Here is a 72,089-nt window from a genome sequence, read left to right as displayed (position 1 = left end):
ATAAAGACTATAAATTAAAGAGTTAGTAGATTTATTATGTTCAGGAGTAACCATAGTATCCTGGATATAGTAAAGACTACATAAAACAGTGAGTTTATTGTGTTCAGGAGTAGCCACTGTATCTTGGATATCGTAAAAATCACATAAAGATTATAAATTAAAGGGTAATGGCATGCAAATTTTTAAAATTGCAATTAAGTTAGAGAGATAATTGACTTTACCCACAGAGAGTTGTTATTTTTATGATTTAATTGGAATAAGATGGTAATATAGACATTAAGAATAAACTTTTCCTAAGCCCACAGGTATGAAAATTTTTGATTTTTGATATTTATATTATTGATCTTATTAATAAAATATTAGTAAATTCTATGCATGATACATCTCTATCTACAAAAAGTACTGCAACAGAACAGGGTATTAGCGACATAAAAAATTAGTCGCTAATACTAAATTTTCATCGATAATAGCTATTAGCGATGAAATTATCATCACTGATATTTCGGCGTAAATAATGACGTCGTTGATAATTTTTTATGATGAAAAAAAATCATCACTAATAATTAATATTATCGATCAAAAATTTTAGTCGTTAACAAAAATTTTTTTCAAAAACTATTCACGATAAAAAATTTTCATCGTAAAAAAAGTAATTTACGATAAATTATTATGTTGCTAATAAAAAATAACTTAAAAAATTATGTACGATGAAATACTTTCGTCGCTATTAATTTAATTAAAATTTTTTATAAAATTTAGATTTATAAAAAAAATATTAGCAACGAAAAAGTTTCATCGTAAATACGATAATTGTCGATGGAAATCAATTATTTACGATGAATCTATTTTTATCGCTAATAATTTAATATAAAATTTTAATATTTTTAAATTTATAAAAAAATTATTTATAACCAATTGTTTTCGTCGCTAATAGGTTTTTTGACAATCAAAATTTTATCAAAAATAATTCCATCATTAAAAATTTACACATAATTTTTTTAAAATAATTTATGAATATATTTTTTAATTTATATTTATAATATTTTTATTTATAATCTATAAAATTAAAATAAAAAATTTACATAGTAAATTTATAAATAAATTTTATTATTTTATTATATTAAATTAAAATTATAAAAGATCTAAAATAAAAATAAAAAGCAACATAAACAGGCTGTCAAGTGTCGGTATCTGCAAAAAGAAAATGAGCTGGAGAAGGAGAGCGCTTGGAAAAGCTCGGATCGGCCTATTGCTGCATTATCAGCTGTATCATCCGCTCCATCTACGCCATCCGCTCCATCATCTAGGTCTAGAGTAGCTAGTACTCATTGATGCGTGCACCCAACTTATCAGTTTGTTGCTCAGCCCGCTATCGATCCTCAATAGTCTGTCTCTACATCTCCGCCAGTCGAGCATCACAGACAGCATGGATGTCAGCCCTGGATGAGCGTGAGGATGAGGGAGCACTGATCTCATGCATTTATGGGTGCGGTCGAACCCTCAGAGATAGACTGGGATCTATGTCTATCATACGATCATGAAAATTAAAGTTATAGCTATTTTAATTTCATACTGAAAATCAAACTGCGAATGAAAAAAATAATTGAAAAAACTAACAAAAAGCTCCTAACTCCCTGTCGTCCACTCCTCTAACCGTCACTGGTGGGTCCGCTGATAGATATGGATCTTATCAGAAAGCTCACCACTCTCTGTATCTCTCTGCAATTTAAAAATAAATAATTAAAAATTTTTAAATAATTAGAGAGTTAAAATATGCTAATTAAAAATTACTTATCATCTGCTCCATATGATGAGTGAACGACCTCAAACCCCCACAATGCGACATGGTCTGTCTCGCTCATTTCACAGTGTTCTGGGCACATCGTCTCTGTACTGTTAGCAGTCAAATTAGTAGGTAACAAACTGAATTTAAGAATAAATAATTTAATCATTAAACTTAAAAAAAAAGAAGTTTGGATGTGTAATCTGATATGTCGGATCATCGTAATGCTAGCATACGAGAGCCCAATCATCCATAGTGATGCTGTCATACGGCCGCTGCCACGCTGCCTCCACCCCATGGTCTTACATCATATGGTACCAGTGTTGATGAATGTGGTAGCGATACTCTTTGAAATATAAGTATAAATGAGCGTCCACAGCTTATCGCACACGATCCTCCTCAAAATCAACAATATCAAATACACCCCGTCAATAACAAATATTAAAAAAATATCATGCTAATTAAATATTCACAGTATAATTTATTTTATCTGTAACTGGATGAAGAAAATTTTTTTCTGAGTCCGTATAACGTGACGTCAATCAAAAAGTATCACGAGGGCATAGCTACAACATATGATGCCTAGCTCGGTCTGTCACGGCTCACACCATCTCCCAATAGGCCTGGTATAGCCGGATGGTATCTCAATATGGAGATGTTATCCTGGGTGCTCGTGTCTCTAATACTCTAGAGTGAGATTTTTCGATGGACCTTGCCCTCACCTCACCACTAGTGGAGACTGGCCTGAAATAATAATAAATAAATCACTAGTATGATAGTTATCTAAATAAAAAAAAATTAAATTTTATTATATAAAAAATATAATAATACCACTCGAATCTGCCTCACTCGGACCTGCCAGTGTAGGACCCTCTGGCGACTCTACTGGTACGACAGTGGAAATGGGTGAAGGCACCTCAGCTTCAGAGGTAGGCTGCAAATGCAAACATTGTTGTTTGTCTCCTGGTGCCATACTTGCAATTCTTGACATATAAATGAATATAATATTGAACAATAACAGTGAAAAATAAATTACATTCTAATGAATAGAATTATATCGCATACCATTATTGTAAGAAAAGATTCAATAAAGAATATAGATCTACTCATCAGTATTCGTATCTTCCTCGATGTGTAGATCCTCCTCCGAATCACAATAATCGACTAATATATCATCTTTTATCTCATCGTCATTTATAAACTGATCGTCGTCCTCTGACTCATCAAGATTAAATACAAAATCAGCTTCAACTTCGTTGGACGGCAGATCAGCCCTATTCACAAGAGCTGTTACAAGTTCTTCATCAACAAGAAGCTCGGCTAATATTTGTTTTTCTTCTTGAAAAGCTTCCTCTTCATGTAAGTCTGAATTTTTATCTATTTTTAGTCGGGTTGGTATGTCATATACGTCTCTTGGTGTTATTCTTTATACGATATGTCAATTACCTCGATACTTTAGATCCTTCAAATATATTACTTATTTCACTTGAGTTGCTGATATATACGGTTCATTCTGGTACCATGTTCATGCAAAATTTATACTGATAAAGTATAGATCGATATGAATACCGATCTTTTTATTGCTAATATCCTACCATTCACACTGAAACAAGAATATAGAATTATTGGACCCATACTTCAATCCTATGATATCTATCAGTACACCACAATATTCAATCTCTTCTTCTCATTCATATCCTATCATAGCAATCTCACTATTCTGGGTCCATCGTTGTATCTCAAGCTTTCTTATGTGAAATCTCATTCCTCCAATGATATAAGATGCATAGTGGTTAATCCTTCGATCGGAGTCAGATGCTAAATTGTACAACTTATCGATCGCACATTCTTCTTTATTAAAATATTTATATTTTATCTACATCATAATATAAAAAATTATGTTGGTTCAAATAATTATTTTTATAATTATTAAAAATAACGTATTACTAGTGCAACTTACAAGGTCTCCAAACTATTTTACAAATTTTCTCCTATGTCGATTATCAGCATCTATATTATTCTCTCTGGATAGTATATTCTTGTGCTCACTGCAATAAGTCAAAATTTTTAATTTTATATCGACATAAAAAAATTACTTAGAATATTAAATAGTATGCTAAGATGGTACTTACTCAATGAAATCTTCAATTTCTTTATAATTATTTAGAATGTAGAAGTATGCCTTGGATAGCTCATTCACGTCCATAAATTCATATCTTCTTTCACCAATAGGTCGAACCGTTTATTTAAATATAGACAGTATCGGTTCATTATCATCCCATTCACGATCTACGTTATAATCTATACGATTGAATCTTATTTCGATATCGTCAAGATACATCGAGCAAAACGTGACATACTCCGTAGCTATGTATGCTTCCACTGTAGACTTTTCAAGCTGTACTTTATTGCGCACATAGTTTTTTTAGGATACACAAGAATCTATAAATAAAAATAAATTTAAATTTTAAAAATATATTTACATCTTATAATTGATATGACAAAGTGTGTACAATTTTTTTACTTTTCAATAGGATACATCCACCGATAATGTACCGGTCCGATTAATAGAGCTTCCTTTGAAAGATGAATAGTAAGGTACACCATAACATCAAAAAATGATGATAAAAAAAAAATTTAACTTACAAAGAATGAGCATGATATCCTTCTCAAATTTTTCAAGTAAGTTAATCTTTAATTTTTGACAAGATAGTTTTCAGAAGAACACTCCCAACTCAATCAATGCAGTTGGAACATCACTATCCAAATAGTCACGCATGACCACAGAAAGCAAGCATTGCATCATCATATGGGAGTCAGGTCTTTTCATGCCAGAGATATTGCCATCGTTGTTGCCAACACACCATGATACGTTTACAGTGTAAGCATAAAAAAACTTTATAGTTTTGAATCATCTATAGAAACTCTTCCTTTCCTCGCCAAACAACGAATAACATGCAGGTGGCATAAAAAATCTATCACCTCGATGAACTAAATACAACTCTGGCCAAATTTTTATTTTCTATAAATAAAGGTGAGCTTTTGTACTATCTTTTATTTTTTTGAGATGTTCAATACTGTACCGATGATATTATCACAAATATTCTTCTCAATGTACATTACATCTAGATTATGAGGAAGTAGTAGTTGCTTCCAATACGGTGGTTCAAAAAAAATACTTCACTTCATCCAATTCAGCTCAGCTTCAGTACACTTCCACTTGCGAGTATCTGATATTTTTTCAAATTGAACATTTTCAATGATTTCAAGTTGTTATAAAATTTTTGCTCTACTTAATTCCTTAGGTGACGAACGTCGGTCAGACTTACCATCAAAGTATTCGTTGTAACAGATCCTCTAAGAGTAATTACCAGGTAGAACTGTCGATGACCTATGAAACATATTTTTCATCCATATTTTAAATATAAGGAGGATGCATCCTTGTTGCATATTGGATATGCCAAATATCCTTTGGTACTCCACCCAGATAAGTTTTTATATACAGAAAAATCATTATGGTCCATAAAATCGAAACATGCAACTTAAAGTTTCTTCGACTCATAGAATCATATGTCTGTACTCTATTTTTCTATAGCTCTTTTAGATCATCGATTAACGGTCATAGATATACATCAATTTCATTATCTGATGCTTTTAGACCTGAAATCAACAGTGACATAAAAATAAATAGTTCTTTTATGCACTTTCAAGATGACACATTATATATAACTAGCATCACAGGCCATATGCTGTAGGAAGCAGGGCCGGCCCTGGGGCAGGTCAAACTGGGCGACCGCCCCAGGCCCCAGGCCTAGATCTTGTATTGATGTTCCAATAGGGTGCAAGGATAGCTTTTTACAATATTATAACAAAAAAATAATTAAATAGGTTAATGATGGGTTTTATACACTGCTTAACGAATATATCTATAAAAAATTATTGCACGTAGATTAATTTTTCAATGATAATTAATATTTAAAGTATGTTAATTTTTAATAGAGAAGGTCCCATTTTTTCATTTAGCCCTAGGTCTAAAAAATGTCAGGACCGGCCCTGGTAGGAAGTACTCAAATTATCAAAGAGATTAAATCCATCTGTCGCTAGACCAAGCCGGATATTGTGCGGGTTACTCACAAAGTACGGATGCTTTGCATCGAAGTCTTTCCACACTACGGAGTCGGTCAGGTGGCTAAGTATGTTCTCTTTTAGAACTCACTACTCGTGATGCCATCTTATTTCTTCAGCTGTCTTTGTGGATGTATACAATCTTTGAAGTCTTAGAATTAATAAAAAATATCTCAAAATATTTTGAGGTATCTTCTTTCCTTTTCTGTTATCAATTTTATGCTCACCGCATTTCGGACATTCAGTTGTCTGTTCGTTATCTTTATAAAATAATATACAGTCTTTTTTGTAAATATGTACAAAAATATAGCCAACCCCAATTTCTGTATGTATATTTTTGCTTCAAAATATGATTTTGAAAGTCTCTCTCCATCCGGAAGAGCTGTTTTAATCAATGTCAAATTTTGATCAAATAACTTCTGACTCTATCGGTTCACGATTTTAATATGAAATAATTTTATCAAAAACTCTAACTTGGAGAACTTTGCACAATTTGGATAGAGTGACTCTCATGCATCCCTTACAAGCTTTGCAAACAGTTCAAAAGTTCCTTCTCCCTCAAGCCGGATATTATGTTCATGATCAAAATTATCTTCAGATGCACTAGTACTTATGCGTACATTGGATCAAATATCCTGATATAAATCATCCAATAGTTCTCCTATACCATCATGTTCGACAGTTTTAGCAGCATTACTATCATCTTCAGTATTATTATCATCGTGCACAACTTCATTCGGATCATCCTTTTCATGCCATATCCAGTGAGTATACTTCTTGTCCATACCATAACGTAGCCGATACTCATCAACAAGTGTTATGTGATAATATACTATATTGACACATCTCTTGCATGGATATTTTATCCAACTAGCACTGTCAGTCTTATGTCGTGCAAATTCAATAAAATTTCGAACACCTTTTCGATATTTAGGTAAAAAAATATATTTAGCATTCATCCAACTTTTGTTGATATCCATCTAACAACAAACATGAAAATCATTAACAACAAAATAATTTTTAGTGGTATTCATCCGAACCAGATTTCGATCTAAATTTCGGATCGAATCTAGACACGGATCATTTTATATAAAACAACATGTATTAAAGAACACAGACTGAATAGTAATATAGAAAATCTCTTTCCACCAATTTAATGAAGCAAAAATGTATGATCCTATTCATTTCAAATCATTACTAATGGGTGTGATCCTATCCTTTTCAGAAAAGTAATAATCTTATTATTGTTATTAATCGATATTTTATATTATTATTATAAAAATTTTAGCTGTATCTTCTCATGGTTCTTCAAGTATACGACGTGAATATGGTGCCTACGCATCCTATCCACTATATATCTGAGCATAGTGGACAGATAACTGCTGACTACCACATAATGAAATAAAATATCGACTATTAATAATAATAAAATTATTATTTTTTCAAAAAATCTGAATACGGGATATCCAAGAGTCGATCTCGATCAAGATCGACTCTTGAATAAAAATCTACGGTTCAATACAATTTAACTACTATCTTTGAACATACATTCAGAGATAGATTTTTAATTTATCAAAAAAGAGTAACTCTGTATTGATATTTTTTCATCAAAAATTTTAATAGAATTTTCTCTAAAATAAAAATATTTTTTATATTTAATTATAATAAGCAAAAGCATATAAAATAGCATATAAAATAATTAAATTGTAATAAGCAAAAGCAATGTGCATTGTGCTAGTAGAACAATAAAAAATTTATAACTTTCAGCAGTAACACTAAAAAAATTATACAATAAATATAAAATAAACTATAAGTAGTTGAGCATATAAAATAATATTAACGTAAAATAATAACACGAAATCCAATTTCACACCGAATATCCTTCGCTTCTTCTCTCTCATCTTTCAAATTCACCAAAAGCAGCACCATGGAGGCAGTCCCACAGATAGAGCTGGAAGTGGGTCGGGCCATCAAGAGGTCCATCGGATCGGACTTCGGACTCGGCCCCAAACCATTCAGGTCGGGCTCTAGCCAAAAAAATAGGATCCGTTTGGCCATCGGGCTGGGCTCGGGTAGACATTTGGCCCGGTCCAGAGCTGACCCGATTGGGTTCCGATCAATTAACCTCTCTCTCCCCCGACCTCGATCCAATCCATATTTTAACTTATATATATATAATAAATATTTTTTTATTTTTTTTCTAAAATAATTTTTTTAAAAAATATTTTTTCCTAAATATCTTTTTCTTTAACAATTATTTTTCTCCTAAATATATTTTATCCTAAATATTTTTTTCTTAAAAATTATTTTTTTTCTAAACATCATCCACCCGCAGCCTGACCCACCCCCCACAGCCTGACCCACCCCTCGTGGCACCGTCGCCGTCACCCACCCACCGTCGCCCACACTCGACCTCCGCGACCCTCGTTCTTATGGCACCGGCGCTGTCACCCACCCAATGTCGCTCAGACTCGACCTCCGCAACTCCAACTCCCGCGACACCACCATCGTCACCCACCCCGCGACCTCCGCTCCTGCAGCACCACTGCCGTCACCCACCCCCCGCTGTCTGGACTCGACCTCCGCTCCCACGGCACCAGTGCCGTCACCCACCCCACGCCATCCGGACTCGGCCCCCGCGACCCGCTCTCTCATGGTGCCACCCTCCGCGACCCACCCCCCGGTGTCGCCACCCTCTCCAACTCCCTGTGACCCCCGCTCTCGCGGCGCCGCCGTCGTCACCCACCCCCCACGACCCACCCCTCGCGGTATCGCCGTCCTCTCCAACCCCCCGCGACCCCCGCTCCCACGACGTCGCCGCTGTCACCCACCTCTCGTGACCCACCCCCTGTGGCGCTGCTGCTCTCTCCAACCCGCCGCGACTCCTATTGCCGCGGTGCCACTGCCCTCGCCCACCCGCACCCCCTCTGTCGGTCTCCCCCTCTGTCGGTTCTCCCTGCCGTCCTTACCGACCCCCCACGACCCCCACTCCTACAGTGCCGCCGCCCTCACCCACCCCCCGCAATGATTAAAGGGAGGGAGGGGGAAGCACCCTTACTTTCAGTGGATGGCAACGGTGGTGACGGAGAATCCGATGGAAGCGACGGTGGAAGCCGATCGATGATGATGGAAGCCCATGGTCGAAGCTCACACACGACGGTGGATCCCCATGATGGTGGAAGCCCGTATCGGATGATGATGGAGACACGATCGTCGACAGGAAGAGGGGGAGAGCTCGGAGAGAAGAGAGAGAGGAAGAGGGAGAGGGAGAGGAGGGGAGAGCTAGGAAGGGACTTGACGTTGACTTGATCTGTAATAAATGAACAACTATTAACGATAAACTTTTTTATCGCAAATAAGGTTTATTCGCGAGGAAAAAGTAATTTTTGTCGCCAATAAGGCCCACAAAAAATTTCTCACTAAAAAATTTTTTTCTAAATAACTTTCATCCAAAAAATTCATGAAATAAATTATTGACGATGAAAATATAAATATGCATTGTTAATAAGGGTATTCACGATGGAAATATGGTTTCCATCACTAATAAATACCGTCCAAAAATTTTTTTCCTCTAACAATTTTTTTTTCAAAAAAATAAAAAATATATTTTTAAAATAATTTTATCGATAAAAATATTTTTCATCGCTAATAAAATTCTTTTTCCATTAACAATTTTTTTTATAAAAATTGATTAAAATAATATTTTTAAAATATGATTGTCGATGGAAAATAAATTTATGTCGCAAATAAGTTTTTCTAAAAAAATTTTAAAAAAAATTAAAGACTATTTACGATAAAAATTTTGTTTACGTCGCTAATAATTAAAAAAATTCTCTCAAATTTTTTCATTCTAATTTTTTTTCCAATAATAATTTCCTAAAAAAATTAATTTTAAATTTTTTTTATCAAGAAAATTTTCCATCCAAAAAATTTAACAAAAAAAGTGATATTAAAAAATTATTCATGATGAAAAATAAAATTAATTTTCTTTAATCTAAAAAATTTTTGGTCTACAAACTTTTTCAAAGTAATTTTATCAAAAAAATTAATTTTTTTAATAAAAAAATTTATATAAATAGTTAATTTATAATTTTTTTTAAAAAAAATTAAAAAAAATTATATAAAAAATATAATTATGATGAAAAATTTAATTTACATTGCTAATAATTATTATAAGAACAGCTCTTCGACTTCCGTAATAGAATAGATACTATAGGAGATCGATAGCTTTGAGGTCTTCGATCTTTAAGAAGCTCGTCTTCTTTTTGGAGTTCTCGTTTCAAAAATTAGAGTACGAGAATATTACAGTGATTTTAAAATCGTGAGAAAAATCTATCAAGATTGAGATTTGAAGAATAGGATAGGGATAGAAAGTTAAAGATCCAGAAGCTCATATATTGCATGTGAGGATCGAGCTTGAGAAATTCAAGAGGAATTGAGTAAGCATCAAAGAGCAATTAATCAGAATCAAAGCAGACCTACAGATAGTACAAATTGTGTTATAAAGTACAAGCTCATATCTGTACTTTATATTATTAGAAAGATGAGTGCTCGTATAGCTCATTTCATTCAAAAAGATCTATTTATTCTACTCCATGAATATCATCCAGTTTTATATAATTTTTTCATACAAAAAATTTGATTTAGATCGTAACTCATATTTGCTTATTTACCATATAAAAAGATAAAAAATACATACAGCTGCTATAAAAAATAGATGCAATTGCCTTACATAAAATTAAAAATTTAAATTTTATAATTTTATAATTTTTTAATTTTTTAAATATTGATGATGAAAATATTTTTATCGTAAATAATTAAGTATTTATGGTGTAAATTTTTTTCATCATAAATACTTAATTATTTATGATAAAAAAAATTTATCACAAATAATAAGTAACTTTTTATTTTTTTTAAATTTTTTATTTTTTTAAATATTGATGATAAAAATATTTTCATCGTAAATAATTAGGTATTGATGATGAATTTTTTTTCATCAAAATAGTTGATTATTTATGATAGAAAGTTTTCATTGCAAATAATAAATAATTTTTAATTTTTTAAAATATTTAATTTTTTTAAATATTGGTGATGAAAATATTTTCATCATAAATAATTTAATTATTTATGATGAAAAATTTTTATCATAAATAATCAATAATTTTTGAATTTTTTGAATTTTTTTATTTTTTTCAAATATTGATGATGATAATATTTGTGTTGCAAATAAACTTATTGGTGATGAAAAAAATTTTTCATCATAGATACTTAATTATTTATAATAAAAATATTTTTATCATTAATATTTAAAATTTAAAATTAAAATAAATAATATATTATTTATGATGAAAATATTTATCACAAATAATAAGTATTTAAGATGAAAATTATTTTCATCGCTGATACGCGACTATTTAAGATAAAAAATTATTTTCATCATAAATAGTAAATTATTTATGATGAATATTTTTCTCATTATAAATAGTATTATTTATGATAAAAATATTTTGATCGTAAATAATTTTATCGCAAAAAGATTATTTTTTTGTAGTGAAGATTAGAATTTACTAATAGAATAATATTGATTATTTTAGATTATAGTTTAATTAGTCTCATTATTTATTGATATCATGAGCATATACCGTATTAACTCCCACAATTATTAAAAGTGGCATAGAAAAATTTCTCTTCTTAATGGTTTGAGTTTCTTAAAATAAAGAGAGAGATAATGTTCGTATTAGGTTGTGTTGACCTTAATCTGATATTTTGAGTAGACAAATTTTCTCCACTTATGGATGTAAAGTCCATCAGAATAGAAGAGAGAATTTTGGAAAATATGAGCGATCTAATCAACTCACTATGTTCTATAAGAAACTTAAGGGATCCTTCTCTATATATCATAAGGTATGTATATAAAGCAGAAACTAGTAAGCTCTAATAAAGCAAAAGCTAGCATCTGTGAGTATATATTATAGTACAGTTATCTGATATTAAGATTTTCATATCAGATAATATTATAGTCTACTTTATTCTTACTTTTCTTCCATCAGAGTACCATCTCTTTAAGATCTCCTATAAGTATACTCAATGAAGATTGGACAGTTAATGAATTATTGACCATTTGTGTACAAGTGGAGAAGAGATTGAGTCAACAGAAGAGAAGATAGAAAGTGTGAACTTTGATTCACATCAAGTTAAATAGAATTCATATCCAGTTAGTGGAAAAGCAGATAAAAATAGGGTGTACCCAATGCAAAAGAAAAAAAAATATTTATTATGATATTAGGTGAAGCTATTAATAAAATTGTCTAATACTTCTTTCACAAAAAAGAATGGACACTTAAATAAAAACTACATGAAGTATAAAAATAGCTGTAAAAAAAAATATCCTTTACTTTTGTGTGTGTTTTGAATCCAACTTAGTAAATATCCCTAATTCTATCGAGTACATTGACTCTGGTGCATTTGTGCACATTACTAATAATTTATAAGACTTTCTATTAAGAAGACTTCTGACTAAAAGTGAACGATCTGTTCTTATCGAAAAATAAGAATATTCGCTTATTAAGATAGTTGGATGCTACTAGATAGTCTTAGATCCTTGAGTAGATTTTTATTTTGAAAAATTTTTCTATATCATGGCATATCTCTGAAGAAAGAGTCATAAGGTTAGTAAAACATAGGATCTTAAGATCATAAAACTTCACTGATTTTATAACATGCGATGACTACATAAAAACATAGCAGACATATACATATTAGGGTGTCAGGAGAAATAAAGAAAATTTAAAAATCATTCACATAACTATTGTATACAAATATTTTCTCCATATCTAATTGGTAAAAGCATTTCATCACACTTATTGGTGAATAGTCACAATATGTATTTATACCTTCTATTTGATGAGACTGATATTTTGATGCCTTTAAGGAGTTTAAAATAAAGATAAAGACACAATAAAAAAAAATAATTAAGGTAGTCAGATCTGATTGAGGTGATAAGTCTATGGTAAATATATAGAGATGGGACAAAGATGAGGCTATAAAGACAGCTGCGCATATCTTGAAAAATTTCTACTAAGGCAATTTAAAAGACTCTTTATCAGTTATGTGCTAGTAGGAAATCTAGTTTATAATATATGCGTATATGGGGTTATTCAATTGAAACCAAAGGTTATAATTCATAAGGAAAGACATTTAATCTTAAAACAACTAGTGATTTTTCATTGGTTATCCGAAGAGATCAAAAAGAATATAGATTCTATTATCCATCTAGTAAACCATAAATAGCAGAATCTAATAAAGCTAGTTTTCTGGAGGATGGCATGCATGTTTAGTGGGAGTGGAGAACCTTAAGATATTATCTTTGAGATAATACTAGGTTTGTAAAGCAGACCGAAGTGATGATTTGATAGATCACTACTTCATCAAGTTCTATCCCATGAGGTTTCTATTGCCAAAAGATAACTGTCTAATCACCGTCACAAGTGGATCAAAGGATGTTCTCTGAAAATCTATTAGGATAAAAAAATCTGCTATATCTTAAGATTATGTGGTGTGTCTAATTGATATGGATGAAAAAGGCTGATGGCTTTTTATAAACCATAAAAGGTGAAAACTCTTTACAATGATTGGATGCTATAAAAGAAGAGCTGGCTCTATGGATAACAACCATGTCTGGGAATAAGGTTGAATGATATAAAGCTAGACTTGTAGTAAAAGGAGATTACACAAAAGAAAAACATTGATTATTCTTCTTTTAAGATTGTCATGATTTTAATAACTCATTTTTATCTTAAAGCTATATCGGATGGATGTAAGAATGATCTTACTTAACAGTAATCTAAAGGAAAAGGTTTATTTGAACAACCCAAGAATTTTTGTGGTTAGTAGACATAAGGCATAAGGGTTTGCAGATTAAAGAAATTCAGTTATGGACTTAAACAGACTTTCATACTATGGTATCTCGATTTCAATTGGATAATCACTATCTTTAGGTTTAATAAAAAATTTATTGGTATATCCGATGGTCAGTGAAGTAAGTTCATGGTATTCCGCTTGCCAACAGTAATTTAAGTTCCCTTAAAGAAATCAAATAATTTCTATCTCTGAATTTTAAGATGTAAAATACAGGTGGAGCTGTTTAAGTTATCGGCATTCAGATTCATACAGATATATTCTTAAGGCTATTTGGACTATCTTAAAGGACTTACATCTTTATAGTACTAAATCTTGAATGAAAAAATATTCCTCTGAATGTGTTTATATTATAAAGGGTGATAAATTTAATAAAGCTCAATATCCAAAAATTAAGATAAAGATAGAGAAAATAAGGTTCATAACCTATGCATCTGATATTGAAAGTCTATACGTATGTTTATATGGGTGTAGACATTGTTGCATGGGTGTAGACATTTTTGCATCAATGTTTGGATATTATTAACATGATCCAGGATTGGAGCATAGAAAAGTTGTAAAGAAAGTCATATGTTACCTATAGCGTATAAAAGTTTACATGCTCACACACAGTCGGTCTGATCATCATGAAGTAATAAGCTATTAGGATTCACACTTGACAAGATGCACCAACAATAGAAAGTCAATCACTGGTATATCTTTCTACTTACAGGAGGTGCTATGAGGTGCTATAATATGGATGTATATAAAATAAGATTTTGTTTACTACATCCCATATGGAAACAAAGTACGTAACCTATATGATACTTTCTCATAAGCTATAAGGTTACAAAATTTTATCATAGGACTTAAAATTATTGACTCTATCAACAGACTGATAAAGATACACTATGATAATTCTGTAGTATGATTCTCTAATAATATGAAGAATGTAGATACTTGCAAGTATATCAGTATCAAATACTTGCTCTTCATGAGAGAATAAAGGATATAGTATCTATGGAATATATTAAAAAAAAGCTAATAATTGTAGATCCACGGACTAAAGTATTCATTTTTAAAATTTTTAGGATCAGATGGATCATATGAGATATAGCTTATTTTATGATATGTATTGGATACTATGTATATATAAAGTTATCACATTGGATTTTTATGATAAAGTTCAGTTCATTTTATGCTGATCAACTATTTATCATATGATATAAAGATGATCAATGAATAGGCATATAATTTCATCTATTCATAAAGTAAAGTTCCACATAAAGAATCTAGTTATGAGATGTCATTAGTGTTGTGATACATGTAAGGTCGAGTGTTGATTGATAACATATTTGCCACTATGATTCGTACTGATAATTATTTTATAATCAAATATAAAGTATATATATCCTATGGAGGGATTAAGTTTTTTTTTAATGTGGTCACATCAGTTTATCAACTATTAGATCCAAATAATATTTCATCAAAGGTTTTTGAAATGATTTAAAGATTTGAAAACGAAGATGCTTATATTAGGTTGGGCTAAGTGGGAGAATGTTGTGATTTCTCTAATTAAACCCATCCAGATCTGGCCGACGCTAACACGCATTAAGATTTATTTTACATATTTTTAATTAAGATGGACTTTGACTAAAGATAGACTTCCGATTAAGTGATAGAAATATATTAGATGGTTTGATAAAGTTGAGCTCTACACAAATACAATCATTGTGGATAATGTCTATCTTTCAATCTTTGAGACTAATTCAGATACTGCCTCTAATGGATGGGCACATTATAAATAGACACCTATAGACTTGGTCTCCTATTCATCTGAGAGCTTGTAAGATCCTTTCCATCGAAAATACTTGGATTAGGGTTAAAAAAACTAAGGCGCTGCTCATTGATAATGAGGAGCATCCAGTATTTCTCTTGTGATCATAGGTTGCAGTTGCAGTCTTTGGATTGTGGATTCGTTTAGAACTTGTACAATAATGGCCGGAAGTATGTTTATTTTCACGTTAAAATTTATAATTTTCTACATGAAATTGAAATGTAACTCCTTCCAACCAAACGGTTGGAATGGAAGTCACTTATTCTCGTTCCGATTTCAGGCCCAATTAGTCTCCTGGATATGTCCGTTGGCAGCTCTCCAGCACCATCACATGGTGAGAAAGTACCGTGCTCATTTCCTTCTTTAACCTGTTTACGTTTGCATTCACGATGGATTGGTATAAGAAAAAATGACCTCTAGTATTCACCTCAGAGTAGTAGAAATTCTTGAAAAAGATGGCATTGAAGAGATGCCTATATATAACTGATTGAATTGGTTGTTGAATTGTTTGGATGGTTATAGTTGTTGGAACTAAAACAGTTGCTCAATTAGTTTATAATGATGATAATTGATCCAATGCCTTTGTTTATTTAAGCATATCTCTGTTGAAGGCTTGAAATCATTTTTCTTACCGATTTGGTTATGGGAGTCAGATGAACTTGATATGATATAGCAAGCGTTATGTTAGATAATTTCAAATATTCTAAATTATGAATTTGTGATTAAATTTAAAGCAGAGCTTTGTATATTTTGTTGATTGCCCTTGGGTGCTAAAATCATTGATCAAATAATAAGTATGCTCAGCTTCCTCCACATGACCTGTTGCATGATCTCATGCAGATTGTTCTACTTATAACAATTCAATGAAGTGTATAACAACAAGTTTATATCTGAAATAAGTTGGATTCTGAGTTTTAAGGTATTACAATTTAGTTGTTGTTAAATTCTTGATGCCTCTTAAAAAAACATCAGAAATCTCAAACATCTTCATTTATCCAGATTTTGGACTAAGAACAATAGTTGAGGAGGTGACGCAAACACAAGTCCAGCCCTAAGAACTTGGGAGTCATCACAATTCAAATAAGAGAACATGTTGGACAAGTAGAATTCATGAAAGAAAATTGGAATTGAGCCACTTGTTTTGTGATTTTGAGCAGAAGATTCAACATTTTGAAGACCGTGTATTGTTCCCGGCCCTTAATCATGGTATATTTTGGTCTTCCAAGCAATTCTTATACTTTCCCTGGAAGCTGCGGACAGAAAAATAAAGAGCTTCACAACAAGGCTCACATTTTTTCTACAAAGGCTTGAGAGTATGTGAATCATCAAATGACATGAAAAATATTTACTTCTTGCCAAATTGAATAGCAACTAACTTACAATGTTGCCAGCATTGTGCCGTATTATGTGGAGAAGACCACCTTAACGTGAAGCTTAACGGGCTAGGTTGAGATAACAATGTTGCTAAGTTTAGCCAGGCATAGAAAGATACTCAGTCTTAGCTCTGAAACGAGATACAATAATATTTTGCTTCTTACGCCTCCAAGAGACGTGAGAATCTTCAAGAAAGACATAAAACCACTGGTAGAGTATCCATCAGTAGGATCACCAGTCCAATCAATGTCTATATATACTCGAAGGTACCGAAATGAAGCGGAGGAGAAGAAGAGAGAGAGCTAGTAATTAATGGTTCCATGTAGGAAGTGAATAATAAAAAGGAGAGCAGCATAATGTATAGATCAAGGGGTACTACTAGACTAGCTTGTGACTCAAACAAAATGTGCATTGGGTCGAGATATAGTCAAATATATGAGGGCATCGACAAGCTAAAAATAATGAGTGCAATAAGAAAGGGGCTCACCTTCAGTAGGACAAAGCTTTTGATGAAGGTTTATCATTGTTTCAGCTGTACAAGAGTCAGTCATGCAAGCATATAATCAAATCAGAAGTATACTTTGCCCTTGTTAGAGTAGCATCCTCAAGACCTAAAAAGTAGCAAAGAATCATCCATCTCAAACTGGTGCTGAAGATGATGCCTCAAATGCAAGATAATGGAAGTATCATCATCATAATAATTATATAATCAACATAGAGAAGAAGGATAGCTATGCCTAAGTATGATCTGTTGGAAATTGAAGTGGTCTAAATGATCATATTAAGTTTTGTTGAAAATCTATCTACATACATCTTGTCCCTTGACTCTCTACATTTTTTGTTTATTGACCTTCTACATTCATCATCCCTTTTCTACATTCATCCTTGGTTTACTAGATGCATTTATTTTGGTTCATGCATGCATGCATGTGAAAGAACAGTTGAATTCTTTGTGGGTCTTTCAATGATGACAGCTGAGAGCTATTTGCTGAGGCTTGTTAATGATGGTTGAGGCTCATCAGTTGATGGCAGTGTACTTGAGATTAGGAGAATGGCTGGACCTTATCACCAATAGTTTGATAGCAACACTGATACAAGGCATCAAACTGATTCTCCAAATTTCATCAAATTGGTAAGAAATCAGGCAAATCATAGAGGATCAAAATGATTCCCCAAATCTTCATACTTGGAAATGTTTCTCTACATCTTCATCAACTTGGTGAGAAATTATGATTGCAAGAGATTAAAATGATTCTTCAAATCTTCATCAATTTGGCAAGAAATTATGCAAATCTTCTATGATTATGTGACTGCTATAGCAACATAAGAGATTTTTTTCCTCTTGTATTAAAAAGATTTTTATTATTTCTTATTTAATTTTTGAATATAATATTTTTTTGTAATCTTGATGATATAAAGAATTTATAAGTATAATGACATACATACTCAGTTCTCGTATTGAGATTGAGTCACCAAACCTATTATACTATTCTTATTCTTCTTCTTCTTCTACTTTTTTGAGACCGACTATACTAAGTAGCCCTCATACAAAGGCACGCAAAAGCATTAGACATAATCAAGTCATGGAGATGGCAGGGAGGCTCTACCGTAGACACTCTAATCATATTGCTAGTACGCTTGATCATATAGGATGCTATCCAATAGCTGCACTATTGTCCTTTCTGTAAGTATATTTGATCACACAACAATGGTATCGAGTAATGAGGCTCTGAGTATTAACAAGAAGAAGAAAGTGACTTTTAGGGAACTCAGATACATCAGATAATCATGAAATCATCATCCTTAAATCTCCTTCTAAGATCAATCTATCAGCTCGTAGAGTAGAGATGGCATACACTAGACCCCTCCAAGCAGTCCTCAGCTTCATTGAACATAGTCATGTGAAATATAGTGACACCTCCAACTACAACAAAGAATGATCTCATATTCCGAACGATAAAAACAACTCTATCATATTGCATGCTATTGAAATTGATCTTGAGAAAGCTCGAGGACAGAGGTCCTCATGAGAAGTGAAATACTTGAGGTGCAAACACTTCATTTTTGTCTTGGTACTACAATCTTATTTTAATAAAAAAATTCTCTAAGTTTATGAAGATTTGGAGAATCATTTTGATCCTCTATAATCACAGAGGATTTGCCTAATTTCTTATCAAGATGTTAAAGATTCGGAGAATTATTCGATCCCTTTTATCAGTATAGCTATAATAGTTGAACTGGACATCCATGCGTTCGATGAATTGAAGATCCTCATGGCTCTGATACCATGTGACAAGTGGAGCCAAACTTGGATAGAAGACAGTCCCGCGTCATATATACAAATACTTCATCCACATGTGAGAATACCACCTTTGTGCACACACAGATTAATGGTATACAATACCTATCCATGTAATCTGGGTATCTCTATGGTTACCCCTTGCAAGGATCATTGAACTAAAATTTTCTGAATTCAAATCACAAAGTGATGAGACAAAGAAGATAAGATCCGCCATTCCTGCGTATATATGAGATTCGTGGAATACATGGAAGGTATTTGATCGTATCCTGCTCGCCTCAACACTTTGGAGAAGATATCCCAATTGCATTACAGCAAGCATAATATCCAATGGCTAAACAAGTAAACATGTATGTCTATTTACTTTTATTCATGTATAAACCAAGCGAATCGCAAAGAAATGCCTCCCGAACTCGCGCACTCGATATTCAAAAGTAAACAAATGTTAGGAATAGGATCGTCGGTATATCCCAAACACGAACACTATATCCACCACCATCAACGGAACCACACCGCTATGTACTCAAAAAAAAAAAAAAACCCACGCCGCCGTTAAAAAGGATCCACCTTAACGCTGCACGACTTCGAGACGACCCTCGCATCCGCCGCCAACTTATCCACCGTCACGTCGCATCCCACCTTAACGGTGATCGTCCACGTCCTGACGGCGCCAAACTTGATCCTAACGGGGACTTTGATGTTTATCTCCAGTGGCACCTCCCCGCGGCTCTGCGCCGTCACCAAGGCGTCTTTCATAGCGGCCGATAAACGGATCCCTGCCCCCGTCAACGCCGTCTGAAAGACGGTCACGTTCCGTTTCCCCTGGTAGAAGGTGGGCCAGACGCCGTGACAGAGGTTGACACCGTCGTAGCTGACGGTGATGGAGCTGCCAGAGCGGTAGTAGATGCCGATTTTCTTGTTGGGGTTGTCGGCGCGGATGGTGGCGTCGAACTCCGGCGAGATGGCGGCGAGGTTGGTGGCGGCGGAGGAAAGGTTGAAGCCCTTGACGGCGAGGCCGTCGACGGAGTACTTGGGGATCTTGGGCTGGAAGACGAGGTAGAGTATCCCCGCGGTGACGGCGAGGGCGAAGAGGAGGAAGAGGAGGAGGGCGGCAGTCCAGGCGAGGCAGCAGCAGCAGCCGCGGCGCCGGCGGGTGGCGCGGCGTGTGTAGGCCTCGAAGCGGCGGGCGTTCTCCGGTGGCGGGACACGGAAGATCTGGTCCTTGGGGACTTGGATCACGTAGGTCCCCGGCGGAGGCTTGGGCTTCTCGGCGAAGGTCTTCGGGGAAGGGGGGCTCTCGGGCCCGGCTGCCGCCGCCGGTTCGGCAGGGGCCGCCGCCGCCGCCGTCTTCTCCTCGGCGTTGGGACCTGCGGTGGGGTGGACGCGGTCGGCCACCATCGAGCAATACCCGCACAAAAAGATCAAAACTACGATCTTTGAATTACTCTGCAACAAAATGCCACTGATTTAATCTAAAAACACAAAGAAAAATCCAAACTTTGAGCATATTTTGAGCCCCAAGGTTTTTTTCCCCGATGAGAAGCTGAAAAAAGGAGGCCGAATTATAAGATAAAACGATGAAAAAAAGGGAGAAAAACGAAGGAAACTGAGAAGACTGAATCACTTCTGGGGTTTAAGCGGATTTGATAGAGAGATCACAATTCACAATATAAGAGATTGCAATGTCTTTCCACAATGAAAAAAACGGTGAGAAAAGCTGGGAATGTTGATCAGTAAAACCTTCAACTAAAGCGAAAAACTAAGGAAGAAATCATCAAATCCGAGTACTACCAACCTTATACAAAGAGTGGAAAAGCTCCTTCCACTCCTCTTTGCTTCTCTTCCTTCGCTTATAAAACTCGAACTCGGGGAGAAGAATAGTCGAAGGGGTAAGTTTGGCCGAGTCGCACCGATTGGGAGGTGCCGGGGTCTTCGAGGCGAGAGAGAGAGACAGCACTGAGGACGAGGAGGGAAAGCGTAGGGGAAACGGTCCGATGGGTGGGAGAAGAAGCTTTCCAACTCTCATTAAGTAGAGTGACTCCTCGAATACGACAAACACCCTAAGAAACCAACGAATCCTTAATTATTAAGATTTCTCGTATTAATTACCTTTGTTCCACATATTAGAGAAAAGTTGGGATTATCCTCCCCGGTCCGACTGGCACTGGACGCCGCCTGTATTCTCCCAGAGCACGCTAGCATATTCTGTGCACTGGGCTCATCTTATCACGGTCCTCAGGTCAATTATGGACGGCAGTGATTGGAAAACAGATTCTCTATTCTACAGTCGAGATTGCAGGGATGTGCAGCCCACCGGAATGGTTTATGCCGGTTGGGATTGGGCCAGAAGAACCACTTACCAGCTAAAGCCTAAAGCTAGGCCGCCATGGTCCGGTCAGGTCCGGTTGCTAGCTGGCCCCCACCTTTTTGAGTCCTCTATTTCTACATCCAGCCTAACGAAGTCCATGAAAACAACGACGAAAAATAATTTTATTTTTTTTAAGAAAAAAAAAAAAAGCTGGGGTTATAGCCGTTGTCTTAGAGGAAAGGAACAACCGTGTCCAGGTCCCAAAAATATAAAATAATAAACGATTGGGATCTCATATGATTCATATGGGTTGTTAGGTTGTGCCCATCTGGCGATCTAAGAAACGTTGGAATGTTTCCAAACACCGCGTGGTATAAAAATTTGTTATTAAGTTGTGTGCATAGATTTGGTGAGAATGTTGGAGCACGTGTTGAGCGGGTGGAACGCCGGCTTTCCAAAGCAGGCTCAAATATCGCTCATATAATTTTTTTTATGCGTAAAATTTACTTAGTCGTCGCATGCAAATTTCTACGCGGACGTAAGTATGATGGATCGCTACTCCTTGTTTTTATTGTGTGTGTTCCACGAAGGATGCAAGCTATGCGAAACCAAACTAATTTAAAACAAAAATAATATATAACAACTATGGTTACGTGAAAATATATTTTATTTTTAGTCAATAGACATATAAATAAATATATAATTATGGATGACCATGGTTCCTCGCAGGCGCAACTTTACGAACAAGAGGGTCCCCTACCGGGGGTGGAATTTTGTTCGGGCAGCCGCGGGACCACGCGGTTTACGGTCTGGTGCCCCAGACGCGAAGGCACGCTACTCGCCTGATGGGTGTCCCGTGGTTTACCGGTTCCTCCGCGGGAGCCCGCGCGGATATTTTTTTCGTAAAACACACCCATTTACCGAGACACCCATGGGGACACCCTGGATGGGACTCTTGATTTCGGGCCACGTGTGCATGGTTTGGTGTCTTACATTACGGCGTGGGGATTCCACTCCAAGAAACAGTATTGAAAGCACGTAACATTAAAAAAGAGCAGGATTTGCGATCAAAGGCCTGCACTCCAGACCAATGGCGGCTGATGGGGTGACCTTTTTTTGGTTCCTGTTTCAGGGTCAGAAGTAGCAGTCGTCCGGATAGAAATTTGATATGCAAGGTTAATTTGTTGTTAATTTTATTAAGAGATCAGATTTTATTTATGAATGTCACCATCTCCTACTTCGGGATTTTTGGATTTTTACGGCTACTTGTGCTTTGTCCAATGTGATTTATATTCATCGCGAAGCAAATGCAATGATAGATTTTGTAACAACTTTTATATATAAGAGCACATCCACATCTTTATTTTGAAGATATGTAAAAAGATAAGTATTTAATAGAGATTGATAGGGAAGTCCGGCGTCAATGACAATAGAGAAGAAGACGATAGTGAAAAATAATGAGAGAGGATGACGAAGAAAGTAGAAAAAAAAAAAAAAAGATAATTTCAAAAAAAATTCATGATGTGTCAAATAAAAAAAAAATTATTGAAGAAAAAAAATATAGTGGACTGCCATATGGTGTACAAGAAGACCGTCGGATTACGCTTTAATATGCAGATAGTTGTTATGTAAGATGGATTTTTATCCTACTCATTTTTTTTATTTTAATTTTTTTTTTCATATGATTGGCTGTATTGATATATTTTTATAAGGACAAGCAAAAAAAAAAAAAAAAAAAAGACTCTGTGTTTGTCGTGGTGTGTGTGATGGGATTCTGCGTCCGGCCGGGATGGTCTGGATACTGCACGCAAGGTTGGTGGGAGACGATTTTTGCTACTCATGCATGGGATGGGACACGATATTCACAACCATCCAAATGACGAAGTCTTAGTTTTTTTTATCACAATAAACTAACTTATTTTATTCAAGAGATTAGATAAGTGGGAACAAGTGAAACAATCTCTCTATACAAGGAACATCCAATAAGTATACTCAGTCAGGTGGACCATGTAAGCTATAAAAAACTGTATCCAGCTAGCTTCCTAATTGGCATCGAGTTAGGTCAAATTTTTCATATAGCCAAACACACATGGTAGAATTCTAAGAGCCTCACAAAGGCCATTTTGAGATAGGTCCGATTGGTACATATAACTAGCCATGCAAGCAAGGTCTACGTGTTGCTCAAGCATCGCGTGAGGGCCGGGTGCAAAGTTAGCATGTCGTGTTGGACATGCACGCAAGCTGTCATCCAGGCTTGGTGCACAGTCTGGCAGAATGCAGAAAAATGTGCAAGTTGTTTGATGTACTTCGTGCATTCCTGGCATATGACCATTGCTAATTACAATGGAATGGTAGATTTGAAGTGTCTAATCGATCCCTCTGTGGTTATTTGAGCACATCTTAGAGCCATCTATTTTGTGTGTGTTTGAAATGTGTGTTTAATTTGATATACATCAATTATTTGAAGAGTGGAGTTCCTCTACGGTACTTGCAAGCACCGTTCATTATACCATGAACAATTGCATGCAGTCACGTATGACATGCATTACATGGCTCACATTCACATACGGCCGTTCATTGCATGATAGACGGCACGTGTGATGCACCGTGTCATGTAGTGCACTGATCCGTGCTCTTATTTCAAAACATTGTTCAAGGATTTTTGCCTCATTGCTTACTCTAGTCTTAGAGTTAAGAGCAGATTACTTCGTGCATTTAGCTTGGAGTGGCTAATTAAGGTGCACGCCAAGCTGGCTATTGTTTCCAACGTTAAGGTGCATTACCAAAAAAAAAAAACATCATAATTTTCACAATCACCATGGTTTGCAAGTCATTATTTGTTGATTCGGTGGTTGGGAGTGTCCCTATAGTTCATCGATTGGTATGTTCCACCGATAGCTTAGAAATGGAGCCGTTGCCTGGTCATCCTTTGATCCATTCCATGCAACTAGGAAGTATAATATGTCATGACTCAAATTAATTCACCATCCAACTTGTAATGTTGGTGTCAGTCCTGTGCAATCTATGCCGACTGGTTGAATCAAGAGTTAGTGACATTTATCCATCTTTCTGAAAAGTTATGGATATTCCTAAATTGGAGAACATAATGAAGCCATTTTAAGCTACTCGTCTTTCTATAACGAAAAAATCAAGCTATCTATTTCACGCATGACTTCGAAACATTTGACAAGGTCAAACCAAACTCCGCTTACTTTTAGAGATGTTCTTTAGATATTGTCATCATCATGAGAAGTAAAAAATTTCCAACTTGACTATTTGAAAGAAATTTCAATGAGGAAACCAAAACTTACAAACATTAACGCTTCTTAATACAAGAGAAGTCAGCTAAAGTCTTTAGACAAAATAATTAACTGTGTATATGCATCGCACCAATGTCTAATTTTACCTAAGAATCATCTAGGTCATAAATTAATTAAATAAATCACTCACATCATCCGATTAATTATTAGTACTACTTCCCATTCTTGAAGGATCGGAACAAAGCACTGCATTCATATTTTGCAATTTAGATTTAACATGAGCCATTGGAAATATGTTAGCCTAAGAGCGACATGCTTGTTAAGTGGATTAGGAATCTAAGAAAATCAATAGTTACCAAAAAAAAAATTAAATCAATGATGCTGCCTGCCTCTGATAACACATTCATCCTCTTCTCCTATGCGTGTGCAGGAAATGTGGACAATCTCAGCTCTAGATGGGTGTTCTATGGTGATGATTCCCACTAGCTTGCAAGTCTCTTTTCATGGCTTTGTCGGAGCCAAGTCTCACAAACTGTTCTATAGCTTTCAATATTTACAAAACAAATAGGCTCACAGCGTTCATGGCAGGGAAGGCAAATGTGACTCCCCAACCGATAGATTTGACAAACTGTTCTATATATCGAAGCAACTGCTCTAGTTTATGATTGGGTTTAGATGTTGGTTAGAGCGCTGATAATATAAGGACCAGCTAACCATTTGAACATGATACAAAAAGACGACAATAATTAAGTTTATTCAGTCAACGAACCAAAAAAGTAAAGAACCAAGTTAAAAGGCATTTTGAAAAAGGAAGTTGGAATAAACCACTGGCCCTTATTTTCTCTACCTGTTTTTTTTGTTAAACAGTATTTTTTTTTTTTTTATCATTTCTTTATTATCATAGTTTCACTTTTTACAATGGTATTCAATGAGTAGTGGGGTACCAATCAAACAGCGAATTACTTTATTCAGTGGTTAGCTCATCAAGGAATGAATATAAATCACTAAAATTATCCAGGGATTTGGTAAGTAGTTAATGTTTCAGAGAGTTGGATTTGAATAGCACAACCAATCATTAATGTGATTTTTGTCTAAAACTGTAACCGGATCGAATAGAGATTGGATATTAATCTATCCATATCCATATTATTTTATCTGACGAATATAAATATGGATATTATTTGGATATAAAAATTTATATTCGTATTTATTTTAAACGGATATGGATATAATTTCGATACTAAAAATATAGATATAATTATGGATATAAATTGGATAATTAAATTTTACTACTATAAAATTAAAGATATTACTAAATAGATGATAAATCAAATTAATAGTATGCTTATATGATTGTATGCTTATAAGTAGATTTAGATATAGATCGGATAGTTGTTTATCTATATTCATATCTATTTTTCTTTGATAGATTTTGATACGTATATGAATATTAGTTGGACCTTCAAATTTTTATGTATATCCGAATTGATTCAGATACGAACTACTCTCACCTCTAATTTTATCCCATCAAATCCTCCCATTGACAAATAGATTAGCATTGCATTATGGATACAATTTTGAGTAGAGAGCTTCCATCTAATCAGATTTTTCATTTGAATTAGCATCATTAGGTGCACCTTTAAATGGAGCAAAACGATCGGTGCAAGGCACGTTGACTTTTATGATTTATGACGATATTTTTTACGATTTCAGTAAACAAACTTGCAATAAATAATGCAAGCAGTAATACATTTTTTTCAATAACATTGTGATGATATTTAATTTTGTGATCGCACATGTTTATTTTTTTAATTCCAACATGGGACTCTAAAATCCATTTGTGATATGATTATCTCGTAAGATTTCATTTAATGTAAATATTCTGTCAGGAACTAGCTTTTTCGAGGAAAAAAAAATTCTTTCTTACTTTTATCGTCTTTTTCTGGTGCATGTGTTTGCGTGCGTTATACATTTCTGTGTGCATGTGTACAAAAGTTCCTTTGTTTTTTCCCCCCCTTTTTTTTTTGTTTCTTTATTTCTCTCGCTTGGTTAGCTTGCATTTCCTTAGTTTCAACAATATATTGCTGGTTCATATAAAAAAAAACAATATATTGCTGGTTTATTTTTTTCTTATTTTTATATAAATGTGGAAATAATTTGCTGCCTCATATTCTAGAGTTGATGATGTAATAAAAATATTGGGTGCAGCGGGGTAAAACTATAGAAGAAAATATATTGAGACAAGATGTTCAAAATCACCATCTTGTACTCAAATAATTCCGCTAAGACGTAGTCTTATCGCAAAGGCAAACTCAAAAGATTATACTTTGAAATTTAGTGAGATTTATTAGTATCACATCTCTAACAAGTGTTCCTACATCCGATACACCTAACCATGGGAACACTTTTCTCTACTTCTTGCTTTCTTCACTGCGTTTAATGAGCCTTTGACAATGTTTGGAGAAAGTTTTTCTTTAAGTTAAAGAAGTATGTAATATTTTTCTTGTATCATAGTTGCCTCATCTCTTTCTCACGCATGGTTGAGATCAATGGAGCACTTGCATTAGGTAGCAGCTATTTTAAAAATAACATTTGGTTACTGAAGGATGACTTAAAAGTCTGAAAATGCTAGGTGGAGCTCTTATTCTTAATGATATTGGTTAGTGGATTGATATGCTCTTTCATCATGAAAATAATAGTTGAGCTTTCAAATAATTTTCTTTGACATCACATAATCAAATGTAAGTAAGTTTATAATATCAACTACTTGCTATTTGTTACTGTGTTGGAAAAATGAAAATTATATTTCTTCAATCAAAATGTTCAAAGGAATAACTGAATGAAATGAAATGAAATTTGAAATAATGTGATCTCATTAGTGTGACTTTTGAGATTCACACATTCTTATACGTAAATTTATCTAATGAAGAGGTTTTGATGATACATCTACATCATTGTACAGAAATGACATGCATTACTGTCCTAATTTTATAGGAGATCGGTTAGAGAGCCAAATAGAATAAGGTTTCATCCAACCGTAAGATTACTCCATTGCGATTCTGAGATTGAGGGTGGCCCTTTCTCAATACCAACTTGCTCCCAAGTAACTCATTGCACATTTTGAATACCTTACCAATTTGATAAATTGGCCCCATCCAAAGTGATCACATTTCCAAAACCATACAGATTTACCCCAGTTGTTTGTACCTTCATACTCTTTGTAGAATGATGTAAATATGGGTAGTATGTTTGAGATTTTTTATTTGCATGGATATTCCTAAATGGAAGAACATGATGAAAGTAATTGACTTGGAAGCCGTCATGGGCTACATGTCTTACTAAAATGAAAGATCAAGCTTTTTATTTCACACACGATTTCGAAGCATTTGACAAGGTCACACCAACTCCACTTACTTTTTGAAAGATCATCACCACGAGAAGGAAACAAAAAAATTTTCCAACTTGACTTGTTGAAATGGCACAATGACCAGGTAAATATTTGAAAGAAAATTCAATGAGGAAAGCGAAACTTATGAACATTAACGCTTCTTAACGTTAGAGAAGATAGCTAAAAGTCTTTAGACAAAATAATTAACTATGTTTATGCACGACACTACTATCTAATTTTACATAAGAATCATCTAGGTCCTAAATTAAAGAAATCATTCATGTCATCCAATTAATTATTAGTACCACTTCCCATTCTTCATGGATCGAGACAAAAGCATTACTATCATAGTTTGCAACTTGGATTTAATATGAGCCATTGGAAATTTGTTAGTTTAAGAGTGACACGCTCGCTAAGTTGTTGTGAGAAATATTATAAGAAAATCAATGATGTATGTAGTATGTGCATCAACAATCTCAGCTCTAGATGGGTGTCTTATGGTGAAGATTTCCATTAACCTGTTTGCAAGTCTCTTATACTAGTTTTGTCAGTCCTAAACCTCTCAAACTATTCTATAGCTTTCAATATTTACAAAAAACATATAGGCTCTCAGTGTCATGGCAATGAAGGCAAATCTGACTCCCCAACCGATGGATTTGACAAAACTCTATATATCAGTGCAACTGCTCTAGATTAAGATTGGGTTTAGATGTTGGTTAGAGTGTTGATAATATAAGGACCAGCTAACCATTTGAACATCATACAAAAAGACGTGAATAAGTTTATTCAGTCAACGAGCTATAGAAGTAAAGAACCAACTTAAAAGTACTTTAAAAAAGGAAGTTGAAATAACTTTATTATTTGAATATATTTTTTTATTTTTGGCGCATATGCTTGCATGCATACATTCTATGTGCATGTGTAAAGCAATTCCCTTTTTTTTTCCCCCTCTGTTTCTTTATTTCCTTCGCTTGGTTGGCTTGTATTTCCTCTGTTTCAACAATATATTGCTGGTTTAGTTTCTTCTTATTTTTATATAAATGTGGAAATAATTTGCTGCCTCATATTCTAGAGTTAATGATGTAATAAAAAATATTGGGTGCAACCTTTTTTTGGGGGATAAACTATAGAAGAAAACATAACAAGATATGATGTTCCAAATCTCCATCTTGTACTCGACCAAGACGAAGTCTTATTTCAAACTCAAAGATTATACTTTGAAATTTAGTGAGATTATTAGTACCATACCTCTTACAAGTGTTCTTACATCAGATATACCGAACCATGTGAACACCTTTCTCTACTTTTTACTTTCTTCGCTTCGTTTTGGTAAGCCTTTGACAATGTTCGGAGAAATGTTTTCTTTAATATTTTTCTTACACTATAGTTGCCTTATCTCTTTCTCATGCATGGTGTGCTTGCGACGGAGCGCATGCATTAGATAGCAGTTATTTTGAAAATAACATTTGATTATTGAAGGATGACCTAAAGTCTGAAAAATATTGGGTGGTACCCTTATTTTTAATGATATTGATTAGTGGATCGATATGTTCTTTCGTTATGAAAATAATCGTTGAGCTTTCGAATAATTTTCTTTGACATCACACAATTAAATATAAGTTAGTTCATGATATCAACTACTTTTTATTTATTAGTGTGTTGGAAGAATGAAAATTATTTTCCTTCAAAATGAGGTAAGTTCATGATATCAACTACTTGTTATTTATTAGTGAGTTGGAAGAATGAAAATTATTTCCCTTCAAAATGAGGTAATTAATCAAAATGTTCAAAGGAGTCATTGAATGAAATGAAATTTGAAATAATGTGATCTAATTGGTGTGACTTTTGAGATGAGGAAGATTCGATGATATGCCCTCATCATTGTTGACATACATTACTATCCTAATTTTATGGGAGATCATTTAGGGAGCAACATGTGGTGAGATGATCAGGCACAACAAGAAGGTTGCTCCATTAGCCCTTCCTCCACATCAATAACTCTCTAAATCCTAGTAAAGGATTTGATCCCAAGTTACTCACTGCATGCTTTGGTAAATTGGCACCATCAAAAGTGGCATTTTCAGAAATTACATAGATTTAGCCTAGTCATTGTACCAACGTCCTCTCTGTAGAATTCCGTAAATATGTGGAGTGTGTTTGAGATTTTTGATTTGCCTGGTCGTGAGTTATGATTTTTGTGTAGTTCAATCAAGTCGGGTGATTGCCTGGAAGTATATGTACCAGCTTAAACCTTAAATAGATGGTTCCTAGGACACATCCAAACCATATTAGGTGGTCATCCTTAGGTTGAAACCGTTGATTGGATCCTTTGTAGTTTAATACATGTAACATAAAACCATTTGATGGTCCGGTGCAATGCTGTCCCTCAATCACACATTGAGATACATGAACATCTTGATGCATAACCAAGAGGGCAGGCATGATACACATGATCATGGATTTGCACAGATCTCAATGCACGATCAAGGGCCGCCGCTAGATCAGATCATCAAATTGTTTGGTTTAGTTCGGCCCAACTGCCTAAGGAACCAATGTCATCTGGGCCAAAGGCCCAGCACAGCCCAGAGCCCAAGAAATTATCCCGTATGATGATTTGCATCTAGCTGTTAAAATCATCACTATCATCTTATTCTGTATTCTTTAACACGATAACTAATATATCCTTTAACACCATGACTAATATCATGATCATTAGATCATCATCATCATCATCATCATCATCATCATCATCTACCAAATTGCTTGTTGGTAGGTGTCAGGGCTCTCAAAGATCAACAATCCCTAAAGAGATGGCCCCTAACAGCTATTGCCAGTCTAGGATGAATTATTACAATTCTAAGGCTTGAACAAACTAATGTTCTTTAACATGATAACTAATAATTCTTAACACCATGACCAATAATATCATGATCATGATCATCAGATCATCATCATTGTCATCATCATCATCTTCTTCTTCTTCTACCAAATGCTTGTTGGTGGGTGTCAGGGCTCTCAAAGACCAACAAACGCTAAAGACATGGCCCATATGTTTCCGTTTCCTAACAGCCATTGCCAGCCTAAGATGAATCATCACAGGTGGAAGGCTTAAACAAACTAACGTAAAGAATCAATAGGCTGGAAACCACATGAGAAAGTGCCTTATTTTTAGTGGATCAGAATCTCGAATTTTCTTATAATCACCAACTTCTCAAACAAGTAGGAATTAGAATATGACAAAGTGCTCCTTATCTATAGAGATCAAGGGATCAATTGTTATTTTGATTATTACTTTGTTAGAAAAAATGGGTAAGTAACAAGACTGAGAACATCAAATGAGATAGACAGTAAGTACATTAAAATATTTATCATTCACAAATATCACCTCATCAGCTTTTCAAGAACATCAAACAGCAAGTTTTGATTTACAAGAAACAATCATCATCAAACTTCTACTTTAACAACAAACTGTCAAAAGGAAAAATATATATCAAAAAAAAAAATCTGATCAAGATACTATCCACAAAGCAATCAATCAGATCATAATCTCAATGGTGAAAACCCCAAAAACTTGCCACACCATTTACCAAAATCTACCTAAAATTTCAAGCAAACCATAGAGGTAAAACGCATATCACAGCACCTCAAGCAAAACAAACATGCAAGAAAAACTGAAAAAACCAAAATCTTTCCTTTAGTAGCTATCCTCAAATTAATCTGAATCACTTGAGCTAGAACTTGAACCTGATTTGCCAGACTTGTTTTTCTTCTTCATCTTCTTCGAGGTGGAAACATTAGAGCTAGAATCATCATCCATCTTCTCAACACTATCTGATTTTCCAGCATTTTGTTGCACAGTCGAGCCAGTTTCCTTAGAGACAGCTTCCTTGAAAGCCAACTCAATCTCTTCAGCAGAATGCACTTCAAGAACATCAGGCTCCAGGTGTCTGTCACTTATCTCAACTTCTGTAGACCCATCACTGGGTTTGGTCACCTCTGGAGGGTTCTCAGAGATGCCATCAGATGCTTGCTTGAAAGCTAAATGTATGTCTTTGAAAGACTTTGCTTCAACAAGCTGCAAGTCTGAATGAATCTCCATTGGTCCAAAATGTGTCTCCTCGGACAACATTTGAGATTGTCCTACTTCGGGAATAATAGATTTATCCAGATTTTCTTCACTCAGTTTTTTGAAAGCTGAACTGATATCTTCAACAGATTTTGCTTCAACAATTAGCAGCTCTGAATCAGTTCTTGTTAGCTCAGGATCTCTTTCAGTGATAACCAATTCACTTGCATTGACTTCTGATGTTGCTGCTTTCGACTTGCCAACAACTGGCTCTGAAGCAGAAGATGGCCCAGCTTCTTCCTGGAGTTGCTTGAAAACCCTATCAATTTCTTCAACAGAGCTTGCTTCAAGAACATGCAGCTTAGGATTGTAAACTGTCTGCTCAGGGTTTATAAATGATGGCTCAAACAAAGGCTCAACCCCTGATTCCATAGCTTTTGACCGTTCGATGACCGAATGCAGTTCTTCAGAGAAGTTCAACTTGGCTTCAGAGGGTAGACTCGGAGATGCATCAGCATACCCAGCGGATCTCACTTCAGAAACTTGCAGCTGGGAAGTGATTTCAGGAATTTCAGAAGTTAAAGAATGTGTGGCAATATCATCTAATTGGTCTACCTCAAATCCCGATGGATCTGACCTTAATTCTTCCACATGGAAGTCTCCAACTACATCCAATTCTGACAGAAGGTTTTCATCAATTTGTCTGACATTTACGACATCGGGATAGACCTTGTCAGATTCTTCATCTGAATCATTTATATTCTGCTGAGAATAGCCATCACCCTCCCTTTTAGCAGCATCGACAATATAGTCTCCTGAATCAGTCAAAACAGTATTGGACTCAATCTTAAGCTCAGATTTCACCTCTGACAGACTTAAAAAATCCATGCTTTCCCTTGGCTCAAGCAACTGTAATCCAGTAAAACTAGCATCATAAACTGTAGGAGTAACAACTCTAGAATCCACATCCTCTGGCTCAGGAGCAAGCCTGTAATTCCCATCCATAATCTCCTCTGTTGACTTCATTTGAAGTAGAGACAGCTCTTGTTCAATTTCAGATAAAACAAAATTGGGTTCTTCAAGTATCTGCAATCCAGTTAAGCCAACAACTGACTCAGGCTTTACTGAATTTTCATGATCTTCTTCTGGCTTATAGTCATCTAACTTCTCCTCAGGAATTGGAGGCAAGTTCAAGACACTAATCTGACCAACTTCAGAGGATGGCTGAATTTCAGATTTCTCTGTAGGTTGTGCCCTTTCAGATGCAGATGAATTCAAATGCTCAAACAACAGTAAACTATCCCAATAAGAAGATGTTGCAGCATCAATCATCTTATTTCCTTCAGTATGATGGCTCACATCCACATCAATTTCACTACCCTCTCTTAACCCGGCCTCTGTTGAGCACAAACTTGATTGATGCGTGATCTCTGTAGCTCCTGGCTCTGATAATACAGGTGCAATTTGATCCCTTGCGTCTTTGTGAACTAGTTGTGATCCACCTTCAATAACATCTGGCTCTCTAGGTTCAGTTTCATCCCTTGATCTCAATTCATAATCAGAAGCTAAACCTGATGAAGCCACCCAAAGCCCTCCATTGGAGGATAACTCTCCTGTGCTTCCAACTCCTGAATTAACATCCCTCTCAACAGGCCTTGGAGAAGAACCCATGTCTTGCAATTCAAGTTTCGAAGAACGGACATCAGGACCTCCTTTACCTGCATAAAAACAATGGTTCATTAAAAAAAGCATTGACAAAAGGATTTTCACATCTTAGATAAAGGGTCGGAGATGAGTGTCCTTACTGCTGTCTGATGAAGCCTCTGAAATGTTAGACAGAGAGTTTTTGCTTGCTGATGGGCTTAAATCATAACTAGGATCTGCAACATAACTGTCATCAAATCTCTCCCCCCTGCTCAGACAATCAGAATCCCCAACTGCTAGAATGGCATCCCTAGTCTGCTCCAGATTAGCTGATTGTTCATGAAAGTTTGATCTGGGAGTCTTCTCATCCTCTTCTGGTGAGGAGGGGCTTGACTCTTTATACTTCTCTTCGATCATTTCTAATTTCTCAGCAGCTGAAATTGTTGGACTTAAATCTACATCATCTCTGATTTCCTCTTCCACTGCTCCAAAAGTTTTGGCAGCTTGAGGAGTTTCATCAACAACAATCTTGGCATCTATTTCAATTCCATGATTATTAGTGATATTGATCTCAGTCTTCTCTTGTGCGACATCCAATGATTCAATTTCCTTAGAGGACTGACTTTCTCGTTCAGCAGGTTCAGCATCATGTTCAGAAGGTGTTGGCAACTCACCCTTCTGATGCAGTTCTTGTTCAACAAGCTCTTTATGAAATTCTTGATCTGTGACTGAAGAAACTGTGTCAGATTCTGGAACAGAACTCACCTTCGAATCACTCTTGTCACTGAATTGTCTTTGAAAGGCAGCAGAACTTGTCTCCTCCGAGATCCTCTCTGCAACAAAATAGGGTTCCAACACAGACTCATGTTTGTACTGTTTAAGTTCAGAATCTAACAAGTTGAAGGTCTCATTCCTCCTAAAAAACATATTATATTGTGGATCTGATCCAAAGTCACGATTTCTCCGAGTTTCCACTGCACGGCTGCTACTTCCATCCACTGGATCATAAGGGAAATCAAACGGGTTCCTTCTGGGTAGCAGAACAGAAGGGGCTGAACCAGGAATTGGTGGCAAACCTATTGATTCCTCTGAATCATAGGGAATGTCAAAAGGATTCTGTCTTGGTGCTGAAATGGATGGAATTTGAACATGAAAGCGTGATAGTTCCCCGATGCTACCATCCAAATCTATGAAATTTCTCTCTGTTTCAAACCTCATATTCTTCCTTGCTCTTCTTTTTGCAATTAGGCTCTCCAATCTCCGATTCCTTTCCAGTTCAGAAGACCCAAGATCCATGACATTCTTCTGATCATCTGCTGTCCATGTCACTGCAGCTTCTGCTCCATCTTTCTTTTCCCGTGCTTCTTCTTCCTCCTCCTCCTCCTGGTTTTCAGCTTCTTCCTCCACACTATCATCATCTGATTCATGATCATGAGATGACCCTTGCGAAGCACCATCCTTGCTGCCTTTAGATAAAAGAGCAGGCCAAGGAGTTTCAGAGTCTAAAAGCGGGTGAAGCTCATCAAGCATTGGAAGGATGTCGGCCATAGAAGCATCAGGAGAAGAACTTTCTGCCCTATCAGATTCAGAATCTAAAGATGAATCATGATTATCATGATTATCAATATGTCGCCAAGGTGCACCCAGAGAAGAATCAAAGTAATTGTCCAACGCTGGCTTGTGACTGTCCAGGTTAAGGTCCTCGATATCTTTTTGATCTGTTGCAGTGAAACCATCAACATCTTGGCCCACTTTAAGTACATCTCCACCTAGATTTTGTACAGAAAATTCTTTATCCTTGGTTATTTCCTGCTCACTAAGCTCTCTTTCTTCAGTAATTATCTCCTCACCAGGAATCTCTTTCTTGTCTTCCTTAGCTGAAGAGCTTGCACCCAAAATGTCATGCTTCTCATCTCCCTCATCATGTGTTGTTGCCAAAAGGATATCCTCCTCTACCTTACCATGAGCACTGGTCACTCTTTCACCCAAAACTGCCTCTTCGACTGCCATTTCCTCTATCTCTCTTTGATTTTCTACATGGCTCTCAACTATGCAGCTTTCATTTTTCCTGACAAGAAGATCACTGGAAGCAGAACCAACTTTAAGAGAAGAAATTTCTTGAGTAATCTTATCCTCTTCTTCAATTTCAGGGATATCTGGTTCACCATAACTCAGAAGGGTTCCAAGCAGAAGAGCAGTGCAGATAAGGACAGGAGAGGACGACACCAGAAAAGCAAATAGAGAAGGAAAAGATCTGTACAGTAGAAGCATGAAACACACCACACTGAAAATAAATGGATGATCATGAGCAGATCTATAGCTAGTTCTGATGGAATAAATCAGGACTTTTTTGATATGTAATATAACTTCCTTTCCCTCAATTGCCATATCTTCTTGTTCTTCTTTCCTCTAAAAACTGGTGGCAACAAAAAAGGAGAATGATGTTAGCTCTCCAGAAGAAATTTGACAAAATCAAATACATGGAAGAGGATATGCAAGAATTCTAGCTCAAGCAAAAGCAAGCAAAACCCAGAGTTCTGTTAACTTTAACTTCCAAAAGAAATGAAAATAACATCAAGGAAACATAGTTCCATTTCTGAAACAAATTTTAAAATCCCAGTCTGATGTAACCAGTCAGAATCACATATTTTAGTAGAAGATCAAAGAAAGAGGTAGAAAGACAAGTAGTTTCACCCTAGAAACTTACGGCCAATATCTTTTTCCAGGATCTGGGTTTTTTAGAATAAAGATAAACTATGCTGGATTTTAATTTATCAGATAAAGAAACCAACTTATTAAATAAATAAATACACACACACACACACACACACACACACATATCTATATCCAATATTAAATCAGATTAAAGTATGTATAATGAAGCAGCACAATTCTGAAAAACAACAAGCATTTTTCCCCATGACAATGGGCAAAAGACTCAAGAAACCAGATTTAACCTTAATCATCTCCGTTAATATTATATTACAACTAACGAAATCCATGGGCTATGAACTGTCTAGATGCTCAAAAGCACAATGTCAAACAGGGTTTTTTCCATTTCTTTTCTAGAAAAAAAAAAGAAAAAGAAAAAAAGCACTTAGTAGCCAGCACAAAACGCTTTAGAAACCCATCAAAAAAAAGGAAAAAAAAAAAGAAAAAAACAATAAATAAGAAAGCTTAAGAAACGAGATAAACTGATAAGCAAATATGTCATTTTATATGCTCCCATATTCCTTCTCCTCTTGATCAGATATCAAGTAGGAAGTTGCATTTGAGTACTTATTGAAATGGATTCATTGGGAAAAGATGCAATACCAGATCAATCAGGAAAGGAAAACAATACAATCTCAGTGATAGAAACCGATTACAATTTCTGAAGAGACAACAAGGAAAGGATGATCCAAGTAAAAATACACAAAGCTAACCTCAAAAAACTTATTGAATGGAAAAACACCTCCAGATGATCAACAGAACGTGAATTCACCACAAATCCACCAAAAAGCAAGTGGAGAAAAGCACTGCAACAGTTTTTCTTAGTAAAATGAATCAAAGTCACCCGGAAAAGCGATCAAAATCGGATCTTTTCGGTTACAAGAGTCCGCACCACCCCATCAAATTAAGGAACGAAAGATTTCACTCCCAAAATCCCAACAGAATCGGAAACTGAACACGAAAAAAAACAAAAGAGGTGGTTGTTTGAACTATAGTAAGATAAGACAAGTTATAAGGGATGCTTACAATGGATCAGAGAAGGAAGAGAGATTACGCACTGCGAACAGTCCAAATCTCGCTCTTCTACGCTCTAATTTATGGTGCCTTTCGTCGGCGAATGAGGTGCGGCTTTGGAGTTTTGGACGGCGAAGCAAAGGTCCAGGGAACCGAAAGGAAAGGAAGAGAGAGAGAAGAAAATCTAAACGAAAGAAGAGGAAAGTTAAAAGGGAATGGGGCCTTCTGTGGGAGGCTGACGGTATCCAAGCTGTGTCAAAAGAGAGCTTTTTTTTTTTTTGAACACTGATCCCTTCCTCGGTTCGTGGGATTTGTACAAATCCCCGGGCTTTGACAGGCTGTGATAAATGGTCTCCCATTTTTGATAGATGCACTCATTGTGTCTTTTTCTCACTAAAAATTCTATTCGGAGAGAAGTAGCTTGTTTAGTTGTTTATATACTTGTCATTTGTACACTAATAATAAGTTCTGTAACCATAGATTGCTTGACGAAAACATTGGTGGTTTTTTTTTTTTTAAATTTGGCTTAATTGACATGACACAATAGAGGGGTTGGAGAACTACATAATTAATTTCAATCATTTATATGCACAAATTTAAATGATTATATCTTTTCACATGCACAGTTTTTGTTGAAATACTATTTTTCAAAAAGAAAACTGCTAAAGTATTTAAAATCAGAAGGTAAATGAAAAATATTAGGATGCAAAGCAGGTATGCCTTTGATTTTGCTTGAGGTGCAAACAAACCTTTTACTTTTAGAAAAGCTTTATCGGTTCTGGGGTAGATAGAAGTTGGCTAGAACAAAAATTTTTCTCTTTTTTCTAAATCCAAGTTTGATATTTCTAGATCCAAGTTGGTTAGAACAAAATCTCTCTTTCTTCGATTGTAAAGAACACAAGGAAAAGGAATTCATTCTTTATAGCTCACCTAGTTGCATGAAAAATAGCGATTGTTGTGGAGCATGAGACCTATATCCGTTCCTGGACCCCAAGAGATGCTTGTTATTAACCATTTTGTAGGTTTAGTTTGAGAAAATAACAACAACTTAATTATATGTTGGAAGTTGGGCTTATCAACATAAAACGCATACAGCATAGATGATATTTTCTTTAGAGGGGGGAAAAAAAAAAAGACACCCTAATGTTCCTAAGAAAGATTAGGATTGTTATGGTAGCATTAATAAAGTGCAAAATATAAAGGTGAGATTGTCTTAAATGTGGTCCATGGGATCAATCAAGTACCAAACAAGATTTGGATATAATTAATGAAAGGATTTGACATGCTGTCCTTTCAAGAAAACCTGACCTTAGAATGGAACCAATGCCCAACTTTAGTGTTCATATCAACTTAATTAAACAAATGGGATAAGGTAGGCAATCCATGGTTGTTTAAAAAGATTAAATTACTCCTCACGGTCGTGCTGGCGATTACAAGTAAAATGTTCGACCAAACAATATTCAAACAAACCCATATGATGAACATGCCTCCAACCAAACATGGATATGATAATTTGACTAGTTTTCTTTTCATTTTTGTTTTTTCCCCCAGAGAACCCAAGTACATGACTAGAAGTAGCCCCTCAAAATCCAAAACACCAAAGACCTAAATCCTGGAATCCTTGGTACAATCACCTTCAACAATCTCATGAGCTTCATTTATTGAGTATGATGCAGATACTCAACCCAAGACATGGAAACACTACAATCTCATTTGCTCCATTTATTGAGTATGGTGCAGGTTTTCTTTTTCTTTTTCTTTTTCTATTTTTTTTGAAAAAAATTGGAAAAAGAAGTATAAGTTTTCTTGACCTAATCATCATATACGACGGTCGGTACGTATTGTATTGCTGGTTATCTTGGTCCACAACTGTAGTGGTCGGCTGCTGAGATTTGATGCTAAAGACATGGAAGATGTTTGGACAAAGCTAGGCCATGCATTTTTGCATTTGACTGTGTCTGGTCTTTGCCATGACAAATTCAGATAAGAGTATAGTGACTTTTAATCACTTTTCTCTCTTGTTGCCACCCCCAACCTTCACTGCTAGAGTATTCCAAAGGAAAAGAAATGGAAGAAGAGAATCTGAAGCTTTTTCAGTACATAGAAATTGGATAACATATTCTCTCCAGTCAACTTTTTGCATCATCATCTTGTTACACTTTGGAAAAAGAAAGTACCCAACAGATGCCTTTAATTTCACCTAATCCAGCCAGCCAAAATGAAATCAAGGTCCCCCAGGCCCCAGGCCCCAGGCTAACATGACTAAAAGATCTGCAGCTGTACCATCTAACTTTATATAACTAAGGAGAAAGCCACTTAATTGTTTATGCCAAATATAAGAACTCTTAGTATCATACAGTTCTTTTTTTTTTAGAAAATTGTCTGACCTCTATTCCTGGACGGTCTCTCTAGCATTTTTTTGAAATGATTTTTAGGGCTTATTTGAAGTTTAATATGCAAATTGGGTAGATGGCAAGCTTATTCTTCCCCTGATCCATTAGGATTAAGTGTATGAACAAAATCATAAGCACATGTATGAGAAGTAACAACAACAAAAAAAACATTAATTCTCGAATGTTTCTTAAATAATATAATCATCAAGATTCGAAGTTATGGCAACAATTCATGTTACCGTAGACATCATTCCCACTAATCAAATACACAAGCAAAGCTATTTGTTATGCATGTCTGCGATATGTATTTTTGAAATATGTTCATTTTCTAATATGTTGAACTGCACAATTGCATCAGAATTCAATTTATAACTTCAGCTTATTTTCTAAATGAGTGATCAAATCACTGATTAATTATCATATTCTCTTGAATAGTATTCTTAGGACTAGCATCAATAATGTCAATGAATGGTTTATAAATAATTTAGACAATTATTGGAGATAGCACTATTTCCATTGGAAGTTGGATTATTTGAACATAATTCATGAATCATTCAACCAATGAAAAGCTATGAATGACTTTCAATTACTACCAATAATTCAAAGAGTTTTCTAACATAGTTTACTGTTTGAGCGATTTGGGCTAAGCCTTGTTATTAATCATATGAGCATGTATTGTTTGACTGCAGAATTCTTTCATTAAAATGCAAGCCAAAAGATGATTTTCTAATAAACCTAGAGTTCCTATATTCAAACGAGCCTTTTTTTTTTCGTTTAGGAAAGAACAGACTAGCTACTTTTTAAATTCATATAACTTTATTCCAATTTAAGTTGAAACAAAATAACATTAAGGGATTTAAGCATCATTCGTAGTTCTTATGTTGGTCGAAAAGTTGCAACCACTTGCAGTTCTTACACCTGTTGTCCTGAGTTTCATTTGCTTCTTTTAATCTCACAGAGTAAGATTCATCTGAAACTATACGACTCCTGGACGTTTTTTCTCCCTGGCTTAGAGGCTCAATTTAGCATAATCAGAAAGATGTGCTTTCATGAACTACAAAGGAGGAGGTATCTAGTTGTCATCACTAGTTTAAAAGCAAAATATCCCCAAGTTGGTCCCTATCATAGGCTTCTTTATTTATTTTGTGTTGCATTATTGTAGCTGTTGTTGTCTAGCTCACACCATGGGCCCATTCCAAGGCTCCAATGTGGGAGATTAGAATCTTTAGACCAGAACAATCATGGCAGTTCCTATCTTACTAATGAGACAGCGATCTCTGCAAAAGGATTCAGGACAGCATAGGTCAGTTAAGTAATAAATCTCGAATGATTCTGAATGGACTGAGAGCACCATAAATGGGTCAAGCTCTGTTAGCTCTCATCAGGCTTATGGTCCACAAAGGAGCTGTTAGAGCCTTACAAGAAAGTTAACTTGGTTATACAGTAGTATTGTTTCATTTCTCATTCATTAAATTCATCAATTCATATCTTTGGAATGTGGATGGTGAGGTTCATTCTTGGGTTAGACTTTCAGAGAGGATTCTGGAATGATATCAGTATCCTTTGAGAAGTTCATGGGACCACATTGGAACTCCCTTATTTTGACAGGCCATTTTCTAAATGGAGCACAGAACAATATGGCCAATCTGATCTGAAAGTGAGGTTAGATGCTCCAATTTAGCAGGTTTTGAGCCTTTGTTAGGGGAGCAAACTTTCGATGGTTCTGATCACATTATCTCAAGCAACATCATATGGAACAAGGACCTCATCAGTGATCAAACTTTGGAAAATATACTTGACCATGTTCCTGTCATTTTGCTAAACCTCTAGAGTGCCCAATGAGTGAAGTTGATCAACAGCTTGAGCTCGGCTCAATCGAGCTCATCGATGAGGAAAGTTCAAGCATAACTGAAAACTCGGCTCATAAACAAGCTAAGCCTGAACACCTTGTCTGTGCAAAAAAATGAATAAAATCTCAGCCGCAGCTTGCTAACAAGATCGCTCAAGCTAGGTCTTTCGACAAAAGAGCCAAAACTTGAACAGCTGCTATCAAGCATAACTAGAGCTCAATTATCCCTTTCATGTAATAAGCTGAGATTGAACAGCTCAGTTCTTGGCCTGGCTCAGCTTGTTTAGCTCTAATTGTCAGGACAATCGTTATGGGTGATGATCTCATCACTCTCATAGAAAGCTCGAACTGCTGGAGGTCTCTCAGTTTCCTCATCAAGCCAATTAGTGTACAGGTTGGTTAGATGTATGTCTGAGCATTTCCAAGTTCTGTTTAGACATGAGAAAAAGAAAGAGTGAAACAATATGTTCAAATGATTGATGAAAATGGTCACTACATGATATAACTAGGGATGCAAAGGGAACAATCTGCAGGTCTATTGGGCCAATGAGAGGACACAAAAAAAATTGTGGCTGTATCAACCATATTCTGTATCTGCAAAGGCTAACATTGAAAATTCTCGATGGTCTGAAATTTCATAACATGGTCGAGGAAAAAAAAATCAGGAGCCACACTTAGAAATGAGAATGTCTGGATGAAGCACTGGGCATCCAAGTTGCTGCATTAAATAAAAAACTGATCTAGTGGAGATATTTCAAGATGGTTTATGAAGTAGAAATTATATTAAAGGACAAGTTGGAAAATGAGATCACAAACTAAAGATATATTGCAAAAACGAAAGGTAGAGAGACAATCTTTTTCTAAATAGGAAATAAATAATCAAATTCGTGTAAACACGATGGTCACATGCATCCTACTATGCAATGATCATTATAAAATATTCACTTCGGTTAATCAAGAAATGAGCCCTGGCTCAATAATTAAAAGAAAGGTGAAAAAACAACGGACTCAACAGCTCACCTAACAAGGAGATTGATTCCTGATCCTTTTTTTATTTCATACAGATAATTTTAGAAAGATAGACGTTTATATTGTGGGATTATTTCTCAATTAAGGTTTCGATGAGCAGATAATTTCTGAATATCAGGTCCTACTGGAAATGGTTGTTTCCGTTATAATAGAAAAAACAGCCACGATTTGCCAAATGAACCTTCAATTCGACTTTCTGTGAATAGGATAATAGTTATTGTAGTCAACGTAATTGAAAAGAATAGGGAGAATGGTTTCAACAGAACAAGTCAAAAAAAATGTCCATGGATCAAGTTTGCACCCCTAGAATTTCTAGGCTCACTTGGAATTAGCTCTAACATTGATACATGCTCACCTGGCTAACAGAACATGAGAAGGAGATAATGCTAATGCTTCTTTCACCATGCAATGGAAATGCTAACACTAGCACTACCTTTCCAGCAGAGCCTCTTCATCCCCCATCCCAGAGGCAGCACTGAGTATCCTGTAGTGACCATTCCATTGGTGGCAATGCCATGAAGGTTGATCTGATTGCTGATATGACGGTGGAGCGCACTAGTGGAGGTCATGGCACCTACCATCCCAGAGGCAAGGAGGTGGTGAAAGTGGACCAGGTAGATGCCAGCAGGGTAGGAGAGGAAGGCGTGGTTGAGCTCAACCAAGTGATGGACACCACAAGGGCCACAAGAGCTTCGATGATGCTTGGGGCTGAATATGCTTCGACAATGCTGGGTAGCTTGCGGGAGGCGTGGAAGACGGCGTAGGCAGAGGAGGTGAGGAGGTCTGGGATCTGGTGGAAGAGGGGGTGGCATCGCAGTCAGGTCTTGTTCTTCAGGTATGTTTAGCTACTTCACCATCTACATATGATGCATGGAGTGAAACATGGGGGAACCTACAGGGCCCATAGCACAGACCCTATTCTTTTGTGCTCAAGTACAGCACTACTTGTCGAATTATAATGAGATTGAGGGGATCAAATGACAAGCTGCTGATCAACAGATAACATATACCAGAATTTTGGACTATAAATGAGCACACAAAGATATGAAGGAAGATCTCTCATTTCCAACAAACTGAAGGATCAAGCTTTAGTTTATAATGTGAAAACAAGTAGATGAATAGGCCTTATATAAATTTTATAAACAACTCTTTGCATGGACATCTAACAAGACATGAATTAAATATAGCAGTTCTGAATTAATTTAGAATACCTTCACTTGATTCACTCTCCACCGAAGATAAACTTGAGCGACGTGAAGACAAACTTGAGCGGCGTGAAGACAAACTTGAGCGACGTAACTGCCGCTCACTTGATGCCTTTGGCAACATTGGCACAATTGGATGAAACAAATCATCATGAACTCCAGATAATTCATCTCCAATAACATCACGCTCCCTGATCTCAGATATCTCCCTTGATCTTGATTCATTCTCCTCAACAGAAGCTAAACTCGATGCAACCCAAAACATTTCACCAGCAGATGCCAACTCTTCTCTTGTTCTTTCTCCTAAGGAATTATTCGTCTGAGATGTCCTTGGGGGTGAACCCACTAATGAAACATCTGCTTGCATGTCGGATATTGAAGAGTTGTGGAAATTGAAACCTTCTTGTCCTGCGTAATACAAAGTTTGGATGAAGAAGACAATACTAAAGGGGGTTTACAGTTGTTGGTGGTTCAGAAGTGGAATTAAGCTTGCCCTTACCAGCACCGAGTAGAGCTGCATCAAGCGCTGAAACATGAGATTGGGTTTTTTCAACTGCTGATGGACTAGAATCATAAACAGGTTCTACAACCTGACTATCATCCACTTGCTCTACTTCCCTATCATGAATATCAGAATCTGCAGTAAGTGTTTGCTCCAGACTAGCTGCTTGTTCCTGAATGTCCTGAATGCTCGCTTCAGTACTCTTCTCATTCCCTTCTGATGAAGTGGAGAAGCCTGACTCATACTTCTCATCAATTACTACAGCTTTCCCAGAATATGAAATAATGGCATTTTGTTCCAATTCTTCATTGGTTTCCTCTCCAACTTCTCTAGAAGCTTCAGCGGCTTGACAAGTGTCTTCCATGACCATGCTGTGATCATCACTTGGATTAATCCCACTCTGTACTTGTTCGATATCCACTGAATCTGCTTCATCAGAGGATTGACTTTCTTGCTCACTAGGTTCAGCATCATGGTAAGCAGGAGAATCACTCTCTTGATGCAATTCTTGTTCTGGTCGATCTTTATGAGATTCCTGCTCGGTAACCGAAGATGCTGCTAGAGATTTTGGAGAACTCACCTTCGAGTCACTCTTCTCACTTGATTCTCTCCGACCATCAGCAAATCCTGCCTCCTCTGCATCAGCCCTCCCTGCAACAAAATAGGGCTTGAACCGAGAGATGCGCCTCTCTTGTGTAATATCCTCGATAAATAATGCTCCTGAAGTGAAGCTCTCATGCCTTCTAAACAAAATATCTCGCTGCGGATTTGTCAGAACTTCTTGATGGCTCAAATTCTCTGCCATGGAGCTACCAGTTTCATCTGGTTGTTCAAAAGGAAGATCGAAAGGGTTTCGTCTAGGCAGTAATCTAGAAGGAGCTGAACCGGGAATTTCATCTGCACCATAAGGAAGATCAAAGGGGTTCCGTCTTGGTGGAAAAACAGGTGGAATCTGAACCTGAAAGCGTGACAGCTCCTCTATGCTTGGCAACGAGTCATTACTATCCAAATCTATTAAATTTTTCTCCATTAACTTTCTCGCTCTTTGCTTTGCAATTACATTTTCCAGCCTCCTATTCCTTTCTAGTTCGGAGTTTTTGAGTTCCACGAGGTTCTTCTGATCATCTGCTGTCCACGTTACCACAGGTTTGGTTTCATCATCTTTCTCCTCCTGCCCTTCATCATCTTCATCCTCCTGGTTTTCAGCCTCTTCCTCTGCACTACCATCATCCGAGGACTCTACAGAAGCATCATCTGAGTTGTCTTTGGATACAAGAGCAGGCTGAGGAGATTCAGAGTCTAAAAGTGGGTGAAGCTCATCAAGCATTGGCATGATCTCAGACACAGAAGCGGCATCAGGAGATGAACTCTCTGCTTGGTCAGGTTCAGAACCCGAAGAAGCATCATGGTGATCAACATGATGCTGGGATGAACACAAAGATGGATCGAGGCCATCGTCTGAATTAGGCCTACCAGCTCCCTTCTTAAGATCCCGAGCTTTTTTTTGATTTGAGATGATTGCACCCTCAATATCCTTACCTGCTCTGGCTCCACCTACAGCTAGTTTTTCTGAAGAAGATTTTTTCTTCTTAGTAATTCCATCACCTCGACTTTTCTCATCTTCACTAACCTTCTTACCACAATTCTCTTTCTTGTCTTCATCGACCAAAGAGCTTGCAGCCATGGAACTGACATCCCTGCCATATCCCTGCACCGCTGCCTTGCAGCCGCGGCTAGCCCTTCCATCACCCAACACATCCTCTCTTACTGCCATCTCCTCAGTTTCTCTTCTACCTTCCACACTGACTACGGCTCCAACTCTAAGAGGACTCAACCTCCGAGTCTTTCTATCTTCCTCTTCAACTTCAGGGATATTTGGTTCACCATAAACGAGAATGATTCCAAGAAGAAGGGCAGTGCAGACAATGACAGGAGAGGAAGAGACCAGAAAAACAAATAGAGAAGGAAACAACTTGTAAAGTATAAGAACAAAAAATACCATGCCAATAGCAAAGGGATGATCACGAATAAATATGTGACTAGTTCTTCTGATATACAGAACTATTTCTTTTGCCCCCAATGCCATATCTCGTTTTCTCTCTATAATTTCTTCTTTAGTAACGTGCTGGAAAGAAAAAAAGAATAACAAGATTAGCTACTAAAGAAAAGAGAGTAACAAGATTAGCTCTCCAAAAAAAAAAAAAGAAGGAAAAAAGTTTATGAGAAAATAAAATGCGATAATAATGGCTGGACTTAAAAGCAATTTCACCTAAAAGGCCTAGTAGAAAAATATACTATACTATAATGACAGTTAGAAGCAGAAATAAACTTTTTATTCATTTAAGAAACGTTTGGAATGCCGACCTAAATCAAGTCAGAGTAAAATATGAGAGGGAATAAGCAAACAAAGAGATAAAATGACAAGCATTTTCACTTCAGAAAGTGCAAGAAATCTTATTTTCTTCTTTGTATCATTTTTTTTCTCTTTCAAAGTTCAACTGCAATGAAAGAAACATTTGTCATCGAAAACCACCATCATTAACAAAAGCAATAAATAAATTTTACAAATATGAACACATTCAAAATATTCATTATAAGCCTAACAGCAAGATCCTCAACTATTTTTTTTCCATGAACATTTTGTGAATGGATGAATCGTGAAAACCATCTTCAAACAGCCCTAAGCCCAGCACAAAAGACGAAACAAAATCTTATATTATTTCCGGAAAACTACTTCCATATCATGAAATCGCTATAAAAACTGAATTTTTTTATATCAAAAATACACCCAGATGATCAAATAAATCAGGGGAAAATCAAAAAAAAAAAGAAAGGAAAACGAAGGGAGCATAGGAGCACTCACATGGATCAGCAATGGAAGAGGGAGTATTCACAGGAAACAATCAATCAATCTTGGTTTTCTTCTGAAAGATTCTTATCTTTAATCCGTTTGAAGGATCGAAACGAAGAAACAGAAACAAAATGCAAATCTCGCACACAGAGAGAGAGACAGAGCGCGCATCACGGCGCTCGTGGAGACGAGAGCAGCCTACACGGCGCGCCAACCGCGGCCTAGGAGCGGCCCAGCCTTCCTGATAAACACACTCTCTTATTTTTCGTTCTACGAGACGCATCTCCACCGGTTCTCATCCCCGAGGATTCGTTTGGTTGGCAGAAAGTGGTGGAGAAAAGAGTTATTTTTTAAAAAATAAAAAAATTATTTGATTGAATTTTTAAGGGAGAGGGATAATGAAAAAAAAAATGTTTTTAAAAATTATTTTTATATTTTATAAAAAATAAAAATTTATGAAGAGATAGATTTTGATATTTTTTAATAAAAAAAAATAATAATATTTTTTTTAAATATTTTTTTAAGATTCATAATTAAAATTTAATAAAATATCAATAGATAGTTAGAATAAAATATTGAATAATAATATAATATTATATTAATATTTATATAAATATAATATTAATATTTATTATATTTTAATATTATTTTAATATTTATATTAATATAATATAAAATATTTATATTATATTATTATATTAATATAATAAATTATTATATATTATAATATATTTATATTATATTTATATTAATCTAAAGTTTATGAGTAAAAATATATGATTTTATACCTATTAAAGATATAATATATATTTTACATAATTTTTTAAAAAAAATAGATATCTATTCAGACATAAATTATTTTATAATAAATTATTTTTTATTATTAATCAAATATATCAAAATTATATTTTTAAAAAAATATTTTAAAAAAATATTTTTTAAATTATTTTTTGAAAAAAAAAAATTATTAATCAAACGAATCCTAAAAGCCAGTGCTAACTCCCGTGGTGCACGTAATTTATTAGAGAGAGGATAGGAAAATATTGAAATCGTGAGTGCCAGTACCCCCATAAAAGAGAGAGAGAGAGAGATAATCGGTGCTGGAACATAAAATTAAAATTAGATAGAAAATAAAATAATTATGATATGACACCGCAATGTTGTTGGTGGCCCCTTCAAATCCCCCCTCCCCGTCAATTCATTTCCCCTTTGTGTGCACCACCTGCTAGCACAGGTTTCTTACTTTCTTAGCAATTCAAGAGAGAAGATGGCCAATGTTCCACAAAGTTCACAGGCTATACCAAGACTAGTACCTCTATGATAAATAAATCCCTCAAATATACTTAATTTTTAAAAAAAAATAACCCTTGATTTAATCAGCAAACAAAGCCAAATATTGGAAGTGAGACCATATACAACTTGCTAGGAAAAAAAAAAAAAAAAAAAGAACTATCAAGCAACATTTCGTGTATCTTTACAGAAAATGACAAAAAAAAAAGACTTCCAATAGCAGCTTGCTGACCTTCGTACAATTTTTTTTTCTGATCAAAAGACAAAAGCGTGAAATTATAAATGACAGCAGGCAGCCTCTCCAAGAATGTACTTCATCTATGAGCCAGATTCAGTCGACAGCTTCAAGTCCAAGACGTATGAATCATTTCTAGACAGCTTTTAAGGAGGAAAAAAAAAAAAAAATTGAAATCTGCTGAATGTGGTTTCAGTTGATCATATAGAATCCCTCCAAACTTTACGGACTCTGAGCGTGCTTGTCTTTCCTTGTGTCTGGCATGTCTCCAAGGCTTCTACTACTTTGCAACTATGAAGACAGTCGATGACCATTGTGGGCTCCCTGGCAACCCCTTGTGACACTGGCTTTTCATGACCCATGCGGCCCACTTCACCCAAAAAAAAAAAAAAAAACCATGCGGCCTATCATGACATCCATCATCAGTTCTACGGCAGCAGGTGCAACTTCTCTCAGTCCTTCTTTGTCACGTGGGACAGGATTCTTGGGACTTACATGTCGTACACCATTGAAAGAAGAATGGATGGAGATCTTGAAGCAAGACCACAGGAAGGTTGAGCAAGGGACGTAGAGTAGTAGATGAAGGATTATTCCTCGTGATGTATAGATTCTGTCGGGTTCCGTTTTCGAGTGTATCAGTTGATCTGAAGCATAGTTTTACTCCCACATGTAAAGATACCCAAATTCCTCCTCAGCAGTGGCCTGACAAGCAACACGCTAATTTTGATCTGTAAGTGGATGTTACCATGACGTATGACAATATTTGGTTCTTTCTCAGCAGGTTTTTGGCACTCCTGGTTTGATAGAATATTTTGCCATGAGTTCTTGATACAATATCGTCCATTAAACTGCAAATTTGGCTACTCTTACAGGTATTGTCCATTGAACGCCATCTTTGCATCAGTTCTTGTGCCATGAACTGTACCATTTTTGCCAATTCAGACACTATCCATGCGACCGTATTCCATTCACGTTCCAGTGCTTGAATAACTTGTCCATGCTGCAAATGAATCCAAGAACAATATGATTGGAATTGAATTCAGACCAGCTTCACAGTGAGAGGAAGCCACAATGCACAACATGCAAAACAAATTCATGTTATTCTGAAAGAGAACTTATAATATTCTCTCTTGCTTCGTTAGAAAAGTGAGCGACCGATCGGACTTTTGATTATTATCCTTTAATTAAAAGCAGACATCCCAGAGAGTCTAGATACGCAAATGCGTAAGCAATGATAAGTAACATACATCAGTCAAAGTGAACCATCTGACTTCCAATACTTGCACTCGCTAGCAATTTGACATTAGAAATATTGCTTTCATTGTTGCGGAAAAAACAATATGGTACGTCGAAATAATGTAATATGTACACAGATCTTTGGAAAATTGTATTCAATTGGTTTGTGTCAAAGGTGCTCCACTAAAATTTGCACCAATGCAGTAATTCAAGCCGATGAATTCTACTCTGAGTTATCGGCAAAATCTATCTGCTGCTTTAACACTTCCATACAAGTGGAGTTAATTACATATCAATGTATTCCTGAGACTGGATGATCCTCATAAGCTCCTTCAGATTAGCTAATACATGCCTTGGTCCCAAACTTTCAGCTCCAATGTAGTTCAAAAGCTGCTCTAAATCCTACCAAAGGAAAACAGGATGTGATTGGCAAAATACAAATGCACATAAAATATCAGATGCCTGATGGTGTTAGGTAGTCCATACAAGCTCCCATTGCATATTTTACATACAAACTGTTTGCAGGATTTGTAATGAAATTTTAGGAACTGGAAAGTATTAGGAATGTTTTTGGCATTATTATGTATGCATTATTCTACATTAATGTTTTCTGCAGGGAGACATTTCCTCAACCAAAGTTCATGTGCACAGGTATGAGCTCCTGAATCTAATTGGACAATCTCGGAACATGAACAAGGGTTTTCTAGTATACATGGACTTTAAACATTGATGCGTATTAACATTTTAATAACAATAAGCTTAACCAGCAAGGCACATAATCGACCTAGAAGACTACAGATTTAATGACATTTGATTCAAGTGAAACTAAATAAAAAAGTTCTAAAGCAATTATTTTCCACATTTCTTTGTTCAGATTTAGACCTTTTGATACGAACTTAAAAAGATATTCAGAAGTCAGATCAAGTAAATATAGAGATACATTCTGATGCCAACTTCTACCTTAAACTGAGAGACAGAAGCACAATAAAGTATAGAAGAGGAACCTTATTCAACAAAAATATTGCATATGCTGCTCTTGTAGTATCTTGGCCTTCCAGAAAGAGGGGAAATTCTGTAGGCTTTGCATTCATGCCTGTAAGAATTGGATTTGCTGACAAATCTGATGATATAGACTCCACTGAAGGAGCATAGTCATGAATATATGAACGCGAGCCTCCCAAGCGCAAAGGATATCGTAAAGGAACATCAAGGTAAGATGCAATAAGCAAGGCAGCCTGCAAAGCAAGGAAGAAAATAAATAACAAGCCAAAGACCTGCCTACCCTGATATCTCTAACAAGTGAAACTCTTGAGCATGATGTGTTTTGCTACACAGCTGCATGCACAATTTACAATATCACACAAACTTTAATACAACTTGAATCCCAATTTAAACGAGATGAGCAGAAGACAAATGCATATTCAGTTGTCAGGCCATGTCAACTAAGAAACTTTTTAAAAAAGAAAGCCAAAAAGAAAAAGAACTTACATGTGCAACATAACCAAGAACGCTTGCAGAGCTCTGAAACTCCTTCTTGTCACTGAAAAAGCTCATCTTTTTTAATGGGAGCGTAGTTAGTTGCAGACCTAAAATTGTCAAAGGTGACAATTGTGGAGATTTAGATACATTTGGGGAGCATGATGCAATATAATCTCCTGAAAAATATTTGATTCATCTCAGTATGCTCCAGAAACCAAAAAAGAGCAATAATATGAAAAACATTAAAAAACAGAACATTGATCAATAATAATTATTGGGATATAATATGTAGCAACCTATTGTGCCAATAGACAATAGTTTCCTCATTGGACATTCTAAAATCACCTGAAGACCAAACCTGCCACCCAGTTTTCTTCTCTCTTGGAACTACGTTTGGTTCCATGATTCATCAAATGACTGAGGCAACCCAACAATAAATAATAGTGTACTTACCTTTAAAGAACCACAAAGAAACAGTAGATATATTGATCAACATTCAGCTTTATAATGTCATTTCCCCTAAGTGGTTCCACAGTGCTGACATCTAGTGCAGAAAAACAACAGCATATGAGTGTTGAATCATCACTTTGATGATTAAGTAAACCATTATATCTTAGCCACTGTTTATAGTGGCATAAATGAAAATGCAGTGTGAAACCGCAGCCCCATGTATTATCTCATTGTGCAATATAAGGCTAACTCTAAAACGAGAGGCCCAAAGTCGACGTTGTTTAACGTGTATTTTGACATTTAAGCAAATTTAAGGAATTGAAACAAAATAAGACTGAATATTATAAGTACTAAATGACTTTTGAGCTACACTTTGACCCCAACTCCTCCAATCAAAACTTCTATATTTCTTCACATTAGTTCCATCCAGATTTAATATGTTCTTCACCTCTTCTCTTTCTCTTCTTTGAAGTTGTATCTGGCCTACGTATCCAAGCAAGTAGATGTTTTCTCATTTGACTGAATTAACAGTCCTCTTTCAACATCAGGGCAAGAAGATCAAGCCACCTGTATCATATACACTGAAGAAAGAAGCAACCAGCTGCTAGTGAAACCAGCACAGTTGGATTCAAAGCATCTTAATTGGGTCTTCCTGTTTTGACCATAATAGGCACAATCCTGTGCTTCCTCCAATTTACTTGTTTCTAAATCTTTCCTTCATAGTTTAAGCATACAACCACCTTACAATCCTTGTCGTCAGTATAGGAACAACTAATGTTGATGTGTACATAGGCTGCCAACGTTCTAACCAAAAAAATAAAGACAATCTTATGCTTCTATTGCACCGGCTTTCCTCCAAGATCCGATGGAACTAGTGATTTTGCTGCTTGTCAAAGTGAAATGGCATTTAGTGATTGCATAACACTCTGTAAATACATTCCACCTACAGGACTCTGTTCTTGCATTAGACAGCATCATTTTCTACATAAACTGAAGTTATTGAAACAACCTCTTTGGTAATCTTTTACCCATCAGTTCTACACTGTATCCTAAGTCCATAGATACTTCAATAAAAGCTTCACTCCACACAATTCCCATGATTGAAATTTAAAATGTCTATTTAACCATTAATATGTTCTACCGTCAGCAATATTCTTAGATTTGAACACACACATATACTGGAATTTATGTTCTCTAATAAAGCTTTCTCAATTTCTTATTTTTATGATTATTTATTCACCCTTATATGAATGCTTCAAGTCATTTGTAATTGGAGTGAAATTTTAAGCTTTTAATCAAATTAATCCCAAATGGTAAAGTTTGCTGCAGCACAAAATAAGCAGAAATTATGATGTACTTGGCCTGGCCAGCATGAGTCCGACTAACTTTGATAAATTTTATGTTGCACTCAGAAAAATGAAAAGCAGATAACTAAGACAGACACATCAAACCAGTGATACTTGCATCTGTAGGGTACACACAAATTAGGTCAATGACACTAACAGAATACATAAAGCATTCACATTATGCCCCTCTATGACATGGATGTGATTGCAGCTAAGAGTCATGAACCTAATTATTTATGTTACATAATGTGATAATACAAAATATCAAATTGTTAACACACATTGTGTATGCATGCACACATGCGTGTATGACAGAGAGAGAGTATGATTTGTTACCTGAATTATGCTTCTCCCTGTATGTCTGTTCATCTAGGCCCTTCACAGGATAGAGGGCAGCAACCTGGTTAACCATATATTGCTGCCTTGTCCGTAGCATCTTTTGCAGGTTTCTGAGATGCCCATGACCCCTTCTTCCAGATAGTAATTTATTAGCTTCCTATGAAAGAATAAGCCACAAGATCATAGTAAGTTTGATACTAAGCCAGGAATTATTACATAGTAAGTTTAGCTCACATCCACTAGGATTATTACATAGAACCCTCATGTTAAAACAAGATACTTACTACTGGTCCTGCTGAATACAATCTAATAGATTTTTTTTTTCTTTGTAACATATGCAAAGACTACCATATATGTGGTTCTTATATAAGCTTTTAAGTACATGATGTCGACAGGCTGCTAAAGATGAAGTACATCAAATGATGCTACAAGTTCACAAAATTGTGAACACAGAAACCATATGGACACTTGTAAAAGTTATTTAGTTGGACACTGATGGGCTCATGCAGGAAATTCATTTGAATTTATATTTGCTAAAACTTAAGTGGTTATGTGCTTGGCCAAATTCAGAAAGCATCCCATGATGGCCAAATGAATGACTTTTCAACTTAAGAGTTAAGGTTCATCTAACAAGATATATAGATAAGAACATGACATTATTCTGCTCAATGGGGCTAAGGTCCATAAAAAAGATACCAGAACTCATATATTAGGGGATTTTCATCAAGGTAAAAGCATGATATTAATGTTTAGGAATACACAAATTCTATTCCACATAGTTAACAGGTAACTGAATTACAAACAAGATGCCATAACAGCTTAGAAAGGCCTAAATGAAGTATACTAGCAATATCTCAATAAAAGTAAACACTCCTTCAACTGCACACGATATTCAGTGTGTTCACTCGAAAGCTACAATAGCTTTAAGCCTTTGCCTCATTCATGCCACTTCAGGATGCATGAGTTCCAAGAATATTGGTGAATCAGTCCCCTGTCTCGGTTACCAAGCAGAAAGACAACACAATGCAAATGAGATTGACTGGTGGTACACAGCCCTTAAAGATCTTGAAGTGTATGTAAATTGTACAGGGAGTACAAAAGAGAGCCTTCTGTTAATTGGTATGAGAAGGGGTGGGGTGTGGAAGGGTGTAGGGGTAGGTAACAAATCATAGGGTCATCTGTGACCAACTTCTGGGTTTTCATCTAATTAAATGCAACTTCCTGCAGGTATCATGCAACAGAGCCCTCTGTGCTGTTGGGCTTCATACAAGTCCATAGACTTGCAGCAAACAGATTTGCAAATTGGCTCATTAGTTGCATCAGCTTGCAGCCAGAATTCCAGTAGTTGAGTTGCCAGAATTCCTTAAATGGCGAGTGGGAATCAACCTGAAACCCACCCATCACCCAATTGATCCCATCTCCCATACCTCTCTCAAAACCTTGTACCATCATCTCTGAAGCTTGAGGTATTTCATCACCCTGAGGTCTTAGCCTTAAATTAAAACTGCAGGTAAACCAAATAGAGCAAATAGCAATTTGAAAAGCTACAGTTCCAAGTTTGCTGCAACTTTAATTGCAGGTAAGCAAACACCCTCAAAATGACAAGAAAAACTAAAAGATGACTGATAGCTAAAACAATATCAAGTTATCAAAAAAGAAAAAAAAGAAGAAGGTCACAGTTACTTTGTTTTCAAAGTGTTCAGAAGCAAATGGCAATGTTCATATAATGTTGTACATCAATCAACATGTATTAGCAATCAATCCAAGCTCTTATGTTGTCATACCACCACTTTAGCCTGTATAATAACAGAAAAGCAAACAAGTCAATTTAGCATGCCATAGCTGCACAACTTAGAAGACACTGTGCTTTCGAGGAACAAAAGTTTTATTTTCTGATTCTTACAGCTGTCATATAGGAGACCTCCAAGTCAATAATGATCCTAGTTAAAATGCAAAATTCTCAGATGAGGGAAAAAAGACTCTCTCAAACTTATCGTATGATCTTCAATAAGATTATCATTGCATTATTCATATCTATAAGGGCAAACAAGCTAACTTCACATGGCTTCCTCCACAAACAAAAAACATTATCTGACAAACCCTAAATCGCAATTTTAAAAATAATATGTAGCACCCAATAGATACAAGTTGCACTACCAAAACAACAGGAAAGATGCACTTATCTATTACCATGTTCCTTCGGGAAAAGAAAGAGTAAAAGGGCCATTTTTCTCAGCAATTCTCAACTACCTGCAGTTGCTGGTGTGCTGCAGAGAGATTCTTGCCAGCTACCAATAACATTCTGATAGTAAGGCAAAGCTGTTCTCTTTGATTCTTGACATCCTCTGATGTTCTCATGGTGCGCATGGACAAATTCCCTAGTGCAACCTTCCGGGTTTCAACCTGTTGTCTCATCTCCTCCAACTCATTAGTCTGCCGCAGCGATTCTCTCCTAACCTGTTCACCATATTGCCACACCGCTAACCAGCGAACTAATCAATGGAAGACCCAGAAAGAAAATGACAAGAACAAATAAAAGACAATCTACACCATAACTTTTCAACCAAATCAACAAGAACAAAAGAATAAAGAGAAAAAGGAAAAGAGACAAATTCATCATTATCCAAAACGATTCTCTAATTCTGGAACTAAGATTGGTGATTCCTCAGAAGTAAACACCAAAATACTTGGACTAAAATTCTTGACTCCGAAATTCAAAACGAAACCTTTTGATTCAGGGTTGCCTGTTTTATCATCCATAATAACATAACCAATCTCCTGATCAAAGAAAGGATTATATCCTCGAAATAAGAAATTCATCAAATTAGATCACATTCCTCGGTTCGTATTTCCACCATTTCAATAAAGAATTGAGGAACATAAGAAAAATATGAATATCCAATCTAATCTCCTGCTTCTTGAACCAAGAGTCACCCTCAATTAAAACATAAAAGACATACCTAACTCAGGAAAAATCATGAATGTAAAATTTCTAAATTCAAGATTCCCAATGGAAAATCTTTTGCAATTCCCCGATCCAATCGTTACCCAACGAACAAAAAGATGCAGCTTTTACATAAAAATCGGAACACCAGAATCCGAAATACCCTACCTCTATGATCGATTCCAACTTCTGGGCCAGAGACTCCTTCCTCTCCTTAGCCTTCTTGAGCGCGGCAGAGAGGCTCCAGAGGCGGGCAAGCTCCTGCTGGAGGTCCTCCCAGTCGACGATCTTGGGAGTCTCCACTCCCTCGATCCCCTCGAGAGTTAAGGGACCCAACTCCGATCCCGCCGCCATGGATCCGGCCACCGAGAGATCTTGCTCGCTGCTGGCTCGATTGGAATCCATGGGCGGAGCTCGTCATCGCATCCGAGGAACCAAGATAAGGAGGGGGTCGAGGGTCATCGGCGGATCCCGGCAAGAAGCCAAGGTTGGGGGGAATCGCCTAAAGGTGGGATTTTTATTTTTTGGGTGGGGACGAGGAGAGCGAGGGAGTCGTGGGGACTTGTCGTAGGTGCACCTCCAAGAACCGACAGCTGCAACGCTCCAAAATAAACGCCTGCGGGTTATTATTTGTGGGTTTTAAACGTCCAGAAATCGTTGGAGGAAGGTTTAACGAAACTAAGATGCTTCTTGTTTGATTAAAGTTCAGCTGGAGATTGGCACATTGGATGCACGTGATATTAACCGATATAAATAATTTATTGTAAATTTAATTCCAAATTTGGTCCATTTGTTTTCTTTGCAAATTGCCAATCACTAAGCCAAGTGGACCATATATGTATTTATGTAGGATGAGAGTAGTTATAGCATTAGAGACAAAGGTTCGAGAGGCAGCTAATACCATTGCTTTTAGAATTCAAAAGATGAGAAATGAAGCATGGATTTAGTTCGCCAGGTATTGCATTGGACAAACATTTTGGTTCGATGCCATGGGTGATGAAATCAGCCTAGCGGTCCATTTGCATGGCATAGCATGCTATTTGTTATTTAATTTCTAGTCTGATGTGAATAAAATTAATTTTTATAGTTTAAAAAAATTTGAAATCTAATATATATATATATATATATATATATATATATATATTAAAATAGAGGCTTCTATATTAACAAGATTTTATTTGATACGTGGCAACAACATAGAGCCTCTGTTGGCCACATCGCCAGTCATCCTAGGCGGCCTTCGCCTCTCCATCATCATTGTCTTTGCTTTATACTCTCGAAACCTCATGAAAATGCTAAGTCATATGTTAGTACAATATTCTAAGGTTCTCTTTCTTAGGGTCTACTGCTGTGGCACACACAATGTACACGAGACGAAGGTCATGACAATCTCGAGGACAAAAGCCTCTCAGATGATGATGTTAGTGAGGCCGAAGGTGCCGGTGGCGAGGTCATCGGTGGAGAAGCGAGGCAGTAGGCAGGCAACGATGGGCCTAGGAGCTAAGTGATCCAGTAGAGAATAACTCTCAGCAAAGTGATATCTCCAAAATGGGCATTTTTTTTACTTTCCAATTGTTATCCAAGGATCTTGACGATGGAGCCACCGACGACCTCGCTAATGGACTCGAGGAACTCCGGAGCAGTGTTAGCACCAACTTTGACAAAGCATCCCTTGCCTCTCTCTCCCAGCCCCAAACCCGCATGCGCCTCCATCATTGTTAGCAACCTCCACCTCGAGAACTCGAATGCTGCGATTTTTCATCGCACGAATCTTAAAGCAAAAAAAAAAAGAAAAAAAATGAAGACTTGGACCCACCATCGGTGGAGAAGCAAAACAGCAGACAGGCAATAGTGGAGCCTAGAAGCTGAGCAATCCAGTAGAGGATGCCTCTCAACAAAATGATGTTCCTGAGATCGACATTTTTTTTACTCTCCAATTGCTATCTAAGGATCCCAGCGATAGAGTCACCGACGGCCTCACCGATGGACTCAAGGAGCTCTTGAGCGGCACCAGCATGGCCTTTAAGGGAGCACCTATTACCTCTCTCTCCTAGGTCCGAACCTATGCCGCCTCTATCGTTGTTGGCGACCTCTGCCTCGAGGATCCGGATCCTTCGATTTTTCATCACACGAATCTCAAAGCAAAAAAAAAGAAAAAAATTTGGAGACCCAAACCCTTTGATTTTCTCCGCATGAATCATGAACAAAAGAAAAAAAGAAAAAATATATTTTTAAAAGTTTGGACCCTTTGATTTACCCCGCATGAATCGTAAAGTCAAAGAAAAAAAGAAAAAAAATATTTTTGAAACCCCACATGCCGTACATGTAAGGTAGGGGGAGTCTTTCTCTTCTCTGTTTGCGGCTAGGATCCTAGGGCAGCCAAATCCTTGGATTCTGGATATATAAAAGGTCCCCTCCCCCTCCTCGCCTTCTTACTGTGAAACTTCATCCATCGTCAGCGATATTCCTTCGATTATTTTGAATTTTTCATTAAGCATTCCTCAGCAAGTCACCATTGATTCCTCATCAAACTTGAGGTAATAGCTCTAGCTTCTCTTCTTCTCTCTTCTCTAGTCTTAAGGACATCTATTGGACCTTAAGTTCACCAACGATGCACCAGATTTTGGATGGAAAATGGTTTCCCCTATTTTTTTTTCTTTTTTCTCTTTTCTTCCATCGAACCGGTTGCCATCACCGAACATGATTGTACTGAGACTATCGAAGGCTGCAGCCACCCCTGTCAGAGCCATCGGAGGTGTTGTCAGTGATTGTTACAGTCTTGGGAGGTAGGTTGGTTAAGACCTCTTTCCCTATTTTTCATAGGAAAAAGGAGGAAAAACAAGAAAAAAAAAGGAAGAAGGAAAAGAAAAAGAAAAGGAAAGAAAAGGAAAAAAAGTAAAAAAAAAAAAGCAAAGAAAAGAAAGAAAAAAAAAGGAGCAAGTTTTTCTATCTCTTCATTCTCTCCTAATGAAGAGGAAAGAAAAGAAAAGAAAAAAGAAAAAGGAAAAAGAAAAGAAAAGAAAAGAAAAAGAAAAAAAAGGGGTCGGAGAGAGTTTTTCTCTCTTATCTCTCTCCTCTCTCTACTTTCTCTCTCCATTTTCTCTCTCACTATGATTTCTATTTTTAGAATTTTCTCTCTAGAAATCTTATAAATGAAAAGGACTTGGGACAGATAGAACTTCTAAACTCTAATTTTAAGCCTATATATATGTGTGTGTATCCATCATGACTTTTTTTCCTCTCATCGATTTTCTATTTTCCACCATCAAGCATCGTCAGATTCTTTGTCATTTAAGAGTATTCGCTGCAAATAGTATGATTGATTAGATTTGTATTCATGAATTTTTTTATTATTTTTTTGTTCTCCTTTTTTTAAGATATTTTTCAAACTTAGATTATAGTATTGTCTTATTTTATATTAATTATTATCATAATTATCTTTTCATATTTTATACTATAATAAATAACTCCATTGTTTTATTATTGGTATCTTTTTTAAGATATTTTTTAAACTTAGCTTATAGTATTATCTTATTTTAAATTAATTATTATTATAATTATGTTTTCATATTTTATAGTATAATGAATAACTTTATTGTTTTATTGTTGATATGGTTTGTATACGTATGATTTTTAATAATGATTTCTTAAATTATTTTTTATAGTTTTCTTCTTTTGATATGTAAATCTACTGCACTTATTTTATTATTTATTTCATATTATTGATTCTTAATTATAACCCTCTTGGTATGTAAAATTTAGGAGATGCTTAACACAGGCTGATAAGAGTAATGTTAGTATAATTTTTCTGGATACTATCAAAAATATCCAATTTGATTTTTGGTGATCGAGAAATTTTCTAACTATGAGGTTAGAAATTATAAGTTCGATGATTTGGAGATGATCTAGAATACAATTAGAAATTTTCAAATTTTTCATCTCGATGTGCAAGTTTAATTTTCCTAAACATTATCAAAAACTTCCAACTTGATTTTTGATGGTGGAAAAAATTTTCAATTCAAGGTTAGAAATTGTAATTTCTATAATTTGGAGATGACAAATACTTTTGTTATTCTCATAATAGTTATAGATTTATCTAAGCATGCAAGACTTAGAAGATGGCTAATATTATCAAAGAAAAAGAATAGAGATCTTGATATTATTGGAACATAATCGAAAACTTTCTCTGATATAGGTAATACTTTAATTTCCAACTTGATTTTTGGTGGTAGAAAAATTTTTCAATTGCGAGGTTAGAACTTATAAGTTTGATAATTTGAAGATAACAAATGTTTCTACTATTACCACAATAGTTATAGATTCATTTTGGTATGCAAGACTTAGAAGATAGCTAATATTGTCAAAGAAAAAGAATAGAGATCTTAATATTGTTGGAATACAATTAAAAACTTCCTTTGATATAAGTAATACTTTGTCGAGATATATTTTTCTAACATATTTGAGATTTATACTTTATGATATTATTATGAATGTTATTTTTTTTAGCTATAAATTTCATCCAAAGAAATATGAGGCAAAGGTTTTGTGGTCTTAAAGATTTAGGTAGAATTTCTGACCTAAAATCTGTATTTACACTTGATTTTTTGGTTAAAAGTTAGTATTTTCTCATATATTTTTTATTATTATATTTTTATGATTATAGTTAACTTTTTTAAGTTAAATCTTACATACATTATTTTTTAGAAGAAGATTTACTCAATCTTGAGATTTCGATTGATCTAACTATATATGTAAACAATATGGTGCTATTATATGGTATGAAGAGAGAATAGTAAAATTTAAAAAATTTTCAAATCTTAAATTCTTTTTATGCTATTTAGATGATAGAATAAAGCTATCATTTTACAAAAATACACCTCAAGTGCATGATAAAACACTTACTTATAATGATGGATGGAAATCAGCAAGATTTCAAGAAAATATAAGAATATATAATTTCATTTTTTCTTTACTTTAATAGGAGGAAATATTGATAATTCTTTTAATTATAGTTCAAGTCCTAATATTTTTTGTTTGAATGATCAAAATAATCATAAGATTGGATCATTATTAATTATTACAGACAATAAGCCTAAATTTATGGAATTATATATTTATGATATTGATAGTAAAGTCTCTAACAGAATCAATTGTTTAAGAATAAATTGTAAATCAAATTCTCTGAATCCTAATATTGTGAGAGATTTGATACAAATGTTGGACAACTATAATTCTTTGGTCTGAGCTTTCTGAATGATACATAATAGATTTCAAGAATCTGATATCACTAAGATCAGCTTTAACTTTTGAGTGATAAAAATATAAATATAAGATAATATAATAGTCTTTCATATTCTGAGGTTGCTGCATTAATTATTGATGATCTTGATATATATTCTTCTAGCCGTGATATTATTATTAAGTATCAAACTAATAATTTATATCACATTAGTGAACTACATCCCAATTTTATGGCAATACAGTATTCGTTACTTTTTTCATATGGTGAAGATAGTTTTTATACTAGTATTTCAAGAAGAAGTATTGCTAAAAAATAATAATAAAAATATCAAAATATGAGTATAAGAGAATTTTATGCTTATCGATTATAATACCAAGCATCTGAAGATTATATGTTATTATAGAGAGGTAGACTATTTCAGTAGTATATTATTGATTACTATACTTATATTTAAGAAAATCATTTTTATTGAGTTAGAAAGAATCAATCTCAACTTCGATTAGAATTATGTTGTAGGTTGAAAGATGCTATTCTTAGAGACAATACTAAAGTTTTATCAATTGATAAATATATTGTATTACCCTCCTCATTTACTGATAATTCTAGATATTTTATGCAGAATTATCAAGATACCATGATAATTTATCGATGAACAGGTTATCTTGATTTGTTTATCATATTTACTTACAATCCTAAATACCTAAAATTATCTATTTTTTGAAAAATATATTAAGTCAACAGCCTTCTGAATATCCTAATATCATTTGGATCTTCAAGATAAAACTAGATGAGCTTCTTCATGATTTAAAGTATGAAAAAATATTTGAAAGAGTTATAGTAGGTTTGTCTTTTTTTTCTATCAATTTTTTATTATATTTTTATCATTTATAAATCTCAATTTCATTTCTTTCATTACTAAATGATTAATTCTCTAATTTTCTATGTATAACTAGTCTATTTATGTTCTTTTATATAGTTGTATATTTTATTGAGTTTCAGAAGAGGAACTTCTACATGCTCATATTCTTTTGCTCCTTCATGATAATAATAAATATTCTTCTGCTATAGATATAGATCGTATCATTAGTACAAAAATTTTTGATGATAAAAATAATTCAGTTACTTTTGAAGCTGTCCAATGGTTTATGATTCGTGGCCCTTATAAGGTTGTCAATCATTTTTCTCCTAGCATGATCAACAACAAATGCATAAAATATTTTTTAAAAAAGTTTAATAAAATAACTATGATAGATAATGATGGTTTTTCAGTATATCGATGAACAAATGATGGTAGAGTAGTTTAAAAAATAAAATATTATTTGACTATCATTATGTAGTTCAATAAAATATCAGGTTCATATTAATGTTGAGTGGTGTCATCATTTTTGATCAATTAATATCTATTTAAATACATCAACAAAGGCTCAGATTGAGGAATTATAATCTTAGAGGAAATTAGAGATGATTCTAATATGAATAATAAGGATCATAGACCAGTTCTGGATAAGATTAAGTAATTTTTAGATTATCACTATATTTCAGCTTTAGAAGCATGCTAGAGAATATTTAATTTTGCTATTAATTACCATGAGCCTGATATTGAGAGATTTAGTTTTTATTTTTCTAAGCAGCAGTCCATTACTTTTTATGACTCTGCTAACTTGCTTCACGTACTAAATCAGTCTTAAATTAAAGATACCATGTTCATAGAGTAGATAAAAATTAATCAAAGATATGATGATGCATGAACATTAACTTATACCAAATTTTTAATTTATTGGATATGGTATAGTAATGTGAAGGAATGAAAATGAACATTGTCTAAAAGATATATTGAAAAAATATATTATGCACATCCTGTAAATAGTAAGAGATTTTATCGATCAATATTGTTAAATATTATAAAAGAGTCTACATATTATAAAGACGTTCATATTATAAATAGTATCACATATCTAAAACTTAAGAATGCATGTCATACTCTTAGTTGATTAAATTTTGATAAGTAATGGAATGAATATTTGACAGAAGCTAGTTATCAAGTAATAGATCCATAAATGAGAACTCTATTTATTACAATACTTTTATTTTATTAGGTATCAAATGCACTCCAACTTTAAAAAAATAATTAAAAATTAGTTTATGAAAATATTGTATATAAGCAGAGATAAGTTTTTTAATTTAATCAATTACAATTGTCAGAATCATAAATAAAAAAAATTATACTCTTTATAAAATTGAATAGCTATTAATTAAAAGTGGTAAATTTTTTTAAAAAAAATTTCAATTATCTTTTTTAGATGTAAGTCTTCTTGATCAAAAATAAAATCACTTAATTCAAAAAAAATTATCTTATAAAATTGAAGAAGTTATAGAAGAATATCAATAATTATTTGTTGATCTTAATACTAAAGAATTGGTTGTTTACGAAACTGTTATGGAAGTTATCTCATTTAATAGTGGTGGTTTATTTTTTATTTATGGATGGTACTAAAAAAATTTATATTTATAAGATTATTTTAGCTGTAGTTAGAGCTCAAGAGAAAATTATATTAGCTGTTATATCTTCTGACATTATTACTTTACTTCTATTTGGTAGGAAGATTGTACATTCAAGATTTTATATTCTGATACTTATCAATGAGAATTTAGTTTATAAGATTAAATATGATACTCATATTGCAGAATTAATCATAAGTGCAAATATTATTATTTGAGATGAAACTCCAATGGCTTATAGGTATTGTTTCAAAGTCGTATATAGAAGTTTAAGAGATATTTTATGATGTGTAGATCTTGAGAATACATATAGATCTTTTGAAAGAAAAATGGTACTTCTTGATAGAGATTTTAGATAGATTCAACCTATTATTTCTAAAGATTGAAGAAAAAATATTATTCAAACTTTCATTAATAAATCATATTTATGAAATCATTATCATGTATTCAAACTATAAATTAATATGAGATTGGTGAATGGTGAGCTTTCATTATGAATGCTCAAGATATTTTTTAGTTCAATAATTGAATACTGAAAATTAGCCATGACGATATTGATGAGGAGGATGGGGACTACTTGATTAAATTTTCATTAGATTTAATCATCATACTGCAGAATGATATACATAATGATATAATCCAAAGTATTTATTCTGATTTGAGTTTAAAATTATTTGATAGAGAGTATTTAAATAAGAGAGCTATTATTATACCTATAAATAAAATTATTGATATTATAAATGAAAAAAATATTTTCTTCAATATCTATAGAGGAAGTTGTTTATTTAATTATAGATTTAATTTGCAAGATATGATCTAACTATACAAAAAAGATTTTTTATATCTTATCAAGTTTTTTAATTCTTTATAATTTTTTGGATTCCTAAATCATGAGTTAAAGGTAAAGTAGGAATACCCATGATATTACTAAGAATTTGAATCAAAGTGTTTGTAATGGTAGTAGATCGATAATTATAAAATTATTTTTAAAAATTACAAAAATTGAAATTATCAATGAAAATGATATTGGTGATTGTTTGTTTATTCTAAAAAAAATCTTATCTCCAATCAAATTTAAATAATTTTTTATATTGAAGTAAAAATAGTTCTCTCTTTCTATATTTTTTGTTATGATTATTAAGATGAGTCAAGATCAATCACTAAAACAAGTTAGAATATATTTGCCAAGGTCTGTATTTAGTCGTAGATAACTATACATTGCACTATGTGGAGTGACTAGCAAAGATAGTTTAAAGATATTGATAAATAATAATGAGCATTTTAATGATTATTGATCGACAAAGAATATTATTTATAAGAAGATTTTTTTCAAATCTATCTACTATCCTTAATATATAAGGTTTGTAATTACATGCCAATATTTTTATTTTTATTTTATATTTATTTTAATTTTTTTCTATCTATATTAAATATTTTTATTATAAGTTCTTAATCAACTCAAAGATGTAGTGCAACTTATTAAATGAGTTAACAAATGATTAGATGGATAACTAGAAGATAAAGGTTAAAATTGATAGAATATGAGATTCAACTAATATAAAGAATAATAATGAACTTATAAGTTTGGATATGCTCATTATTGATGAAGAGGCATATTTTCTTCTATTTTTAAATATTTTTCACTCTTATATTTGCTAATATTTTTTTATAATAATTATTAATACTATATTTTTTGATTTATTGATTTGTTAAGATAATCATATGTCTGCTATAATTAGAAAAAATATTATACGAATATTTTGTATACTTATAGAAGAAGGACATATATATATAATTACTAATTTAAAAATTGTATGCACTGATGAAATGTATCATTCAATAAAGAATGATAAAAAGATCTTTTTTCTACTGATCATAAAATTAAAAAACATATTGAAATATAATATATATCTCTATCTCTATATAAATTCTATTTAATAAATTATGATAAAATAATGAAATAAGTCAATAATCATATCTATCTCAGTGGTAAGATTTAAAACTAATCATATATTTTGCTTAATTTTTTGATTATTTTATTCAATTAATAAATATTTTTTATATCTATATTTTATTTATGTTATTAAAAAATTAATTACTATTGGACATTTAGAAAATATTTATGCTCAAAACTTGAATGTTAAAAGAAAAGAATTTAGAGCTATTGGTGCTTGAGTATATATTTTATTTTATATATAATTTATAATTTATTTAAAAATATATTATTTATCTTTCTAATTAAATCTGATGTTATTGTAGTGGACTGAAGATAAAGATCATCCTCTGGGGTAATACTACTACTTACATAAATGAAACTGAATTTGCAAAGTTTCACTTATCCAATTCTAATTGTAATATCACCAATTATTAAAATATTTTGAGGTATTTGAAAAATATTTTTATTTTTTTTATATTAGAACTTTTATTTTTAATAAGAAATTTATATTATAGGTGAGCATTATCTTTTCTTTATAAGTGCAATAAAAATTTATATCAATTTGGATATACCAAAAATGAAAAGTTTTAATCATAAGTATCATTTGCTTATTCATTATCTTATCGTGAAATTACATAAATCAAATTACTAACTAAATTTTATAATTTTTTTTAGTAAAGATTTATTATATATAAATGATGTTCAAGAGATTATATTTCAAAGTTAATTATAAATTTCTTCTATTGATCCATTGTCTATTAGAAAGATAACAATTTAAGAGATAAATCTATTAAATGGGATTGTCACGGGTAGGTGATTAAACTTATATAATACTAAAACTTCATTCATATATTATATAAGTTTTCTAAATTTGATATTTATATTTGAAAATATATAATTATAATTAATATTAAATTATATGATTTATAGGAAACTATTTTAATTGTGAGATTTTAATTAGTGATATTGAATAAAATTTAGATGGTGCTATATGGCTTGCCTAGTTTGTCAGAGAAAAATAAGATGTACTGATGTTGGATCTTAGTATGATTGATGTAATATAGAGTCCAAGTACTCAATATCAATGTTTGTTTCACATCTATTTTTTAAAATTTACTGATAAAAAATAAATATATACTTTAGATTATAAAAAAATATTATATATTACATATTTTAATATCACATATCTTGCTCATGTCCATTATAAATTTTTATTTGTTAGTTATAATAAATTTTGATTTGAATCTAGTCTTTCTTTTTCTTTAGATACTAATTATACTTTCATGTTGAAGATTATATCGGATTTGCATCATTTATTCTTTTTGATAAAATCTATCAAGGATTAATAGGCAAATCAGCTAAAAGATTATTTATAGATAAGATATATGCAATATATATTTTATATTTTATTCATCCAATAGATTACTTGATAATATCAAGTTATATATTTCTTTTTGTGCAAAAAGATGATAATTCTATTATTTTTTTAGAAATTAAAAAAATTATAAAAAAATTATATCTTCTAAATTAAAGGTAACGAATATAATCTCAAAGAAAGAGGATAAAGCTATACTGTTCTTAAAATAATTTCGAATGATGCATACAATGAACTGAAAGACAAGAAAAATTATGAAAAATCCATTATGAGTGATGTTTTTCTATTTTTTTATATATGGATGATTATATTTATTTATTTTATGCTAATGATTGATGACTAAATCTTTTTTTACAGATTGAATCAAATGAAGATGAAATTCTTGTTATTAATAAGATTATGAAGAAAAGAGATGTACATAGGAAGCAAATAAGTAGTCGTGCTCTGCTTAATGATGAGGATTCTGAAACAACTAATGCTAAAAATATTATTTCAAGAATAATTTTTATATCAACAAAAGATAAAAATAATTATATTATTTCTTACTATCTTGCTATCTAAACAATTTGACTTTATGTTTTTATTTAGAACACTTGATATCATCTACGATACCTTTTATGTTATGTTGGCTTTTTAATTTATAAATTTTTTAATGTTAGTTGTACAAAATATATTTAATTTTTTTAAAAAAATCGTATCTCGTATATCTCATGAGGTTATAAGCTAATATAACTAATCATGCAAAGTAATCGAAACTTTATACTTTTAGCTTTAATCTCCACCACTTCCAATTGATTAGTATTGAGAACTTTTTATCATAATCATTAACTATTCATGTTTTTCTAAGTTTAGAGAACTATAATTTCTAAAATGTAAATGAGTATGGATTTGAATCCTGAAAAAAGAGATGTGGATGGTACATCTGATCCATTCTAGATCCTGCAATGGTAAGAACCTCATATACAAAGCTGCCTTTTATTTCCTATGCTTATTGCACCATTCGGATTATGCTTGCGATAGCTGCCCATCTGGACTATGAAATCTGGCAGATGGATGTGAAGACAGCTTTCCTAAACGGAGAGCTGGACGAAGAGGTGTATATGATACAACTTGAAGGGTTCACATCCACAGATGAGTCTAAGGTGTGCAAGCTACAGAGGTCCATTTATGGACTTAAGCAGGCATCTCGGAGTTGGAACATACGTTTTGATAGGACGATCAAAACGTATGGCTTCGTTAAGAACGGAGAAGAACCCTGCATTTATAAGTGGGCTAATGGTCCAGCAGTAGTATTTCTTGTATTGTATGTGGATGACATTCTCTTAATCGGGAATGATGTCCCTGCATTACAGGGAATAAAGATTTGGCTATCGTCACAGTTCTCCATGAAGGATTTGGGAGAAGCTTCCTACATCCTAGGGATGAGGATCTATAGGGATAGATCCAAAAAGTTGCTTGGCTTATCCTAGTCCGCGTACATTGATACTATGCTGAAAAGGTTCAGCATGAAAAATTTCAAGAAAGGCTATCTACCGATAGGCCATGGAATTTCTCTCTCGAAGAGGGATTGTCCGACAACACCTCAAGAGAGAGAGCGTATGGGTAGGATTCCATATGCTTCGGCAGTGGGATCTATCATATACGCCATGACATGTACACGACCAGATGTGGCATACTCACTAGGGGTAGTGAGTAGATACCAATCTGATCCAGGAGAGAATCACTGGAAGGTTGTTAAAACCATCCTGAAGTATTTGAGAAATACTAAGGACCAGTGGCTTATATATGGAGAATCGGACTTGAGACTTATAGGGTTTACAGACTCTAATTTTCAGTCTGATCGAGATGATAGCAAGAGTGTGTCAGGATTTATTTTTACCCTTAATGGTGGGGCTGTCTGCTGGAAGAGTTCCAAGCAGCACACTGTGGCTGATTCAGTATGCGAGGCGGAGTATATTGCTGCATCAGATGCTGCCAAAGAAGCGATGTGGCTGAGAAAATTCATCACCGAGCTCGGAGTAGCACCCTCTCTTGTTGGTCCAGTTCTGCTCTACTGCGACAGCTCTGGAGTCATTGCTCAGGCGAAGGAACCAAAGGCACACCAACGGACGAAGCATATTCTGCGCCGCTACCACCTCATCCGGGAGATCGTGGATCGAGGTGACGTCGACCTTCAGAAGATCGACGGGAAGGAGAACCTGGCCGACCCATTCACTAAAGCCATTGCGGTGAAGGAGTTCAACGACTACAAGTCAAAGATGGGTATTAGATACTGCACCGATAGGCTTTAGGCCAAGTGAGAGATTGTTGGGAATAGTGTCCCAAAGCCAATCGTCAGCCTGTTGACGGTTGTGCTCCTTTTGTATTAGTACATGAATTATAAATAAATAAAAGTTATTTTGGTATTTTTTCATCACAAATGTTTCATCTTCTAATGAACTCCTGTGTTGTGGTGAAGTCCTTAGGACTATTTAGACTCGACAAAGGAGGATTTGTCGCTTAGTCCTTAAACATGTTCGCGACCAAATGATACGTTGTTACCAAGGACGACAACATTTATCGAGCATAGGTCGTTGTGTGCCATATGGGTTGGTTGTCCTCATAACCAAAGAGTGTGGAGACACTGGTATGGCATACAGGTGAGATGTAATGGTACATCTGCACTGAACGTGACCAACTCCGGAGCTATTTCTGCTGTCAAGATTTGCTCCAATGGGATATGGGTATAAATGTCCCTCCGACCTGAGACCGCCACGGTGACTTGCAAGCAACTCACTGCACTTAGGCACTGGACTACCTGAATTTCTAATTCAGTGACGGAAGGATGCTGGGTGTAGTCAAGTATTTGACTTGTCGGTGTGTGTGTCAAGATGGGATTGACCACTCCAGTTTAGGAGCTGTGTACAGTCATGTTTCAATTTAGCAAAACCTTGGCCAGGGTAGTCCTAGTGAGGAGTCACAGGACTAATTGAGTTGAGCACGATTCGGATGATATCATCAGGGTTGACAATTTAACCCTGAGTCATCCTAAACACAGGGGTCAAAAGGGATGAACTATACGGTAACCATATTCACGTAGGTTCTGAATGTTGCGATTGCGATTATTCGACCTATCCGGTCATCGGGTACCATTGCTAGATGGTCACTTCGATTAGTACAGAAATTGGTTCCTGTGCTACCGGCTTAGGTTCGAACCTGCGGGGTCACACACATTAGAGGTTCCTTTCTGATCTGATGGCTGATTATGAGTCTTATCTATCTGAGACTCTATGATTTAGAATTAGGATTCTCTAATCATGAGTTCCACACATTTTGGGTACCGGGGTCAAAATTTTGAATTTCGAATTTTGAATTTGAAATTTGAACTCTTTGATCAGGGTTTCATATCGATGGTCTCTGATGCCTGATTGCCCATCGAATTTGGACTCAATATTTATGAGAGGTTTAATTAGTGATTTAATCACTAATTAACTCAATTTGATTGAGTAATTATTTTTGGATCAAGTCCAATTGAATTGGATTCAGTTTGGATTGATCCGATTAGGTTAAATGTTGACCTAATCGCTAAGGTGGTTTAGTCCCTGATTTGATCAGGGGTTAGGTTTAGTTAATTCCTGATTTGATTAGAATTTTATTAAGCTTAATTAAGCCTAATTATATTGGGTTTAATTTGGTCTAATTGTGCTCAACCTATTTTAAACTAGGTTGGCTCAATTTGAATCAAACCACCTTGTTTTAAATTCCCTGCGTCACCCAACTTCCTTGCACCCATTTGAATTCACGAGAAGAAACTTCTCGTGAAATTTTTCTCACATAAAACCCTTCCCCACATCCTCATTTGTGTGCCATATGGATGGATAAATTAATTAGTTAGCCATTCAAATTCAAAGCATGTTTGAATTTGAATGGATAACTTATCACTTGCCCTTTCATCCTTATCCATTTTGTGCGCCACATTACTTACACGAGAAAAGGTTTCTCGTGAAACTTTTTTCACGCACAAAAAGCCACGCCTCTTCTCTTCTCACGCCCAAAAGGATAGGGATAAGTTGGTTTTCGTTTGAATTCAAATTTGATTTGAATTCAAATGTGTAACCTCTTGTCTTTATCCTCTCACGCGGATAAGACACGTTCGACGTTGTTTTAAAAAGAGGAGAAAGGTGGGACGTGCGTAGAAAAATTA

General features: G+C 34.7%; 4 protein-coding genes across 8 annotated transcripts; all 4 read right to left on the bottom strand.

Annotated features, from left to right (window-relative positions):
* Positions 1-19,536: 19,536 nt before the first annotated feature.
* Positions 19,537-21,355, bottom strand: LOC105046139 (NDR1/HIN1-like protein 13). Its single transcript, XM_010924662.4, has 2 exons — positions 21,110-21,355; positions 19,537-20,760 (listed from the first exon to the last, which is right to left on the bottom strand). The coding sequence occupies exons 1-2, from the start codon at positions 21,338-21,340 to the stop codon at positions 19,867-19,869; spliced, it is 1,125 nt and encodes a 374-aa protein (XP_010922964.2). The 5' UTR covers positions 21,341-21,355; the 3' UTR covers positions 19,537-19,866.
* A 10,267-nt stretch (positions 21,356-31,622) lies between these two features.
* On the bottom strand, positions 31,623-44,326 carry LOC114914202 (uncharacterized). 3 transcript variants are annotated; one of them, XM_073258320.1, is made up of 3 exons: positions 44,189-44,326; positions 34,142-36,396; positions 31,623-34,054 (listed from the first exon to the last, which is right to left on the bottom strand). In XM_073258320.1, exons 2-3 carry the CDS (start codon positions 36,366-36,368, stop codon positions 31,983-31,985), a joined length of 4,299 nt encoding a protein of 1,432 aa, XP_073114421.1. In that variant the 5' UTR covers positions 36,369-36,396; positions 44,189-44,326; the 3' UTR covers positions 31,623-31,982. The 3 variants fall into 3 exon arrangements, with proteins under 3 accessions (XP_073114421.1, XP_029120534.1, XP_029120535.1); XM_029264701.2 differs by lacking the exon at positions 44,189-44,326 and adding an exon at positions 37,719-37,968; XM_029264702.2 differs by lacking the exon at positions 44,189-44,326 and adding an exon at positions 37,751-37,968.
* Positions 43,807-47,834, bottom strand: LOC105046223 (uncharacterized). Its single transcript, XM_029264700.2, has 3 exons — positions 47,548-47,834; positions 44,682-46,809; positions 43,807-44,590 (listed from the first exon to the last, which is right to left on the bottom strand). The coding sequence occupies exons 2-3, from the start codon at positions 46,768-46,770 to the stop codon at positions 44,175-44,177; spliced, it is 2,505 nt and encodes an 834-aa protein (XP_029120533.2). The 5' UTR covers positions 46,771-46,809; positions 47,548-47,834; the 3' UTR covers positions 43,807-44,174.
* Positions 47,835-50,356: 2,522 nt separating this feature from the next.
* On the bottom strand, positions 50,357-57,449 carry LOC105046141 (vacuolar protein sorting 38). Of its 3 annotated transcripts, none has more exons than XM_019850333.3 (6): positions 57,023-57,447; positions 56,161-56,367; positions 53,908-54,067; positions 51,785-51,882; positions 51,301-51,531; positions 50,357-50,698 (listed from the first exon to the last, which is right to left on the bottom strand). In XM_019850333.3, the coding sequence occupies exons 1-6, from the start codon at positions 57,257-57,259 to the stop codon at positions 50,582-50,584; spliced, it is 1,050 nt and encodes a 349-aa protein (XP_019705892.1). In that variant the 5' UTR covers positions 57,260-57,447; the 3' UTR covers positions 50,357-50,581. The 3 variants fall into 3 exon arrangements, with proteins under 3 accessions (XP_019705892.1, XP_010922967.1, XP_019705893.1); XM_010924665.4 differs by having other exon boundaries at positions 51,785-51,951; positions 57,023-57,445; XM_019850334.3 differs by lacking the exon at positions 56,161-56,367 and having other exon boundaries at positions 51,785-51,951; positions 57,023-57,449.
* Positions 57,450-72,089: the final 14,640 nt, after the last annotated feature.

This window comes from Elaeis guineensis, chromosome 5 (assembly GCF_000442705.2).
Source record: "Elaeis guineensis isolate ETL-2024a chromosome 5, EG11, whole genome shotgun sequence".
NCBI lineage: Eukaryota > Viridiplantae > Streptophyta > Magnoliopsida > Arecales > Arecaceae > Elaeis > Elaeis guineensis.
This window is presented reverse-complemented; position numbering and strand designations above follow the sequence as displayed.

Coding starts and splice junctions, on each gene's coding strand:
- LOC105046139 (XM_010924662.4), bottom strand. CDS start 21,340: ATGAGAGTTGGAAAGCTTCTTCTCCCACCCATCGGACCGTTTCCCCTA. Junction 20,761..21,109: donor TTTTCCACTCTTTGTATAAG/GTTGGTAGTACT, acceptor ATTTTGTTGCAG/AGTAATTCAAAGATCGTAGT.
- LOC114914202 (XM_073258320.1), bottom strand. CDS start 36,368: ATGGCAATTGAGGGAAAGGAAGTTATATTACATATCAAAAAAGTCCTG. Junction 34,055..34,141: donor AGAGGCTTCATCAGACAGCA/GTAAGGACACTC, acceptor GTTTTTATGCAG/GTAAAGGAGGTCCTGATGTC.
- LOC105046223 (XM_029264700.2), bottom strand. CDS start 46,770: ATGGCATTGGGGGCAAAAGAAATAGTTCTGTATATCAGAAGAACTAGT. Junction 44,591..44,681: donor TGCAGCTCTACTCGGTGCTG/GTAAGGGCAAGC, acceptor TGTATTACGCAG/GACAAGAAGGTTTCAATTTC.
- LOC105046141 (XM_010924665.4), bottom strand. CDS start 57,259: ATGGATTCCAATCGAGCCAGCAGCGAGCAAGATCTCTCGGTGGCCGGA. Junction 51,952..53,907: donor CAGGGAGAAGCATAATTCAG/GTAACAAATCAT, acceptor AATATTTTTCAG/GAGATTATATTGCATCATGC. Junction 50,699..51,300: donor CAATATTTTTGTTGAATAAG/GTTCCTCTTCTA, acceptor TTCCTTTGGTAG/GATTTAGAGCAGCTTTTGAA.